This window comes from Cryptomeria japonica, chromosome 4 (assembly GCF_030272615.1).
Source record: "Cryptomeria japonica chromosome 4, Sugi_1.0, whole genome shotgun sequence".
NCBI lineage: Eukaryota > Viridiplantae > Streptophyta > Pinopsida > Cupressales > Cupressaceae > Cryptomeria > Cryptomeria japonica.
Window position 1 is genome coordinate 269,792,473 of NC_081408.1, and position 72,089 is coordinate 269,864,561.

The 72,089-nt window shown below is 33.9% G+C and overlaps 1 protein-coding gene across 1 annotated transcript; it reads left to right on the top strand.

Annotated features, from left to right (window-relative positions):
- The first annotated feature begins 26,169 nt into the window (after positions 1-26,169).
- On the top strand, positions 26,170-56,106 carry LOC131074039 (homeotic protein knotted-1). The gene is made up of 5 exons (XM_058010588.2): positions 26,170-27,584; positions 28,104-28,220; positions 28,333-28,456; positions 55,337-55,590; positions 55,791-56,106. Exons 1-5 carry the CDS (start codon positions 26,904-26,906, stop codon positions 55,968-55,970), a joined length of 1,356 nt encoding a protein of 451 aa, XP_057866571.1. The 5' UTR covers positions 26,170-26,903; the 3' UTR covers positions 55,971-56,106.
- Positions 56,107-72,089: the final 15,983 nt, after the last annotated feature.

Below are 72,089 nucleotides of genomic sequence, written 5' to 3' on the forward strand. Positions count from 1 at the left end.
GCAACAATGAAGGAAGACTAAGAGGCGGGGTGAATCAGTCTTCACCGAATCTACAAACTTAAAAATTACAGTAATGGTAAAAATAAGCAAATTGAAAGCACAACACACAACACCAACATTTTGACATGGAAAACCTGGTTAAGGGAAAAACCATGGTGGGAACCTACCCACAATATGATGATACTCTGCAGTAGTATGTGAAAATATTACAATGGGGAATGCACATGCATTCAGGCACACTACCTAGAGCTCACTGCTCAAATACAATGACCCGAAAGGCTACAACCCTCAAGGAAGTCTCACTAACTTACAACAAGTTTCAGACTACGATCCAAAAGAAATGAATAGAAAGAATAGCATTTCCAAATACCTGATTATAGTTCCGGTTAAGCATAGATGTCAGCTTAGCAACACCAATCTCTCCTCAATCACAACACCAAAGTATGAATCACTTGATCGCACATACACCACTCTCTAATAATGCAAACACAACCCTTTTTACCCAAATTACATGACAATATCACCTATATATACAAATCATCAACCTTAATAACAAGGTTGGTTAAACCCTCAACTCGTAATTACAAAATTACATCACACGATACAAAGATCGACCACCAGGCCAATATAATGATTTATATGACATAGCATGGACCTAATTCAAATTCCCAAATGCCCAACTCCACCGGAAATCACACTGAGAACAACCGCAACATGCTACACCACCAAAAAAAACTGCATTAACACGAAAGTCATCACCAGTTCGTGAAAATCACCAAAAACATGCACAACGATCAATGCAGATGACCAAAAAAAATAGGAAATAATTAGGAAGCACCAACAAGAATGTTAGAATAATTAGAAATAGTTGCACCAACACCACTCATCAAATCTTCATTTGTCAACGTTTGAAAGCTCAAGAACACAACCAATCAACAACTGTCACAGATAAATATAACTTGCGGAGCACAAAATCATGATCCATCTGAAATGAAGATACACAAGACCATCCCAATCAATATCCCAAAAACTCAGCACGAGATCTGATCACACCAAAATATACCGGAGGAAATACTAATCTCTGCAAAGCACCAATACATCAAAACAAAACTGTAAACTAGATCATAAGATCTTCTCAATCTGCAATCACCAGAGAAAATCACAAGAATATGTTGACATCAATGACAACAACATATCCTATCAGCAGAATGTCCAAAAAGGGACACTACACCAATTGAAGTGGAATTGCCTTCTCTTATGATATCACTGAAGGGGTTAGAATTAGATGAACAATACAAGATATTTGGGCCACAAGAACTTGAGCTGTTAGATGAGCATCGACAACAAGCATTGGATGATCTAAGGGTCTACCAACAGAGAATGTCTAAGAGCTACAACCATAAAGTCAAAAATAGAGAGTTCCAAATAGGTGATCTCATCTTGAGAGAGAACCCTCGCAACCAACAAGATCTGGCTAAGAAAGTAAAATTGGAGGCTACTTGGCTGGGTCCTTTCATCGTTGTGGTTGTTTATGGATCCATTTCATATCAACTCTCTACTCTGAAAAGGTGATGTACATGAAGAGCTTATCAACACCCAGCACCTCAAGAAGTTTTATGCATAAGCATTTTCTAAAATCAAGAAAAATCCCCAAAAAAGTGAAAAATCAAGAAAAATTCAAAACAAAGTGAAAAATCAAGAAAATCATCACCTAGGTGAAAACCTAACAAGGTAGCTCAAACAAATTGCAATAAAAGCAAGTGGTGAAAACCTAAAAATAGGCACTACTTGTCTTATGTCATTTTCTCCATCTATCAATGCACTTGCATTCATCTACACTCGTATCCATTTTTACTCTTTGGCATCCATCTCTTTTGCTCACACTAGCCATCAATGGGTTATCCACAACAGGAGGCTTTTAATTGAATACAATCCCCAATTTCTCAAATCACCTTGCAACCAATGTCCCATTATGGCTTGGTGATTAGTGTATATATCCATAATAATCGGTATGTTTCATAACTGGGGGAAAAAGCCTGACCCAGTCATCCTATATTGAGCATATCAAAGAAGGAAACCAAGGAAAATAGACAACGATACTAACACAAGAATCAAAATCATGAAGTGTGAACATCAAACCAACATCAAAAAATGCAAAATTAAACAATCAAAACAAAACAAAAAGCCAAAAGAAATGATTGGATGATCTTTCTTGTATTGTGACTTCATTAGTGCACATGTTCATCAATTGTATTTTGATTTCATCCATCATATCTCCTAGCAACTCAAGGATGTTATCAGCTAGAGGAGCAAGGATAGAGATATGATCTTTTCTTTGGTTGTTTCTTGTGAGTTGATTCCTATGTTTGCAATTTGGAGGAATTGATTATGTGTTGCATTGATGTTTGTCATTGATGGCAACACCGGCTACACTAGCTACTTTGGTTGTTTACCGGTATCTAGTTGGTCCCTATAGGATGATTGGTTTCTAGTTGGTAAGATCATGTTGCTCTGGTATGCTTTGGTCTGTGGAATTGGTTTGGATTGATTATTCATGTGTTCCTGATGTGTATCACATTCAGTTGGTTCGGGATTTGATGATCTGAAAGCTATCACTTGCTCTTGCAAGAATTTTGGTCATCAGTGAGGGTTTCACCGACAAAGATTTGTTGAATATCTTTTGATATTATGCATAAGTGGTGTTGGTGTAGCTTCAAGAAAGGATTCAGGATGCTGATGGTTATCATGATTGTGTTCCAGTTGATCGGTGGTGTTGTATTTGGCACCAGACCTATTCTGTGCTTTCTAGGTTATACTATCTAGGTTATGGACCGGTTTCTATAACGTGTTGGAGGATATTATTGATGCGTTACCGAAAGATTTAAGGATTGGTTTACATTGTTTTCAGCCTAAGCCGACTTGGTTGATCATTTGATTGCGAGTTTAAGTTATGAATTTATTATATTATCTTTTAGGTGGCTGACCTAATTGTTTAGGTCCCGGGTTGGTATAAATATGATGTAAGATCTCTTTGTAGATCATGGTAGATAATAGGAGATCGTGTATGGTATGGGATTATGCGAACAATGTTGTAATCATTCATGCAGAGGATTTGGTTGATCATAGGTGATCGAATTGGGATTGTGGAAGAATTTTTAGGCCTCTAGTATTGAGATTAACCGAAACTATACTCAAGCATGGGAGATGCTATACTTGTAGTTCAATCTTCATTATGGATTGTCATCTGATGTTTTATGTAGTCAGTGAGACTACTTTTGTGATGAGAAGTGTGTTCTAGGTTGTTGGCCTTCCTGCATGTGCAGGCCCCTTATTGTAATATTTATTCATCTGATTAGTGGATAGATATTGTGGGTCTCCAATCCCACCGTGGTTTTTCCTCTTTGAGGTTTTCCACGTATAAATCTATGGTGCTATGGTGTTCATCTTTGTGATTGCATTATTGCTTATTGTTATATAATTTTATGTTTACCAGTCTCTGAGTTGTTGTATTAATAAGGCTAAATTTCTCCATTCTAGTAGAACACTGATTCACCCCACACCCCCCCCCCCCTCTTAGTGTTCTTGAATCCAAACAATTGCTGTCAGAGTCTGGTGCCTCAAAGTAAGTCTAATAGCTTGAGGAAGATCCTATTTCCAGAATCTATGGAGATAAATTTGAGGAAAGAACTTCAAGTAGCACTTGAAGACTATGATGTTGAAAGATTGATGAACATGAAGATGCAAGATGAGTTTAGATCTACGAAGGAATTCATTTTTACCCTGCAGAAGAGGTTGTCATCTGCACAAGATAAAAGGAAGGAAATTTTACAAAATTAGGATGATAAAGATAAGGATGTCCTTAAGGAACAATGTCAGAAGTTGAGTTAGGAGAATATTGTCATGAGGAATGAAATGCAAGCCCTAACTATAGGATGTCAAAGGAGATTGAAGATCGGAAGAAGAATGAAGAAAATCTTGCTATATCTGTGAAAGACAGATCAGAGGAATGCATCCAGTTGGTGCATGAGAATGATGTGTTGATAACTAAATTGATGCAATCATATAACAATGAGCAAGAATTGGAAAGAATGGTAACAATCCTAAGAGATGATTTGGCTATTGCAAATGAGTACAAAGATAAGTTCAAGGTTAGTTCTGCTAAGCTTGATGAATATTCGGAGGATCAAAGGGACACTGGAGACACTAAAGGTCTTGGATTTGAGCATGGAGAGAGCTCTGGTACTGCAAATGAAGATCAAAAGGTCAACTAGAATCAAAGGTCACTGGTAAGGCAGCCCAATGCATATAAATTTAATGGTAGATGCTTTTTTTGCAATATATTTTGTCATATGGCTAGGCATTGTAGAAATAGAGCAAATCAGAATAATAATGTAGATCCCTGTCAATGTTCAAATTGTAAGAAGTATGGTTATAGGACAGAAGATTGTAGAATGAATGTGAAATATCATGCATGTGGAAAGTTTGGACATATGGCTAATCAGTGCAGGTCAAGGAATGGTCAAGGTTACAGTAAGGCAATTCAGAAGAACAATGTCACTTTTTATACATGCAACGAAGTAGGACATATTGCTAAAGTTTGCAGAAGCAAGAACCTATCGGCAAGAAGTGATAAATCTAATAAGAAGGGAAAGAAGAAGGTTGATGACACTTGAAAGGAGCATGAGAAGAAGTGGGCTATGAAGTCTGAGGCTCAACCGACATAATCAATTGCCCTAGATGTTCATTTGGCTTAAGGATATAACCTAGTTACTCAACCAACAAAGCAGAATGCTCCTATACCAACAGGAAACTCATCCAGTAACTAAGGCATTCGCCTTAGTGGGAGGCAAATTGATGACATATCTTGCATTGCCCCTAGTAGTGGTCTGAAAGTCTGTTTCTGATCTTTGGAAGTTAGTTTGATGGTTAACCGGAAAATATTTCTTGGATCTAATTTGGTTTACCGATAAGTCACTTTATGCGTTATGGTTTGGTCATACATCTATAGATTAGTACTTCAAAATCTCTGGTAGTGAATTGGCAAGTTTGATCCTAGATGTGATGAAGGAATATTTCTTGGTTATTCTAATGAAAGCAAAGCATATAGATGTTATAACAAGAGATTGCAAAGAATTACAATGTCAAGGTGGATGAGCTGAATAAAGGTCAAATCAGACCAGGAGCCGGCAGTGGAAATTGTCTTAACTGAACCGGTACCACTTATACCAGAACAGAATGTTGAACCAGTTACTCTGACAGTATTAGAAAATTCAACAGTAGCTGAAGATCAAGGAAGAGGAACAAAGAGTCAGAAGATTCCTAGGTATGTAAGGTTGAATCATTCAACAGATCGGATAATTGGACAAGAAGAAGGTTGGCAGCTGATGAGGTATGCTTAATTTCTTTAATTTTACCGACATCAATTATTAAAGCTTGTAAGAATGAATGTTGGATGTAAGCTAGGGAAGAGGAATTGGATCAGTTAGAAAAGGACAACACATGGTCTTGGATGTTATTGGAACTTGGTTTGACTGGTTTGTAATGGATATTCTCAGAAGGAAGGAATTGATCATGTTGAATCCTTGCTCCAGTAGCTAGGATTTTCAGATATTTTCAAGGATTTTCTAGTATGGTTTCTGTTTTATGATGACTTTACACTTTGAGCATGTTCAGATGCGGATTGGGTTAGTGATATAGGTAACTAGATAGGCTCATCCGGTGAAGCTTTCTTTCTTGGAAAGAAACTTGTTTCATGGATCAACAGAAACAGTAATGTACTTCTTTTATCTACTGCTGAAGCTGAGTATGTTGTTGTTGCTACTAACTGTACATAGGTTCTATGGATGAAGCATATGTTGAAGGATATAAAGTTGGATTGTAATGTACTGATAGTTATTCATTGTAATAACCCTGTTGCTATAGACATATAAAAGAATCCAGTATTTCTATCAAGTATAATTTTTTGAAAGAGTAGGTGGAAGCAAATGAAGTCAGATTGGTTTGAGGAATCATTTGAGCTTTGAGAGACAGGTTGAGGTTTTCTGCCCCTCTGGTAGAAAACTGATTGATGCTATTTGGCATCAGTCCAATATGCATTATCAGAGCTCTTATTCATTTTGGATTGATGTGGTGATGTTACTACTCAGGCGGAGTAGTTAGTCTTATGATTCAGTTGTTTATGATTTTGCTTTGATATTTATGTCAGATTTCTGGCATTGATGTCAAAGGGGGAGAGATATTCATGTGAAAAACAAACATAAGGAGTTATATACATTAAGTGGAGAGATGCTTATGTGTAATATGGAGCTTAACAGAGATATCAGTCTAAGGAGGAGATTATTGGCACAAGGAGAAGAAACAAAATTTCCGATTGATTTATCCCATTGGGGGAGTTTTGTTCAGGACTATGGATGGTTAATTGGTATAGAGAAATTTCTTTGAGAACCTCATTGTCATATCATTTTGTGGGAGATTGTTGGTTGTCTTCCATTGGGGGAGACTTGTTTGGCATTTCTTGGCACTTGGGTGTTTTTCACATCTAGTGTTTCCATCAATGCCAAAGGGGGAGATTGTTGGCAATTTGGAGGAATTGATTATGTTTTGCATTGATATTTGTCATTGATGGCAACATTGGCTGCATTAGCTACTTTGGTTGTTTACTGGTATCTAGTTGGTCCCGATAGGAATTGGTTTCTGGTTGGTAAGATCATGTTGATCTGGTATGCTTCGGTATTCTTTGGTTTGTGGAATTGGTTTGGATTGGTTATTCATGTGTTCCTGATGTGTATCACATTCAGTTGGTTCAGGATTTAATGATGTGAAAGCTATCACTTGCTTTTTCAAGCCTTTTGGTCATCGATGAGGGTTTCACCGGCAGAGCTTTGTTGAAGATCTTTTGATATTATGTATAAGTGGTGTTGGTGCGACTTATAGAAAGGATTCAGGATGCTGATGGTTATCATGTTCGTGTTCCAGTTGATCGGTGATGTTGTATTTGGCACCAGACCTATTATGTGCTTTCTAGGTTATACTATCTAGGTTATGGACCAGTTTCTATAACATGTTGGAGGATGCTCCTAATGTGTTACTGATGGATTTAAGGGTTGGTTTGCATTTTTTTTAGCCTAAGATGACTTGGTTGATCATTTGATTGCGAGTTTAAGTTATAAATTTATTGTATTATCTTTTAAGTGGCCGACCTAATTGTTTAGGTCCTGGGTTGGTATAAATATGATGTAAGATCTCTTTGTAGATCATGGTAGATAATAGGATATCATGTATGGTATGGGATTATGCGAACAATTTTGTAATCATTCATGCAGAGAATTTGGTCAATCATAGGTGATCGAATTTGGATTGTGGAAGAGGTTTTAGGCCTCCGGTATTGAGCTTAACTGGAACTGTACTTAGACATGGGAGATGCTATACTTGCAGTTCAATCTTCATTCTGGATTGTTGTCTGATGTTTTATGTAGTTAGTGAGACTCCTTTTGTGATGAGCAGTGCGCTCTAGGTTGTTGGTCCTCCTGCATGTGCAGGCCCCTTATTGTAATATTTATTCATATGATCAGTGGATAGATATTGTGGGTCTCCAATCCCACCGTGGTTTTTCCTCTTTGAGGTTTTCCACATATAAATCTATGGTGTTATGGTGTTCATCTTTGTGAGTGCATTGTTGCTTATTGTTATATGCTTTTATGTTTACCAGTCTTTGAGTTGTTGTATTAATATGGTTAAATTTTTCCAGTTCGGTACAACACTGATTCACCCCCCCCCCCCCCCCCCCACTCTTAGTGTTCTTGAATCCCAACATCTTAGTAATCTATGGATTTGTCTAAGGTTATGATTGATAAAAAGATCAAGGAAGACATTTTGGATTCACACATGAACAAAATTAACTCTTGCTTATTTTTATGCAAGCAATACTTGGGTCATCTTGGTTTCTTATACCTAGATGCTTGTAAAACTTGCAATATCAAAATCCATGCAAGATATACTCAAGTCATCATGGTTCAATCATACCATCAATGTTTGTACTATCTTGAAACATTTTAAAAGCTCAATGATGACAAAAAGCATAACTAAATGACTGAAAATATGACATTGTTAGATTGCATTTCATTTTAGGATTGCACTTTAATCTAGATTTCATTCTTAGATTGCATTCATAGACTTTCCAAGGCTAGAAGTTTTCTATTTTTGATTGAGTACAATGAATATTGACCAAAAACAATCACATCATTCATTGTGTTGCATATCATATCATCTCATTTAGAACTCCATATCATTTCATTTAGTTGTATAACATCTTGAACATATTGTGTCTTCTATTATAACATCTTAAATGTGTGTATCTAGTTGCATGTTGCATCATAGTTAGTTACATTGTATATTATTATTTTATCATTCGCATTTATTTCATTAAGTTCATTTCATTGTATCCATTTTTATCATACATGCATTTGCATTAAACTGCATCTAGTCATCAATCATCCATCTTAGGTTCATTTCAATTAACAAACTTCATAAATCATGTTAATTACTTAATCTCATTGATCTCATCATTTAAATAGATTACAAATATATAAAATCATACATCATTTCATACGCATATCATTCTAAGCATATCATTTTGAATGCATTCATTCCATTTCATAGCATGTATGTAAATAAATGGCTTAATGTCACATTATCATAAGCATTACCATTACATAAGATCATTTTCATATGTACATATCATATGCATTATCATTTTGTTCATAATCACATATGGCATCATTTAGAATACATTACATTATGCATACATTTCATCATCTCATTGACATCAATCATGTATATAATTATCATAAACCATCATGTAAGCATGTAGTACCATCTTATAAGGATAAACAATTCATACATCATTATCATGAGAATGTCCACCATCGCATATAAGTTGCATTACATAATCACATGTATATAACATCATTATGCATAACACAAAAACATAGTCATACATCTCAATCACATGGGCATGTAAAACCATCATAATAATGCATGAAGCACATATAGAATAAGAGATCAAATGCATGCATCCATCATAATCATGTAAATACTGCATAAAACATGTAGAATGCATCCATAGAAACATCGTTGCATATCATATAATAAAAAAATAATAATCAATGCCCATGTACAATGATATCAACACAACAAGAGTGGTAATAATCAATACATCATAATGCAATAATGTGTATACATCAAAGGAGAATCAATGAAGAGTAATCTAAGATTTTCTTCCCTTGAAATTTGTCCACCTCACAACCATCCCCCTTCCACCTACACCTGAGGAACCTGGGCCTGCACTACCACCACCTGGATCTCTCCCGGGGCCTGTGACACCCCGACTCTCTATACCTTGTTGTGATCCCCCATGCCTAGAGCTCTGTGCATAGGAATTCACTCGTCTCTCTTGGGCGACAACCTAGAAATAAAGACCCCTGTAATAATCAATCCATCTCGTCTGATATATGAGATCTCTCATAGTGTCCTTGGTAAGTCCTTGGGTAGTTGTTTACTACAAGTTCTGTATCAGCTCCTCCACACAGCCATACCTCTCTATATTTGTATCACGCTCACTCATCAATTGAGTAATATGTGCCTAAGCTTGACCTAGCTAACCCTATACCTATGACAATTGCGACTATAACTATTGTACAATGCTCTCCAATATCTGTATTTTCTGGGCCTATCTCTGTACCCGATTTGGCCATATTTGTGGCTGTGCATATGGTTGTACATGTGGTTGTGGTTGAGGCAATCTTGGTGCTCTCAATTGTGCTTGTGCCCATGGTGATATTGGCACAACTAGTGGTGCTAGAGCCTGTGGGGATGGTCTCCTCAGTCGTCCCCCACCACTACCACCCTCATCTCCTATGTCTCCTCCTCCATCCTCCTTATCACCATCATCATCATCCCCCTCCTCCTCCTACCCTAACCGGGCTATGACTCATCATCCTCAAAAAGGGGCATAGGCTCTGCATGGATCTGTGAGCCTCGAAAAATGATGCTCCATGAAATACCGAGCATAGTGTAGTATCGATCCCCCATCTGATATCATAAGCAAATAATCCCACGCCTACTTATCGAGTGACAACATCTCTGTATAATCCATATCAAAATCAATTAATGGACCCCACTCTGCCCTCTCCTTATGTACACACACATACTTTTTTGTCCCCTAGGGGATGCCTGTGCTCGACCATACTATCTGTAAACCTTGGTGATAATGAAATGCTCAATGATGTATGGGGTCCTACCAATCAAATACCTAGATGTGAAAACAAATGGCATCTCCCTCCAGTCATCTCCCCAAGGATCATAATCAAGGTACGACCTCCACACCACTAACACTAGATCGTCCAAAACCCTCCTTCAGTACTCTAGTTTGCCTAGCCTACACTAAATAATTGCTCCGACATATGCATACACATAGGGTCTCCCTGCTAGCCTCATCCTGTCAGCTAGTGGTTGCGCAACGGGGATGTGCTCCCATGCCCAATTTTGTAACAAAATCACTCTAGCTAATAAAGAGGTTGCACCATCACATACCACCTAGTGAACATCGTGATATGAATGGGCTAACATACAAGCACTGTTACAAGCTAGGGTTGTCGTTGCACCAAAAGATCGACTTGTCAATGCTTGATACAACCACTAGACTTATAGAATCCACAAGAGGCTATTAAACCATGTCGCGAATCCCCGCGAGGGACATTGGCCCATTGCCAACAATCCCCTCCCAGAGTTGCTCGTCGCGACCTGCATGATTCAAACCTGTGACCAAGCTCTGATACTAATTGTTAGCAGCAATCCAAAAGGAAGATTGAGAGGGGGGGTGAATCAATCTTCATCGGATCACAACAAATTAAACTCCAAAACACAAACTAATAAGCCACAACAACAAATAGATAAGCAAATTAACATCACAACACATAACACCAAGATTTTTGATGTGGAAAACCCGATTAAGGGAAAAACCACGGTGGAAACCTACTCATAGTAAGATGATAGCAGTATTATGTGAAAATATTACAATGGGGAATGCACATGCATTTAGGCACATTGCCTCGAGCTCACTACTCAAAAGATATATTCCCAGAAGGCTACAACCCTCAAGAAAGTCTCACTGACTTACAATATTATTCGGACTACAATCTAGAAGGAATGAACTACAATAATAGCATCTACAAATGTTTGATGACGGTTTCGGTTAAGCATAGTTGTCTGCTCTCCAACACCAATCTCACCTCAACACTTCACCAAATGATAACTCCTTGTTCACACATTCATCTCTCTCTGATAATGCAAACATAATATCGACACCTAAATTACATAAACATCTCACCTATATATACAAATCATCAACCTTGATAACAAGGTTGGCTAAACCCTCAACTCACAATTACAAAAATTACATTGCACGATACAAAGATTGATCACCGGACCAATATTATGATTTACATTACATAGCATGGACCTAATTCGAAGTCCCAAATGGTTACATCCACCGGAAATCCTGCTAAGATCAACCGCAACACGCTACACCACCAGAGATACTGCATAATATGAAAATTATCATCGGTTCATAGAAATCACCAAATACTCACACAATGATCAATGCGGATTGCCAAAACAAATAGGACATGACTAGGAAATACTAGCAAGCACATTAGAATCATCTGGAACAATTGCACCAACACCTCTTTTCAAATCTTCATCGGTCAACATCTCAAAGCTCAAGAACACAACCAATCAACAACTGTCACGAGGAAAGATACCTTGTGGAGCACCAAATCATGAATCATCTTAAATAAAGATACACAAGATCATACCAAACAATAATCCAAAGTATCAACACAAGATCTGATCACACTGGAATATACCAGAGGAAATACCGGATTTTGCAAAACAGTGATCATCACAACCAAACTACAAAACCGGATCATAAACTCTTCCCAAACTCACAAGAATCACTCAAAGGAATATGTTGACATCAATGACAATAACATATCCTAGCAGCAGCAATGAACAACCAAATCTAACAATCTCCCCAATAATCTCCCCCTTTGGAATTGATGGCAACATATGAATGTGAAAAACAGTCAATGCAAAGAAAGAAGATATCACCAACAAACTCCCCCTAAGATCAAGATAGATAAAGCATTTTTCACATGATCTCTCTCCCCCTTTGACATCAATGCCAAATATCTCCAAAACAGAAAATCAAACTCTCTCCCCCTAAAACACATAACCAGAAATCTCATAAATCTCTCTCCCCAAACACAGACTACTCCAGCAGAGGAGCAACACCAACTCATCAATCCAGATAAAGGAATAAGGCTCTGAATTCCATCGGATCGATGCAACTCAATGCATCTAATTCTCACCAAGAGGGGTGGATACCCCTAACTTATCTCTCAAATAGACAAATGTATCTGCAGGCAAAGGCTCAGTGAAAATATCAACAATTTGTTCCTTTGTAGATACATATTTCAGCTTCACCTTCTATTCACTGACTTTCTCTCTCAAGTAATTATATTTAATTAATATATGCTTAGTCTTTGAATGTTGCTCTGGATTCTTAGACATGTTTATAGCTCTGGAATTATCATAGTATATAATAGTAGGCTCATCATAAATAACTCTGATATCTTTCAACATTTGCTTCATCAAAACTATCTGAGTGCAATTACTAGCAACAACAATGTACTTAGCTTCAACAATAGATAAAGATACTGAATCTTATTTCTTGCTAGCCCATGAAACTAACTTCTTACCTAAAAAGAATGCTCCACTGGTATTTCTCTTTTGATCATCAACATCACCAGCCCAATCTGCATCAATGTAAGCACACAACATGAAATCATCATTCTTTGGATACCATAAACCATAATCCTCAGTTCCCTTTAGATATTTGAATATTTTTTTCACAACAGTGACATGACTCTCCTTCAGATCAACTTGATATCTAGCAGCCATACACACAACATGCATAATGTCAGGCCTAGTCTGAGTAAGATATAGAAGTCCACCAACCATAGATCTATACAAACTCTGATTAGCTTTGGGAGATTCATCATTTTTAGACAATTTACAACCAATCACCAGAGGAGTTCCAACCAGTTTGGAATAATCTAATCCAAACTTCTTCAGCAATTCCTTCACATACTTAGTTTGAGATATAAAGATACCTTTTCCTGTCTGTGCAATTTGCAAACCTAAGAAAAATTTCATATCACCAATGTAAGACATCTCAAATTCTTTTTGCATATCACTGACAAACTTCATACTCATATCATCATCACCACCAAAGATAATGTCATCAACAAAGACTTCAATAATCAAAATGTTATCATTTTCAATCTTAAAATACAGATTACTATCAACAACACCTTTGATAAATCCCAATTTTAGCAAGTATTTGTCTAATCTAGCATACCAGGCTCTAGGGGCTTGTTTCAATCCATAAAGTGTTTTCTTCAACTTACATACCATATCTCCATCATCTGACAATGAAAATCCATCAGGTTGTTCAATGTAAACTTCTTCTTCTAGGTCACCATTCAAAAATGTAGATTTGACATCCATCTGATATGTCTTGAAATCTTTATAAGCAACATAAGCAAGCAACGATCTAACAACTTCAATTTTGGCAACCAAAACAAAATTTTCTTCATAATCAATCCCTTCTTGCTGTGATTATCCTTTGCAGACCAGTCTAGCTTTATTTTTGACTACTTCATCATCTTCATTCAATTTGTTCCTAAAAACCCATTCAGTACCAATAACATTTTTATCCTTAGGTTTATGCACAAGTTCCCAAGTATTGTTCTTTTCAATCTGATCTAACTCTTCTTCCAAGGATCTAATACAGTTATCATCTTTACAGGCTTCAACAACATCTTTAGGTTCAACTTTAGAAATTAAACATATTTCTTCTGCAACTAAGCTTCTTCTAGTCATCACACCTTTATTCTTATCACTAATAATCTGATTCTTGGAATTATTTAGTCTGACATACCTCAGAGTCTTCTGATTGTTTTGATCCTCAGGTTCCTACACATCATCATTAGCAGCAGCAACATCCAGATTAACAGTCTCTACCGAATCCTTTTGCTTAGGCTCTTCAGGCTGAATAGGAGCTAAAACAACATGTTGACCTTCATCATAAGCTCTGATCTCCTTCCCAATGTTTTCATCCACCTTCACATTTGCACTCTCAATTATCTTTCTCAGTCTCTTATTATAGCACCGGTAGGCTTTACTATTTGTAGAATATCCCAAAAAGATACCTTCATCACTTCTAGCATAAAACTTTCCAATATCCTCATCTCTCTTGATATAGCATTTGCTACCAAAAACTTTGAAATATTTCATAGTAGGAACATGACCAAACCAAAGATCATAAGGGGTCTTACCGATATCACCTTTGACATGAACTCTATTGACTGCATAGACTGCAGTGCTAATAGCTTCTCTCCAGTAGACCTTCAGAACATTTCCTTCAATCAACATGGTTCTTGCAGCATCTAAAACTGTACAATTATTCCTTCCAACAATCCTATTCTGTTGTGGGGTCCTAGGAGTAGATAGTTGTCTTCTGATTCCATGCATTTCACAGAAAGAATTGAACTCACCGAAACAAAATTCTCCACCTTTGTCTGATCTCAGACACTTCAGCTTCAATCCAAACTCAGTTTCAACTTTAGCTTTGAATATCTTGAATTTCTCAAATGCTTTTGATTTTTCTTTCAAAAAGACAACCCACATCATTCTAGAATAATCATCAATTAGCAGCATAAAGTATCTATCACCTTGCACACTTCTAAAATTTGTAGGTCCACGCAGGTCAGTATGCACTGTTAGGTCCCGGAGACAACTGAGAGGGGGGGTGAATCTGTTGTCCAATAAATTCAACCAAAATTAACTTAACCAAAACTTAATGCTTAATACTAGTAAACCAAACTTTATGCCGATAGACAGTTTTATCAATTAATTGCAGTACCGGTAAAGATTAATGCATGAAACAAAAAGACAACAACATCCACAACACATAACACAAATATTTGTACATGGAAACCCTGTAAGGGGAAAAATCACGGTGGGAAGCCTTACCCATAATCAAATGATACTACTGCAGATAGTATGTGTGTACAATATGGATTCTGCACATGCAGAAAGGCTAGCTGCCTAGAGCTCTTTGCTCAATCACAAAATGAGAGTCACACTGACTACAATTGGATGGTTAAATCTAATGATAATGTACTGCATAAAATGACATCTTCATATGCAGGATTCAGTACCGGTTTAGTTCTAATTGCCTTCACATAAAACCTTCCTTCAACCTTCAAATGATGTCTGCATGTATAGCTCTGCTTATTTTTGCATATACCTTATTACAATTCCTTTTCCCAATCGCATATCAATCTCACAAATGAGATCTTACATTTATACCATAACCTAAGACCAATTGAATAGATCGTCTCACTAAAAGATATTACAATAAAATCAATTACAAATAAATCAATATTTGATGCATTATGTCAACTCAATGCATTTACAATAATAATAAACCATCTCCATAATGTGTCGTGTTGATTTGGAATAGATATATCTGTCGGTGCATATCCTGGACCTATTTGCCGATAACAACAAATATGCAAACCCGAATAAACAAATAACCAAATCGCCAAAACCAAGTGATTGAATAATGTCTTCGACATAACCAAGTAGTCTCCAAGTCATTCCAAGTGTCGGTGAATAATATAATCTGTCAGTGAACCAAATACCGGTGACTGTGCATAAGTCTCTGACTTGCCGGTGAACGTAACCAAAGATCTCCAAGTGCTGATAAGTGTTGACAAGTAATGATAGGTGTTGACATCAATGACAAAACCATATCAACATATCCAAAATACCAACAATCTCCCCCTTTGGCATTGATGGCAACACAAGATGGAAAAACCATCAAAGTGCCAAAACATAAATGCCAAAAACCAAAAACCAACAATCTCCCAAAGAGACCGTTAACTCTCTCCAACAATCTCTCCCCAAAGTAACAATCTCTTCCCCAAGGGATAATGTGTTTTTCCATATCAATCTCTCCCCCTTTGACATCAAATGCCAAAGCATTACAAAAACTAGATTAAATACAAAATACCAACTTATTATACCAACTACTCCCCCCGAGAAGTAGCTCTCCTCATCAAAGCCGGAATAAAAGATTTCTCTATTAATTCTGTCGGTTGATGACAAACATCAACTGTCTAAGTCTCTACCGGTGGGGGTAGGATTTCAAGTTGCTCTCTGAGATATTCAAAAGTCTCCTTAGGCAAAGGCTTTGTAAAAATATCTGCAATCTGCTCTTTAGTATTCACATAAACCAATTTCACTTCTTTTGCTTTAACATTCTCTTTTAGAAAATTGAATTTGATAGAAACATGTTTAGCTTTGGAGTGAAATACCAGGTTCTTTGATATATCAATTGCTGCCATATTATCATAGTAAATAGTTATAGGTTCCTTGCATTTTACCTTTATGTCCTTCAACATTTGTTTGATCCATAATACCTATGTATAGTTAGTTGCTACTGCAACATATTCTGATTCTGCTGTTGATATACTTTTACAGCTCTATTTCTTGCTTAGCCATGAAATTAGTCTGCTACCAAGAAAAAATGCTCCGTTGGTGGTGCTTTTTTTGTCATCCACATCTCCTACCCAATTAGCATCTGTGTATGCACATAATTCAAAATTTTCATCTCTAAACCAAGATTTGTAGTGCCTTGTAGGTACCGGAAAATCCTTTTCACTGCTGATTCATGATTTTCTTTAGGATTACTCTGAAATCTTGAAACAATACATACTGCATTCATAATATCAGGTCTTGTTTATGTAAAATACAGTAAACCTCCTACCATAGACTTGTATCTAGTCGGATTAATGGGTGTTGATTCATCCTTCAAAGATGATTTATCAGTTGTAGTCATAGGTGTGCTTACCGGTTTATAGTTTTCCATGCCAAATTTCTTTAGTAATTCCTTCAAGTACTTAGATTGACATAGGAATATACCTTTATCAGTCTGTGAAATTTGCAATCCTAAGAAGAATTTTATTTCTCCAATCATAGACATTTCAAATTCTTGCTGCATTTTGTTAGAAAAGTCTTTACACAATCCATCTTCTCCTCCAAAGATTATATCATCAACAAAAACTTCAATAGCCAAGATGACATTATTAGTCACTTTGTAGTATAGATTGTTGTCAGCATTACCTTTAGTGTATCCAAGCTTCAAAAGATATTTGTCCAATCTAGCATACCAAGCTCTAGGAGCTTGTTTCAATCCATATAAAGCTTTCCTTAACCTACAAACCATGTCTTTGTTATCTGTCAAAGAAAATCCATCAGGTTGTTCAATATAAACTTCTTCTTCAAGATCTCCATTCAGAAATGCACATTTAACATCCATTTGATATACTTTTTAGTTCTTGTGTGTTGCAAAAGCCAATAAAAGTCTAACTGCCTCAATTCTAGCTACTGGTGCAAAGGTTTCATTGTAATCAATTCCTTCTTTTTGTGAATATCCCTTACACACTAATCTTTCTTTGTTTCTGATTACCTTACCATCTTCATTAATTTTATTTCTGAAAACCCATTTAGTTCCAATTACATTTTTGTCTTTAGGCCGGGGAACTAATGACCAAGTGTTATTCCTTTCAATTTGTTCCAATTCATCTTCCATAGCTTTAATCCAATATTTATCTTCACATTCCTCATTGATTGATGTAGGTTCAATTTGAGAAATAGGACATACCTCTTCATTTGCCAATCTTCCTCTAGTCATAACTCCTTGAAATTTGTTTCCAATTATCTAATCTTCAGAATGATTTAGTCTTACATACTGGGGTGTTTTTACTTGCTGTTGTTCTTCAGTAACTTTTGAATCTCCAGATGATGCTGGTGTAACTGGATCACCATTTTGTACTGGTGTATTCACAGTAGGTTCATTTATGATTATTTCTATTGCCGGTTCAGAATTTGTGTACCTTGAATCTCATCTAAACTGTTCATCAATCTTCACATTTGCACTCTCAACAATTTTCTGCAATCTCTTGTTAAAACATCTAACAATCCATCAGATGTATACCATTTTCTCTTGAAAGAAATCCTTGTATGTTTACCCAGTTGACATCCCTTACATACCGGATTAAAAAGTTTAACAATCTTAGGCAGATCCCTAACAACTTGTGTAGAACTGATCTTGATCAATGAATCAAAGTTTACATGACACATTCTTCTATGCCACAACCAACTCTCATCTATCTTAGCAGTCAAACAACTTTTCTCACTAGCATTTAAATGAACAATGTTACCTTCAGTCTTAGTTCTAGATGCAATCTCTATACTGGAGGCATTCAAGATCTTGCATTTACCATCTTTTAATTGTAGATCATAACCCTTATCAATCATCTGTCCAATACTCAAAATATTATGCTTCAAGCCTTCAACATACAAGACATCATCAATGTTATGCTTACCATCAAAATAAATAGAACCTCTCCCACGGATTACACAGGCTTTGTCATCTCCAAATCTAACTATTCCACCATCATACCTTTTCATGCTTACAAATTTGCTTTTGTCACCGATCATATGATGTGAACAACCGCTGTCAATCACCCATTCACCCTTTTCTTCTATCTTAGCAGCCAAAGCTTTCTCCTCAACAAAACAACTAGTGGAATCAATAGGCACATGTCTATCTTCTTTAATGGCAATAAAAACAACTTCATCTCCTCCTGATTCATCATCTGTAACACCTTCATCTGCAATATAATAACAGTTCTTCTAGTTCCTAAACTTAGGGCTTGTCATACTTCTCATATCTATCATTCCTATCATGCTTATCAAACTTATCATGTCTGTCATACTTAGCCATTCTCTCCGGACATCTAGAAGCAAAATTTCCTATCTTATTGCAAGATAAACATTTCAAGGGTAATTTTCCATCATACTTACCTACACCTTTAGGTAATCTCCGAGCAATTAGTGCTTCAGGCTCATCAAGCTCTCATTCTTGCTCTGCTATCACTCTTCTTTATCTTTCATATCTAGATATCCTGCACTCATCATGATCATATTTATGCTTATCAGACACAGATGTTGATGCCTTGAATGATGTCTCAGACTTTCCATGTGATTCTCCAAATCCGCTAAGCTCAAATGTAGCAAGTTTTCCAACCAACACATCTCTTGTCACTATAGTCATACTTTGAATCTCATCAATAGCAACAACCTTATATTTATAAGAAGTATGCAAAGATCTCAGCACCTTAGCAACAATATCATCTTCTTCAATCTTTCCATTGGCAGATTTGATACCAAGGACAAGCTCATTCACCTTAGCCATGTATGAATGTATGTTCTCAACATCTCCCATCTTCAATGTCTCATACTTTCCTTTTAGACTCTGCAACTCAACAACTTTCACTTGACTATCACCTTCATACAGGATTTCAAGCTTCACCCAGATCTCATGTGCGGTTTGAAGTTCCATAACATTTGTCATTTCAGAATCAGTAAGGGCACCAAGCAATGCTTCTTTCACTCTAATGTTATATTCTGCTTCCTTAACCTCATCAGGAGTGGATGATCCATTATGAGGAACAACATAGGCATTCTTAGTAATCTTCCAATAATCTTCTCTAAGACATTTCAAATGCACTTCCATCCGTCTCTTCTACACAGTATAGTTGCTTCCATCAAACCTCAGACTGTCCTTCTTGAAAAGAATACCTTGAGCTGCCATCTTGGATCTCCTCAAGCGATTAAGCTTCTACCAAAGGATCTAGCTCTGATACCAATTGTTACAAGCTAGGGTTGTCATTGCACCAAAAGATCAACCTGCCAATGCCCGATACAACCACTAGACTTATAGAATCCATAGGAGGCTGTTAAACCATGGCGCGAATCCCCTCAAGGGTCACTGACCCACTGCCAACAAGCACCCCAAGCATATTTGGTTCTCTCTCTCAACATGCTATCCAATATCCTGCCCCATCAAACTGAGAAGCCATGTTCTCTCCTATTCGAGCACAAGAATCCACCAATCAATCCTGCCAAAACTGATGGAAGTGGCTCATAGAAATCAACCATCTCCTGCCATGAAACATCATATCCTCCTACCTTAAGGTCACCAAAGATCTCTCTCAAGACCTTTGTACCACCCCGCTCCTCTACATCATAAACAACCATCTCTCCCATCACCAAAATGCACAGGATCCGATATACATCCTCTAGTGTAACAGTAATCTCCCTAATAGTAAAATGGAAAGTGTTGTGGTCATTGTGCCACCGCTCAACGAGCGTAGTCAGCAAACCACGATTCACACAATAACGAGGCATGTCTAATAGGAAACCCAATCCGCAAGCATCAATGAATGCTCTATCCGCCTCTGTCAATTGAGGGATCATACATGAAGGTCTCAAGATACTGACCCCACATCTAGAGAATTCGTAAATCCTCCTATAAATCAACAAGTAATATAAAACAAAATGTACATAAATCAATCCAATCATCAGACATCAAACATTAATCAACAATTGTTCAACCAAACATCAACTTGCTCATTTGAGCACAACTATCTATCAAATTGCTCTTCTGCGCACACCTAATTGCTTTTCTTAGTGCATCTATTTGCTCTTTCGAGCACATCAATCTATCAATCATCAAACTCAATCAATCAAACATCATCGCACATAAGTCCAATCATCAAATCATTAACCCTATCAACTAACAAATATCAAAAGTTGTTGATGAATATTTTCAGGAGGATGCACAAAAGGAAGTTTTTGTTTAAATGTGCTAAACTGTGCCAAGCCTGCACTAAAACAAGCATGTGCGCTAAGGTTCTCTTTGTATGCTGAAAACTGCACATCAAATGCATTATTATAGCAAAATGCGCTACTTTAAGGTTTATATGCGCTAATCTATGTGTTGAATGCGCTAAACTCCTATCCTTTATGCGCTAAATCTTATCGTAAGTGCACTAAATTTTGCTATGTGCCACTCTACGTTTCAAATGCGCAAAATCATGACTTATATGCGCTACACTAAAACATGTGTGCCCTAGATTACATGCGCTAAAACTACTATCATATGCGTTAAGAAAAAAATTGTATGCGCTAAATTAAAAAAACCTAATGCTCTAAAATGTAAGAAAAATTTTAACTGACGAAAAAAAGTAAAAATGCATGGAAAATTAAAAATTTTCAAGTCAAAAGAGGTTTTTCGATTATGTACCGGTGGTCCATACACCTTTGGTCATTGATGGCGTCAAACTCACTCAAATCGGTGTTTGTGGTAAAGAATCGACGTGGTGACAACTAGAAAGGTTGTCCAACTCAGCGAGGAATCTTCAAAAGACAAAAGTGAAAATGACCCCTAGAAGGCCCTTTTTGACCTATTATGCCCTATGGAATAGACATTTTAATGGCATTTATATTTTTTTTTGCCAAGGGCTAATTTAATTCAATCGAATCACTTCAACATCGCACTGGGGCAAACATTAATTTTATCAGGAGCTAATCGGTGAAATCTTTTAAAATCTAACAATATTTGAAAAATTTCAATAACATTTCAAAATCGTGAAGAATTCAAAATGCTTATTTGTTGATTTTCCCCAATTTACCTCTCGAGGGGGCATACATCGCTAATAAAATCCAAACTGGGGCATCAAATCAACTTTCATTAGACATCTAGGACCTCATCATCAAATCGGTTGCACTAGAATTTTTTTTCTTTGAACCAATGTGTTGGAAACACATTGCTTCAAAGAGGGGCAAAATGTATACACATAAATCTGGTTTGAATATTATTAATTAGATGCAAGTCATTTAATTATTCTTCTATTATATAGTTAAATTCTTTAATTTAAATATATAATTCATTCTTCCAAAATTCTTCAAATCTCACCATATTCCATTTAAATCTACATCCTCCTACCTTTCCACCTCAACATGTGACAAGTGAAAATAATATTTTGCAAATTATAAAATGGGGATTTATCCACATCAACTTGGGTACTTGTCACCTTACCTCTTGAGTACTTGCCACCATGCTCATTTAATCAAGGTTGTCTACTTGAGCCCATAACCTAGCCCATACTCAGCCATAAATGTGAGCAACCATCTCCAACTTCCAACTACTTGCACTATGCTTCATAAATAATCTCTTGCATCTCTACCATTCATTTATCTAGGCTTGATCTTCCTTAGGGTTAGGGTTATTCTTTGTTAGCTGACTTTGTATGTTGCCCTAAAAATTGCTTATTATAAGCGGCTAGAATGTAAAAGGGCGTGACAATGGTGGTGTATTGATTTACTGGATAATAAGAAAAGATTGAACGATTGTGTTCTGTGGATGTAGCCCATCTTGGGTGAACCACGTTAAATCTCCGTGTTATGCAATTTTCTTCGTCTTTTGTGTTTGTATCTGCATATAATTGTTAGGGTTTAGGCAGACAGTTATTGATTCTTTTTACTAGTTTTGCATCAAATTTCAAAAAAATCTAAATTGGTTTTTTTCAACATGCGACATTGTGCGCGTAACCGTGAGAGCCGTGAGGTTTAAATTTTAGCCGCGTGCTCGTAACTGTGAGATCGATTGACAAAATGTTAGCCAAATGCAATCTTTTGCATCAAAGGCAAAACGACAACATCGTCCATGTCATCGGACACCAAGATGCTTCCACGTCGTCAGTGGGTCCCAAGAACATCGATCTCCTGATATTTTGTATTCCCATGCGATGTCCTATGATATCATGTAAGGGCATGCCGTTTTGGAGCTAGAATAGCTACAACCGTGTTGTAATAGAATAAGTAACTACAAAAAGCTCTTTAACAAAAAAATGACAATCATTTATACCTCAAACCTTATACCTCCCAATTATATATATACATATAATATGAGCTTTACATAAAAAATCTAAAATGTACTAGCATAGATATCTCAAACATATCTATTTAAAAAACATTAAAAGATAAGATACCTAGCTAACCTACATATTACAAGCTAACCTACATATTACAAAGTTAATACAGATACCTTAAAACAAACATACATCTTTAAAATAACTTATACTAAGTTAATACAATTAAGTTTATCATGACCCAATTATATAAAATAAATATAGTAGAAAATTGGCAAGACATTATTTTTCCTAGGGTTAGGTAATGTATTGAATTGTTCCCTTTCTAATCCAAAAGCTCCTCTAATCATCCCAGGGCCCCTACAATAACCCATATACATAAAGTGGAGTGATTATAAAATTGGGAAAGGGATACCTGTCAAATTTGTTTTTTGGGTAGATGGCCCCTGGAGGCCCATCACTAGTCTCTCCCGAGTCATCAAGAATCTCTTACATATCATATTCCAATCCATATCTCTATTAGTACTAAAGTTGTTGGAATACAAAGCCAATCAATTGCTCGTGTTTGTGTCTTGCTTCACCACCAAAAATGAGAAACAACAAAACAAAGTGATTTAAATTTCACCATCCAACCTAACAATTGCTCTAATAATGACAATTGATATTACCCACGCTGAAACGGAACGGAGGGGGACATCCCGCGCAAGTTAAAAAAAGGCGGGTGGAACAAAAAATAAAAGTAAAAAGTGACTAAGGAAAAAAAGGGCGGAAAACTCACGTTTCCACCAAAATAAAAAAAAAGAAGAAAAGAAAAGAAAACATTTACCCTGGGAAGCGTAGGAGGAGGCGGCATGTTGGGGAATAGATGAATTATTTACAAAATCGAAGGATCGTACATAGGGAAGCGGCCATAGATTCTCCTCAAGAAACGGGCCCTATCTGAGGCAGCGTGGGACCCGCCTGTCGGGCAGTCATAGGACCGGCCGTTTCCTCACCCAATTGCCAGCTATACCCTTCGCACACATTACACAAATTCTTAATTTTGGCCCTAACCTTTTCTTAAAGATTTCATAATGCTGTTTAGTGCATCAATAATGGATTTTCCTTTTACTATGCTATGTTGTATTTTGTTGGGTATGATTTGGGCTTCATTGTTTTTATTAATTCATTAAAATTATTAAAATTTTGAAATAATAGGTTTTCTTTTAGAGGGGGTTTATATCAAGTTTAAATTCGTTTTTGCAATTTGATATGGGTGTACGAGTCATAGGTTGAATCTTTTCGACTAAGAGCCAAGGTCTAAAGGTCTTTGTCAAGGTCTAAGGGTTCTCCATTCTACCAAGTTAGTTAAAGGTGTATGAATTATAGGTTGAATCTTTTTGGCTAAGAGCCAAGGTCTAGGGGTCTTCATTATACCAAAGCCAATTAGAGCACCATCCCAACCTCATCCCTTATGCTGTCGGGGAGACTTGATCCCTAGTGGGTTCATTAAGAAAAATTCAACTTCACTAGTAGACCAAGGGCCCATTAACAATTGTTAGATTGTAGACATTAAGTTTCCACAATCAAATCATTTGACTCATTCTCTTCTCTAACTCATCCTAATGATGAATCGTAGAGTATGATTCGAAACGTTGATAACAAAAAAACACACAAAGTCAAATCTAGAAGCTCACATTCACCAATTATTAGATTATTTTTTATTTTTCTATGTATATTTTTTTCAAATATTTAATACTATGGACATTTTTTTTCCATGTTATATTGTATTTTTCAACGGTGTGGATTTGGCTTCTTTGTTATTTGAGCTTTTTTAGTTCATTAAAATTTGAAATAATAAGATTGTTGCAAATTAAAGCTAGCACAGTTGGATCTATAAATATCTTGCACTCATAATAGGATTGTTTTTTTATTTGGAGTGTCTATTTTTTGTAGCAATGTTCTTGGTCATGTTTAATGATAATGCCAATACAAAAAACATACATAACGAATCATGAAGAGAAAAGTGTGATCTGTAACATTAATGCAAAAAATATTCACAAAGAATCAGGAAGAGAATGACGTGATTTGAATCACGAAGAGAAAAGTGTGACCTAAAACATCGATGCAAAAAACATACGCAACGAATCAAGAAGAGAAAAGTGTGGTTTGAAATGTCAATGCAAAAAACATACATTACAAATGATGAAGAGAAGAGTATAATTGAAACATTGATGCAAAAAACATACACAATGAATCACGAAGAGAAGAGTATGATTGAAACATTGATGCAAAAAACATACATAATGAATCATGATTGAAACATTGATTCCAAAAACATACATAATGAATCATGAAGAGAAGAACATGATTAAAACATTGATGCAAACAACATAGACATCAAATCTAAAAACAATCTTATTATTTCAACATAAATTGTGAAAAATTAATATCAATCATTAAAATTTGATTTCTAGTAGTTTTTATATATTGTTCATAAATTAAAAAATATTTTATTGAATAGACTTAAATTAAAAAAAGACTATAAATATAAATATATAACAAAAGTTAAAAGAATTTGAATATTTTATTGTAAATTAAATTCTTTTCAATATAATACTCAATTTTAACATGTATAGTTTGAACACTTAACTTTATTGTATGACCATTATATTAGAGTGTCCCATTATTCATTTTTTGTCTTCTTATAATGAACTTTGACATTACTTTTACTTTATACATTAAATATTTGAAATATATCACCATAAAAAATTAAAAAATAATTTTATAAAGATTAAAATAATACCCAGAAATGACATCCAATAAAAATTCACAATCCTCTACAAATTCTTAACCATGATAAAAACCTCACTTTACAACTTTACTAAACGTAAATTAAGCATGCAATAAAAGCGTCAACAAATTTCATTTGACAGGTATGATTAGTTTGAAACTCTCGGGCCGGTGACCATCTTTCTCCGTTCGTCAGCAACTTGACCGGCCGGTCCGGTGGGCCGCCCAGTACCTCCTAGGGACGGTTTTCCTGCCATCTCTGTCTGCTGCACGTGACCGCACCCCTTGTGGGAAATATTTTGTTGACCGCAGACCGCTTACCATACGATATTTTTTGTTCTGGGTTTTTCTTTTAACCTAGTCCACATACGGTGTAGGGGCAAGGCTAAAATAATGGTCTATCTCTTAGGGTCTAGTATTATCTATCGTATGGCTCTAGGACTGCCATGCATACGTGGGCAGAGATGAATGAAGCGTATTGTGTGATCTGACCACTTTTAATGAGAGCATGTTGGAATGGATATAGAGCTTTTAATGAATGCCTGCCTTACCTATTCTATGTCCAAGGCAAGAAAGAAAGGAGAAAATTTGAGCAACATTCCGGGCTCCTCCTGTACTTGGATTGGAACCGAGATCTATCAAAAGACTCCTTAGATCTTCTTCATCATACTCCATACACATCACCGTACTAATACAACTGATCGATGGTACGTTGCAGGCAAGATCTAGGGAAGTATTTTGTTTCACAGGAGGCAGTGTTTGAAGAATGTTTAGCAGTATGAGGAAATGAGCTCACATAGGAATGGGAGGCGTGGGTGTACTTTTTGTTTATGGTGATTAGATACATGGATGGAAGTGAAATAGTGAGTGGGTGTTTGGAATTGGGTGAGATGAAGATGGTGATGATTAGCTATGGATGGAAGTGAAATAGTGGTGGGTTTTTGGAATTGGGAAGGGGAGAATCATTGTTAGAACATTGAAAAACAAACAATTAGTATTTGATTGAGTAAGCAAGAACTCTATGACTGGTTTTGAATTTTGGAGATTGGATTTGGGTGGTGGTGGTGGTGATTCTGGTTTGTTGTGAATTGTGCAATGGCGGCGCTGTGGTGATGAGTGAGGAGGATTGGGCTTTTGGCTTTGGTTTGGGTTTTAGCAGCTATGGAGGACATGAATATGAGCATTAATCAAAGTGGTGGTTTTTATGGGTTGGAGTATGGAGATTTAAGAGTGGGTGGTTCTATGATGGCGCTTATGACGGAACAAGAACAAGATCAGCAAAATGGCGAAAGTATGATGAGTGTGAGTGTACCTCTTCCTCTTCATCCTAGCTCGGCCTTTTCGTCCTATAACAACAACAATGGGCATGGGCATGGTCATGTTGAAGCTCTTCTGTCAGCCGCAGCCATATTTAATGGTGGAGTGGATCATCATCATTCAAAGCATCTTGTCGGTGGTCACTTCCAAACTGAACAGTTGGTGATGAATGAACAGCCCCCGGTCTTTTCAGATTCGTCCTTGTCCTCCGTCAAAATGGAGATACACTCAAACCACTTGGAATTGCACAGAAAAGGAGCCGCCATAGCCGCCGCCGCCGGCGGTGGAGGGGGGAGAAGACCATTCTGGCCGGAGCCTTCCTTAGTTGTGAGAGCTCTCTCTCAATATCATCATCATCATCAGCAGCAGCAGCACAAAGAATCCATTGTGACTTCAATGGAGGAGGAGAGTGAATCTCCCACTTATAACAATAACCCCAAGGAATCCATTGATACAACCAAGGCCAAAATAGCAGCCCATCCTCACTATCCTCGTTTGTTGGCAGCCTACATGGAATGTCACAAGGTAAAGTAAGGGAAAGAAACTAATAGTTTGGTTTGGTTTGGTTTGGTTATATTTATCTGATTCTGCACAAAAGAAAGGAGGAAATTTAGTTGGTAACTGTTTTCATAATGATATCTCTCTGCGTCTTTAAAAGTATAGATATGCCAGTTATATCTATCTGATTATAGGCTACTTAATTTTCCAACAATGGGATTGATTCTCAGACAGATTACACTGTTAAAGTCATATAGTTTGCACAATCCGTGAGGATATGTACTATATTAGTTTCCTAATGGAGTGTCACAAGGTGAAGTAAGGGATGAAACTAATAGTTGGTTTGGTTATACCTGATTCAGAAAGAAGGAAACTTTAGTTGGTAACTGTCTCCATGATGATATCTTTCGATGTCTTTTACATAAATTTCGAAGATCTTCTTTGATTCTTAGACAGATTATGCTGAACCTTATAAGTGGCCTTATTTTTCAATTCTAGTTCAGTTTCACCATGATTGTGATGTCTTGACTGTGTGTTTTTGTTCAGAGTGGAGCTTCACCTGAAGTGGTGGCACTGTTGGACGAGATGATTGAGGGCAACTTACATGGGAAAAGGTCTCCGACTATAAGTCTAGGAGCAGATCCCGAGCTAGATCAATTCATGGTGAAATTTTAAGTGTTATTTGAGTTCTTATATTGCCAAAGCATCTGGAAATGAAATTGGAGAAATAGTGGAGAACCCTAGTTTCTTAGCCTGCATGTTTTCTATCTAACAGGAAGCCTACAGCAAAATGTTGGGAAAACACCAGGCAGAACTCTCCAAGACATGTAAAGAAGCCATGATGTTTATAAACAAGATGGAAACTCAACTCAATTCATTAGGCATGAGCCTCCCTCCAGGTACGACTTCCTGTTCTTTCTTTTGAATGAATGAATGAGTCGAAGAATTTTAATCTCATCTATGAGATCAAGCAGTTGGCATACCTATATACATCTCTAAGTTCTTTTCTGTGTTTGTTCTTCTATCATGAATCTTGAAAAAAAATCAACAGCTTAACTTTGTGAAACCTTACCTCCCCCAAATAACTCCATTAAACTGCCCCACCTTCAAATTATATTGATTATCCTCATAAAAGAATGTACAATCTGTTCTCTTGTTCTTTAGACCTCCCACATTTTAATCAGTCCGTGACAAAATCTTACCAAAAGAATATTTTAACACGAATCACATTGCTCAACCCACTTGCTCACGAAAACATTACTGGCCATCAACCCACCATGCAAAAGGACGAACTTCTACAGGAAATATTAAAATGAAAAGTAAAGCAATAAGATAGCCACTAGCCAAGCTACTATGCGGTAAAGCAATCCCAAATCCCTGTTGCTTGTAGAAACTCGTAATAACAGCGGCCTTTACTAATCTATTTTAATATACACTAAATCTTTCTTTCAGGTAGAGTTCTTTGGTCTTCTTCCCTGAACTGTAAGTCCCATAACAAGATGTCAGAAACTATTTATCCATAATATTGATCTGAAAATCCTCTCCGACCACCATTTTCGTGAGCTGCCTGTCTTTTTGAGCTGCTTGTGGAGCCCAAAACTTTCTTAGGATACGCTTTCATAAAATTTTTGTTGTTGCCATGGTGTTCAAAAGGCCGACAATATTCTTTTCTAGTGAACAAGCCCAATATGTGATGATTAACTCTGATTTTTCTGTTGGTAAATTTGAACATACCGATGAAATCTACATTTGTAATAAAATTCAACTGGGATTTGAAAAGTGGAGGGCACAGTCATTATCTTATGCTTTTATTTTTTTTCGTTTTCAAATCTGAGAGAAAAAATAGACTATCAAATTAGTGATTCATTGCCACTATATACCCACTGGTGCGTATCCTTAATTGTTCTTTTCACTTTCTTGGCATGAAATCTCTAATGCTAGATGGGTTTGAGCTTAATTCGAACACCCGATCGAAACAATGGTTGACAAACCATTCTGTAACTTAGAAAACAGAAAAGACCATAACTACTTTGAGCTTGCTTTCTATTCTGGAACTGCTTCATTAGGTCTTCCTTATGATGGATCTTTGAAACTATTCTAGTAGAGAATCTTTGCATTCCTTTGTCATATAGAACAAGTGCAAGTAAAACTATTAAAGGCTATGAAAATTTCAAAATATAGCTAACGAAATTTTTTAGTACAAGGTGCAGAATAATGGCAGTAGAGCAATTACAGATGACAATGTCAATTCTAAGGCCAGAATAATGGCAGTAGAGCAATTATAGATGACTGTCAATTCTAAGGCCCTTCACAGTAAATTCAAAGTTATTCATTCACATTTATGTCTGTTGTTACTTCTGTTTTTGTTGTCCTCTCTCTGCCTTTTCAGAGTACTTATCGATGGCATGGTATTCCCAGGCTGTTATAATAATCATTTTTATTTTACTATCCTCCTATAAACCTTTTATGCTTCTACTTATACAGTCTTTACATATGACAGGCTTTTTCACATTTCCTTGTTATAAAATTAATAAAAAATATGATGTGTAGGAAAAATAATCAATTTATGTGAATTTAATAGTATAACGGAAAATAAGGAATAGAGTGTATTGTAGAGAAAGTAAAGAAAAATAAATCATATCTTTATATCTCATCTGTAATTCTTTTAAATTGGTATTTTACTGTTAAAAAAATTAAAAAATAAACAATTTCAAATATAAATTATAATAGAAACAAAATTGTGAGTCAAAAATTAATAAAGATAAAATACATGAGTCAAACTTCTTTTATCTTATAATCATAAAAATGTTTAAAAATAAAAAATTCCTCCCCTAACTATATATAGAAAAGTAATTAATATTAATATGAAAAATATTTAATTTAGAATCAATCCATGTCTGAGACTGTCAAAATCTCTATATGCTTTTATAAGATTTAAGGTTATCTTGTGTTTCATGATTAGAAACAAATGGTAAATCATAACTACTTTATAATGAAGAATATTGATTATAATGTTAGCTAAGCAATGATATTATATATATTTTACTATTACAAACATTCTTCAACAATTTGTATTTTTTGTTGATTTATACAAAAATTAATAGATAAACCATCCAAATTTGGAAGTAGCAATTACAAGGGATGTAGCTATATGTAGTACTTCTCTGTTGCTAATCTATTTATTAATACTACTACACAACATTTACACATATTACAATGAATATGTAAATACAATTATATTGAAAACTAAAATTGATATGGGAGTTGCTAATCTATTTATTAATACTACTACACAAAATTTACACATATTACAATGAATATGTAAATACAGTTATATTGAAAACTAAAACTCATATGGGAAAAATACACAATAAAGGAGTATGAAGTTGAAGCAACAAGTAAGAAGCCAAATGAACCAAGAAGGTGACAACAAATGGAGGAGCATAAAGATTGTACAAGCTAATTGACTTCATATTTATTGACATTATTAATTTAATAATGCAACTTAAGTACTAGCTAATTGTTTAACTTAGATGGAAGTAAACTTATGTTGTGTTTCTTTTGTTTCAATTTTAGTTTAGGACTCTTAAGTTCTATTTTAGATGTAAATTTAGGATTGAAACCTTATAAAACTCATTCATGTCTATTAGTTATTAGATTCTATGTTGAAGTAAGGGCATTTTTTTGAGTCTATTAAAATAAACCGTTCAATAAAGCATTGTTGATATCCATCTAATGAACTATCTAAACCGAGATACTAAAGCCAATGCTAGATTAATGGTACCCATTTGTGCTATAGGTGCAAATGTTTCAATGTAATCAATACCACCTTATTGAGTGTACCTTTTAGCTACCAATATTGAGTGTACCTTTTAGCTACCAATATTGCCTTATTTTTGTCAATGCTTACATTAGATTTATATTTAATTTTATATACTAACAACTTCCTGTACTAAGAGGCTTTTGTAAAAAATCCCAAATTTCCTTACTTTTAATTGTTTATCTCACTATTTATTATCTGAACCCATTTTTCTTCTCCATGAGATTTCTTGAAGGTCTATGACCTCTTGTTTCCCATGATTTGGAGTCAAGAAATCATAGTTCACTTTTTGCATGTGACCTCCTTGTCATTTTTTTTAGAATCTGTGTCCAACATAAGAGTTGATGGATGATTCTCTTTTATCCTCCTTTGATATTTATGATATTTTCCTAAATCCCTCACTTGGGGACTCAAGTTTGTCATCGACTACATTATTCACAATTTGTTTTTCCCTTTTCTTTAGTGTATTGTGTAGTTTAATTAAAAAATGCATCATCACTTATCTCTAGTTTCTCACTTATTGGATCATACAATCATACGCTTTGTTTTTAATTCATACGTAATGAAAATGCATTTTAGGCCTTTATCATCTATCTTAAACCTTTAACCTTTTGGGTTGTGTGTAGGAAGCACATCCAATGTTCCTATCAAATGATCAACACTTAACTCTAGATTGTGCTTGTTTAAGAATAAATCCCTTAATTTCTTTACGTGACTCTTATTTAGACGATATATTGTTGTATACACTACTTCTACCCAAATGTTTTTATCAAATTCTTTTCTTTCTTCGTACTTCTTGTCATTTCAATAATGGTCATATTCTTTCATTCAACATATCCATTTTGGTGTGGAGTGTAGGAAGTTGTGAACTCTCTCTTCATTTCATGATCTTTGAAGAAAAATAAGAACTGATTAAATTTTCACTTGAATACTTTGATTTACTTACTTGCCACTCTATTTTTCACCTAACCTCTTAAGATCTACAAACTTCTAATTTTGCAGCCAAGCAATAAACCCAATTTTTTCTTGGGTAATCATCGATAAAATTAGAAAATATTGACTTGTTCAAAAAAGATGTTTCAAAGAGACCACAAATTCATATGATTCAGCTAAAGAGATTATGTAGCTCTTTTAGATTTACCAATTGAAAAGATAGTTCTATGTTGTTTACCAACAATTTAATGTGGACTCGCGAGTCCAGTGGCGCCATGAGTCGACTCACCATGCCTGGTGAGTCTTTCTAATTGACTTGCACGAGTCTTTCGCTTAGACTTGCGAGTCTTTTAACTAGACTCGTGCAACCTAGAAACACGTCAAAAAGTTATCTAAATCTTTTTTTTTTCAAGTCAGTCACATTCTCTTCATTAGAATATATACATGAAATATAACATTTAAGTATATACTTCAAGTTATATTTCATGTATATATTGGCAGGATGTTTGTGAGTGGTTTCAGATCTGTAGGAATTATAATGCAAATTCTATTTTTTAGAAGATCTTTTAAATTTTCAAACTTAGTCAAATTTTAGTAATCAGTAGGCTCCTATTAGCTCTCTCTCGCCCTCCCTATCTCACTCACCATATTAGCCCCGAATTTTAGACCTATCTATCTTCCTATCACTCTTCCTCTATCCCCTCTCTCTACCACTCTCTATCTCAGTCTCTCCTCTCTCCCCCAAGATCTAGACCTATCATTATATGTGATTTTGTAAACATTTATAAACTTATGCTGCTATTATACATTTTAAAGTTTGAAACTGATTATGAATGATGAAATTTCAATTATTGAGTGTTTGGAGATCATATTACGTGTAATGTTTCAATTATGGCTCTTTTGTTCTCTAAATGCATTAATTTCTTTATGTTTTTTTGTATAACTGTGGTTTTTTTTGCCAAGTCCTTGTCAAGTCTTTCGCGAGTCTTTCACGAGTCCAAGTCTGAGTCCAATGTTTTGGTTTACCGAGTTCGTGGCGAGTCCAAGTTTTCAAACTTTGATTTCATCATTCAGTATCTTGAACGAAAAACCAGTTGATAATTATGCTCTAACAATTATCGAGCAAATACATATTAAACAAGTATGAAATTGCAAACAATAAGTAAAACTCCAAATTGAAGTGGAACAAAGGAGGAGGAAACAAATGGAGGAGAATAAAGAACATATCAACAATTGACTTAAAATTTCCAATGTCATCGATTTAATCATACAATTTAAATAATAGAGCATTATTTAAATTGAAGCAGAATTTTGTAGTGTATTTCTCTTATATAAGTTATAGTTTAAAGCTGCTTTAAATTTCTAAATTATTGAGAAATTATAAATAGAAGTATTATAAATTATCTATTATATTCTAAATTAAAGTCATTTAAATATTGTGCACTTCACTTTCTAGTATTTTGCACTTTAAAGTATTTAATAATTTTTTGAATGGTTTCTATCAATTCAAGAATATCTATTTGATTTAACTTGTATACTTGTAATTGGATGCATAGTATATTTTTATGAAATGAATTGAATATCGACATGAATGGGGTGTTGAGAGGTTTAGATTGAATAAAAAAATTATTTTCTAGGAGCAACACTATTATAAATATTATGAATATGAAAATTTCAATAATCTTAGTGATATTATGAATTATGAAATTTCAATATTGTAACATTATTAAAGTCTGGTGGCTCAAATGAAGAAGTAAGAGATTTTTCAATAAAATGATCATTAGACTATATATTATAGAGCAATAGATTTTTTTACTATAATCATTAAATACTAAAGACTTCCACTACTATGATCTAGCATGTGAGGTTGGGAGTTGGAGTGGGATCACTGAGCAATCCATTTAGTAGCAGTTATCAACACCCCTAAATTATCACTCCCATTCACCATCTTATGGTTGTAATGTCAATAACCACTTAACTTTGGATAGTGCCTTATCCCTCCATGGAACTCAAATTAAAAAGCCCTCTTAGAAGAGTTAATGTGCAAACGTAAATGATCCTTAGAGAGGTCATGTACATATGGGTGCTTTGAAAAAAGAAACAAGATCGAAATTAATATAATCCTTGAGATTGGATAGAAAACTAGTATGAAGCTAGGATAAGTAGTTAGAGCGGGAATGTTGTAAATTTAAATCAAAAAGTTACTTAAATATAATCCTTGATCTCTTCTTAATTGAAATGTCTAAAAAAAAAAATTGAACTTGAAAGCTATACACAAGATATTAAGAATGTATTTAGTTGAAACATTATAATAATGGGAGATATAATTCTTAATTTTATGTAAGGTTCTTTAAATGGATATCATTGTCAATTCGTAGGATAGTAGAATAATTTAAAAAAATTAATAATATACATATATACATATATACACACATACACATATACACACACACACACACATACATATGCATATGCAAATACGTATATGCTTACGCATATATATACATATAGATATACATATACGCATACGCATACATGTATACATACACATATACATATATTACATATATGTATATATGTATGTGTTTTTTATGTACATATACACATATATGCATGCATGCATGCATGTCCATGTACATGTATAGATGTATAGCCATTGCTATATCTGATCTCCATTGTGTCAATATTCATCATTCACAAGCACAAGAATTTTCCACAAAAATTTCCCATGTCTATCCCATGGCTAATTGAATCAATATCTTTCATTTCTACCTTCTTACATTCCACACCGTTCTCATTCAATTTCATACCATCTTCGCTACAACTCATAGAGGTTGTTGATATGCGTATCTACATAACAATTAGCACTCTAATACCATATGAAATGGGCAAAATCTTTCATATATTTTATTCATCTAAGAATAGCGAACAATAGTGAGGTTTATAGAAAGGAATACACTTTCCAATTGTATAACCGTCCATGACTAACAATGTAATATAACATTTACACTAACATTTGGTAACAAGATATATTATGAATATGTTGTTCAAATTTCCTCTTTCAATTATGAAATATTTCATCAACCATGAATCATAAAATTGATATTTAAATTCAATTAATAATTATTTTCTCTTCATTGTTTAATATTTCATATATTTATCCTTATTTAAAATTTTCGAAGTATATTATAAAATATATAGTTTCTATCCCATGTAAAGGATTGATAGTTATTCTTCTTTAAGGGTAGATAAGATAATGATAATGATATTAATGTTTACAAAAGGTCAAAATTGGTTCATGAAACTATACAAGTACAATGAAAATTGGACGATCCTACCTTCAAAGTAAAGATACATATTATGGCAATGTTAAAACCTCAAGGAAAGAAGTTCTTACTAAATGGACTATAAGTATGTTGTATAGATTTCATCTCTAATACTCTTGTTTATCTACCTTGTAGAAAGATCTAGTGCATTAATTGAGAAATTATATAGAAGTTTGTCCATATAAATAAGCTAGTAGAGAAAAAGCCTTTATGTTACAACTAGAGAAGATGTCATTGCATGCCAATTGCAAAGAAGATTTGAATGCTTGATTTAAGTATTTAAGGAAATTATTCGAAGTATTGGCCATCCGTCAAAGGCCAATTACCAAATTATGTGAAAATGATGTATTGAGGAACTAATATTTCATCATGAAGATGCTTGAAATAGTATGGATGTAACCATTATATCATTTCAGTTTCATTTTAGAGCAATGCCTACAAGAGCTAGTAGAGAAAAATCCTTAATGTTTCAACAAGAGAAGATCTCATGGTGCACCAATTTCATAGAGGATTTGAATGCTTGATTTGAGTATCTAAAGAAATTATTTAAAGTATTGGCCTTTTGTCTAATACTTTGAGTGTGACAAATATCAAATTTTGTGAAAATAATGTATTGAGGAACTACTCTATCGTCATGAAGATGTTTCTAATAATATGGATGCAACCATTATATCATTTTAGCTCCTGAACAAACATGAGGATGAGGCCCCTCAAAAATGTGGTCTCATTGGTTCATAGCTCTAGTCAAAAGCAAATACCACTTCGGCTATGATTGATAAAAAAAGAAAGAATAGATGTAATAATGTAAATTGAGATCCTTATAAGAAGGGTGCTATACATTTTTTAAAATTAGGGAGATATTGAAAATCCTTTGATTGTGCATTTGTATTGAGCATTGTTCTTGTGTTTTGTATCATAGAAATTAGAGTACGAGGTTGGTTGAATATAGGATCCTTTGTATACTTTTGTCTCATTCAATCTCCAAGTCTATAAGGGGAATGGTGAGAATGATAAGAATAGTGCACGATGAAAAATTAGAGTATTTCAGTTGGTTGAAATAGTAATTGTCATATATATATATATGGGGCAAGTTTCAAGTTGTGTGCTTGGAAATTCTTGAAATATAATCATTATGATTGATACAAAACATTTATATAGAATATGGGGTGTGTTTAAATATAAATTCCTCAATACATATTTTCTTCCAAACCAAACTTGGAAGGAAGAAAAAAGTGAGAGCGATGCGGAGATTAGTGAACAATTAAGGGAATTGGGAATATTTCAGTAGTATGCTTAAATATAAATGCTCTTATACATATTTTCTTTCAAACCAAATTTGAAAGGAATAAAAAAGTGACAACGATGTGAGAATTAGTGCACAACTAAGGGAATTGGAGTATTTCAGAAGTATGCTTAAATATCAATTCTTTTATATATATTTTCTTTCAAACCAAACTTGAAAGGAAGAAAAAATAAGAGCGATGTGAGGATTAGTGCACAATTAAGGGAATTGAGAGTATATTAGTGGTATGCTTAATATATAGATTCTCTTAAACATATTTTCTTTCAAACCAAACTTGAAAGGAAGAAAAAAGTGAGAATGATATGAGAATTAGTGCACAATTAAGAGAATTGGGAGTATTTCAGAAGTATGCTTTGAATTTAATTCTTTTATACATGTTTTATTTCAAATCAAACTTAAAAGGAAGAAAAAAGCGAGAGTGATGTGCACAATTAGGGGAACTGAGAGTAATTCAGTTAATTGATATAGTAATTGCAGAAGTATATGGTATATGGATAACTTTTTTTTTTAACATTTAAGAAATATATATAAATATGTGAATTACTTCAATTTGATCTACTATTATTTAAATGTAAGATACATTAATTCAATTCTGAAAAGTATCATTTGATGAGAAAAAGGAAAGATCAAAGAGCTCAACAAAAAGACGCGGAAAATATATTAACAAATACCTTCAAATAATGATGAATATTTGTTACAAATATATATAATTTTTCAAAAATCTTTTCTCATGAAAAAAAGTGATAAACATTTTATCATAGAATAAAAATGATGAACATTTATTTCCATGACTAAACATGTCCCAATAATTAAGTAAAATTATGTGCAAGAAATTAATTTAAGTATCAACTTAAAAAATCTTGAGAATTATCAAAGTCCTGATATATGCCCATAGATATACCTTAAAAAGAATGTCAATGTCAATACCATTGAGAATTAGCGCAGGTTTATTATATATAATTTATATATTTTATTGTATGTAAAATATATATTCTAAACGTTAAACAGTCAATAATAAATTTATATTTCATTAATATTAATAAACGGTAAATAATTTTTTTATTTTTATTAATCAAAATTTATCTTTAATTATTAAATTAGATTTTGACATACTATATGAATAATAATTTTTTCCTAAGATTTAAAAAATTATACAAAATATAAAAACAATCTAATTAAATATTATAATATATGAAGGCAAGTTCTTCAGATGATTTACAGCCTATTGCTCAAAAATCCTCGATTCATTACCTTTTACATAACACAAACAATCTTCTTTTTTCATATTCGGATGGAAGATGAGAAACTTTGATCCATGATTGCCATAGATTTTCTCACCAAATCTATGTGATTGTTTCAGGGTGACTAGTGTTCCAGGGTCTTGAACCAATCAACTTCTGAATGTAAATTAAATCACAAATCTGATAAAAATCTGTAGCTCGTTCCTTGGCTTTAATACTTTTTCTTAATCTATATTAAATAAACGCTTTTGATAGATTTCTCTGTTATAAATAACATATATATTATTATCCTGTCACTTCCAAAGATGGTGAGCCATTGGTCTTTATGATTACACCAGATTTTAATAATTATAGCTCGACTTTTTATTCAGTTGTGAGTTGCATGTCAGTCTGAATATGATGATGATCTTCATAAAAAATTGATAGACTTTATTGTACGTATGTAGTTATCTACCTTGCATATTGATGAAATGATAAAATCATAGTTAAAACCTGCTATACATAGAAGGAAAAACCCATCGAAGCTGCCTGCAAAAAGGGTTTAAAATTAAAATATTCCTGTCAGCAGAGATAGTGATAACTAGTGTGTTGTCTGTGCTTTTGATGAGATCTAAACTCTTCAATAGCTTTAATTTTAAGATCTGGTTGAGTTATGGACTTTTTTGGGGTTTGAATGAATACTGTCAAGCTTGCTCCCTGTTCGAGAGAAATTTATTACCATCTTTATTAATTTTCAGTCATGAAAGGGAGGTGGGAGGACAAAGATGTTTACCGTTGTGAAATGACTGGTTATTTTTTGTTAACAGAGACTGTGGAAACCGAGAATGAGTACTGTTTATCAGCGACTCAATAAATTTAAAAGAAATCTGTAGCTCATTCTGACTACAATCTCCCTGAAAGGTGTTGTTCCTTACAAAGTAAAACTGGAAAACTACAAAAGGGAGAAGTAAAAGAAGATTCCTGTTTAACTTTTACTCCACAACTTCAAACTGACTTAGATATGCCGGACGATTCCTTTCTGCATTACTTTCGACATATACTAACTTTAGGTCGAAGTGCATACTTTGCTACAGTTATTATGATTTTCCAAGCTGCCACTTTGCCTCGAAAAATTCTTCCTGTACCTTTTTTTTTGTAATGAACGTAGGGCGCCAGACAGACAAAGCTTTATGAAGTCGACGTAATATTCCTGTTCTTTTAATGGTATGTTTCAGTTTTGAATATTTTTTTCTGTCTGACAACCGCGTTGGTATTTCTATTATCTCAGTGGGTATGTAGATGTTCGCCATTAATCGAATCGGCTTAACATGGCTTAAGAAAAATAATACATTCTGTCAAAAAAAATTACAAGAAAAAGAAAGATGAATACGCATTGGACGATTGGAGCTCATCATTTATATTTTATATCGTTATGGTAGTCAAAAGCTCAGAAAATAGCACAGAAAATGACTGAGCATCGAAAATCCGATAAATCTGAAACTTTATGGAAGCTTGCCTTTCAAACGTTATGTGAGGTGACAACCAGCCATTTGAATTAATTCCTGTCATCTGGTTGTCTTTGAACATCGCGGGTTATCACTCCCTCATTTGAAACAGTCCGTGTGCTGTTGTGCTGGCTGTTCTGTAGTTTTATGTTGGATTCAAACCTTCTGTTTTGCGAGTTTATGTATTTACAACTCGTTTATATATATACGTACAAATTTATTCAAGAGTTGGCATGAGTTTTTTCAGTCTATGAAGTATTGATATATCTTGACGTTTCAGGTTACACAGTTCATTGTCTTTGAATTCTATTGTTTATTTTTTATAACAGGTGGATCATATTCAGTGATCTATTATTAGGATATTAAGATAGGAAGATTCAGAAATGTGTATCTTTTTGCAATTGATATTTGGATAACACTCTGATCTATCATCAGAAAGATCCAGAAATATCTATCTTTTTACAATTGATATTTCAGATAACATTCAGCGATCTATTATCAAAAAGATCCAGATCTAGATATCTTTTTTACAAGATATTTCAGATCACACTTAGTGATCCACCACCAGAAAGATCCACGCATATCATTTTACAAGCTATATTTTGAATCACATTCAATGATCCATCATCAAAAAGATTCAAAACATTGATTATATAAAATACACATTGTAAAACAATCTTATCAAAATTACTCAAATCGCTAGTTAGTTTGCTTGGACTAAAATTGAAAGTACAGCTCACCAACTGTTTGAATTATAGAGACAATAATGATTAAAAGGATCTCAATAAATTTCCATTAATCTTTTATGGCACCTCATGACAGCATTTTCCCTGAAAATAGAGTGATAATTTGAAAAATCAGTAAACCATTTCTATGGATGAAATTACGATCTACCCATCTTATATGGCATCCCCACGCTGACATTCTCCCTGAAAAATGTTGTCTCAAACGATAGTTTGGCCAATAAAATTGAATAAACCTTTCATTAAATTGCTATAAAATCATTTTTTTATTTAATTTATTAGTAAAAGAAATATAATTGAGTGATTAAGTTTTGGTTGAATTTTAAAATGGTCAAATTTAAGATATTTTTTCGTAGACGTGCGATAAATTGTATGACAAGTCATCTTGATTAAATTAATATAAAATAACAATTATTTACTATTTGCTGACAAAAGAAATATAATTATATGATTAAGTTTGGTCAAATTTTTAAAAAGTCAATTTTAGGACACTTCTCACTAGAAGGGCTGATGTGACAAGTTGTGTGAGGAGTCACACATCCAAACTTTAGTTGTAGATAGCTATGCCATAAAGTCAATTTTATGGCACTTCTCACTAGACATGTTGACGTGGCAAGTTGTGTGATGAGTCGCATCTCACTCAACTAACATGGCAAGTTGTGTGACGAGTCACACCAAATTTTGTTATGGATAGATACATGCTAAAGACAATTTCTCATTGGATGTGTTGACGTGGCAAGTTGTGTGACGAGTAACACCTCCAAACTTTAGTTTTAGATTGGTACATGCTAAAAACAATTTTAGGACACTTCTCACTAGACATGCTGATGTGGCAAGTTGTGTGATGAGTCACACCTCAAAATTTTAGTTATGGATAGTTACGTGCTAAAGTCAAGTTTAGGACACCTCTCACGAGATGTGTTGACATGGCAAGTTGCGTGATGAGTCATACCTCCAAACTTCAGTTGTAGACAAATACGTTCTAGAGTCAATATGAGGACGCTTTTCACTAGACTCGCTGACATGGCAAGTTGCGTGACGAGCTCCAAACTCTAGTTATAGATAGATACGTGCTAAAGTCAATTTTAGGACACTTCTCACTAGATGTGCTGATGTGGCAAGTTGCATGACGAGACACATCTCCAAGCCATAGTGATAGACAAATACATGCTAAAGTCAATTTTAGGACACTTCTCGCTCGTGGCAAGTTGTGTGATGAATCACACCTCCAAACTTTAGTTATAGATAGATACGTGCTAAAGTCAATTTTATGACACTTCATTAGATGTGTTGACTTGGCAAGTTGCGTGACGAGTCACACCTCCAAACTTTAGTTATAGATAGATATGTGCTAAAGTCAATTCTAGGACACTTCTCACTAGACGTGCTGACGTGGCAACTTGAGTGACGAGTCACATCTCCAAACTTTAGTTATAGATAGATAAGTGTTGATGTGGCAAGTTGCATGATGAGTCACACCTCCAAACTTTAGTTATATAGAGATACGTGCTGATGTGACAAGTTGAATGATGAGTCATACCTCCAAACTTTAGTTATAGATAGATATGTGCTGATGTGACAAGTTGCATGATGAGTCACACCTCCAAACTTTAGTTATAGATAGATACGTGCCGATGTGACAAGTTGCATGACGAGTCACACCTCCAAACTTTAGTTATAGATAGATACATGCTGACATGACAAGTTGAACGATGAGTCATACTTCCAAACTTTAGTTATAAATAGCTACATGCTGATGTAGCAAATTGAATGATAAGTCATACCACCGAACTTTAATTATAGATAGATACGTGTTGATGTGGCAAATTGAACGACTAGACATACCTCCAAACTTTAATTATAATTATAGATCATACAACATTCTATACAATAACTACATACTCACAAAATTAACCTACATAACTACTTCCAACCACAATTTTTTCACTAACATTAATCCTAACCTGATTTTGTTGTCTAATCCTAAACAAAAACTTCCCCATAAATCTTAATCTAATTAAAACAATATCTTTAACTTGCGATCTACTCCAGATAAAATATTTTAATGCTATAGTTTAAATTCTTCTGGTAAAACCATACGGAGAAATATTTTGATGATAAGCGTGCAATACTTTTCAATCTATGTACGAGACCATCGGATTTAGTCCCCGAATACATCCATAAAATTCGGTCCCCGAGTATCCAATGGGCCTGAACAAAATCCCCATCATAGATGGGGGAGAGCAAAGAAAAGGCTGACACAAAAAATGGGCTCGTTCAAAAGAAAGAAAGTTTGTTGCAGTCAAAATGCTCAACAGCGCACGCGGGTGTGGCAGAGATAAGTACACTTAAATCAGAACTCCTTTTTCCTCCTCCTCTCAAAACGACGACTGTGCAAAACATCCAAGTAATTCCACATGGGCTGCCCGCTGCAGTGACAGTGCTGAGTGCAGTGTGTAAGGGAAGGGAAGGAAGAAAGTCATTATAATTAATTATAAATCCCTCTGCCTTGTTACAGAGTTGTCGAGAGTGAAAGAAACAAGGTCCTTGATCGATGGGTACCCCTGAGAAGAATCCATAAGACTATCGACGTGTGTCAAAACACTTGGGACTTTCCCAAAACGGGTGGCGAGATCAATGCTCTGATGAGATGTACTAACCACTGACGGTTGTCGTCATTCTCGTGGAGGCCACTTAGTCTTCATTTGTGAACTCTGACACTTTTGTTCGTATGTAACCGTGACACTGTTCCTTTGGGCGTCAAACTTGCAGGCTTAAACATTTAGAATATCGTTTTTCCATTGGCATCTACTGTTTAGCTCCAGTACGTTCACCAAGGCTTAAACATCTGGAATATCGTTTTCCATTGGCATTTACTTTTTAGCTCCAGTACTTTCACCAAACGTCTCTACAGAAAACGACCACCTGGTTCTATTTTTAGCAAACAGGGAGCCTCCTCGCATCTGTCATATATAGATGTATATCCAAATGCCTAAGGATAAACTACTCAGGAGGATAGATCCATAATCACTTTCTATTATGTTGATGATAGATAATGGAGTGTGATGTATTCAAAAATTTTATACAATCTGATTTTGAAGCAGCATTCATTTTCATAATGATTTAATGGAAAATTCTTACCATTTTGATTAACAATCTTAGTAACTCTTCAAGAAGTTAGAAATCCATGTAATAAAAATGAGGTATATGTTTAGTTGAGGATAAAAGTGTGAAAAAAATAAGCATGAAGAGATTTTGGATTGTTGTGGGATATTATATGTTTAGTTAAGGATCAAATATAAAAAAAATAATTATGAAAATATTTTAGATTTTTTATGATATTTAAAAATAATAATAAAATAAATATTAGTAGTTTATAACCAGTATCACTTAAATTTAATAGTCATCTTGTTAGTTAAGTCAATTTTTGTGATTTTATCTATTCAGAATTTGTATTGCAAATGTAGAAATATATTTTATTGTAAAAAATATATCGTTTTTAAAAAAAATCATAAATTAGATATATATGTTTTACTATAATTATATATAATTTTTTATGGTCTCTAAAATGTTCTTTCATATGATAAAATTTTATCAAAATTTTAATTATATTTTATGATAAAAATCATTAAATATGACTATAACGTATTAAATTTAGACTTTAGTGAGAAGAAATTTTTGTTTTACATGTCATACTTAAGTCTTAAAATATACATATAATATTCTTAAGAAAAAATAGACTTGATATATTTCAAATTATCATATAAGTAACAATCAAATGCAAATATAGAACACAAACATAAAAAGATAGTAGAAAGGAGTAGGAAGGAATTAGTAAAGAATTCCAAAATCACCTTTTATATAGTTAAAACATTTGAGTAATGGAGGATTGATAGAGTTATTAAATATTAATGAATGATTCTTAGTCAGCTAGAAAATATTCTTACTTGCACAAATTTAGTTTATAAGTAACGATAATCATAGGAAAAGTCTTAAGTTAAAGAAGCTTAAGCAATAAAAATGATTTTGAATATATGTTTAATTAAGAATTATATATGATAATAAGGAGAAATATGAGATTTTTTCAATATTAATGAGATCTTTCAATAAAATAGTAAATTTCATGGTTCTTCAGAGGTAATTTTTCTTACAGATATATACGTTAAACTTAAGCATAATATTTTATGACTATATAGTAGAAGAGAACATCCATCATATGCAAATCTGAAAGGAAAACATAAAAGAACAAAAGGTTTGTATCCCAGAACCACTTATTATATAACTCAACAATAACTCACAATAATCAATGAGAGAATATTGCATCCTTCTACATACATATACCTTTATATTCTTATTAATATGTTTTCTTTAAGAGATATATACATGTGGAGAAAATCTAAATAAGTCATGTACACATTTAGAGAGATTTCCATCCATTATAATACCTTGTTTGAATCATTAGTTCAACAAACTCTGAAGAAGGTGACACTCATTTGGTCAATTTTTGTTCCCTATTAATCGGGTAAGTGCACAAAGTTGGGTTCCACTTAAGGAGAAGCACATGCTTTGGAAAGTGTGTAGCTAGGAACGGGGACCTGCTATTTAATGAACGGGGTCCCCTTATGCTTAGGGGGCCTGAGCCAGAAAAAAAACTTCTCCTTAATTAAGGGACATGTAATTAGAGTTTTCTAGTACATTGACTTGTAGCTTCCCTTAATTAAAATCTTAGCAATTCGGTTAATGATGAACATGAGAGATGATCAATTGGGATAGTGATGCAATTGATGTACCTAAGAAAGATGATTTTGGGATAGTTTCTTTATTGAACCTCTCTTGTGCAAATATTGTGTCATACTTGTAATGAAAATTCTTTTTGAATTAAAATATCATGATGAAACTTGTCCCTTCAAACAAATCATATCGTAATGAAACTCATTCATGATATTTCAATAGATCCTAAAGGAAATCATCCTTGTATGATATAAATATATCTCCCCTCTATGTAGCCACTCATAGCTTAAAAATCATCTCCATCCTTATTGCCCAAGTTCCTATTTAGTTGTGAAAAACATCTATTAAGGCACCCTTTTGTCACCATCAATGATGAAAAAGCCAATCCTTTATAGAGTCACAATCTATAAGCTTGCCTTCCATACTCCTTTCAATACAACATACTTAGAAAGTAATGCCATTATAGATGATAAGAAACACAATTACAAGAAAAGAAAAGGAATGATGTCATTATATATATATAGGTTAAATTAAAACAAATAATTTAACTAGCCAAGTTTTTAAAAATTTCACCATTTTGTTCCAAAACATATATTAAATATTATATACAAGCACTAATAATAGATTTTTTCAAAGAAGACTACAATTAACCTAAGAGTTCAGTATTAGATACTTTTCAATCCTCAAGTTAGGATGAACTAGATATAGTTTCAAACTTATAGTCAATTTGGATAGAAGGAGAAGTAAAGATTTTGAGGCAAAGAAGAATGAAATGAAGGACAAGGGATATGATCATTTATCTTTTGTATGGTAACTTAAAAGCAATTATGATTTGTTCTCTCAAGCTTCTTGGTCCATAATACTTTTATGGGGAATGAAATATTTTATAAATAACTCTCCATTTCTTAACAAAAAAAAATGGCTGGTTTGAAACAATAAATGATACTTATTTTGTTGAGATTGGGTATAAGAAATTTCATGGTGGCTTTTATATAATATGCAGCTGAATATAGACCTGAAATTTGCTGAAAGGTAGAATTTAATTTTTAGGAGAATTTATAATAGAAGTTTGGAAAGGATGACCATTAAAGTTTGAAAGTAAACAACTAACACATTCTTTACGTCAAACCCTCTCCCTACCTAAATATAAGCAAGTGTTGGTTATTAAATCTCCTTTGTCATTAGATGCCATCTAAATATTTAATGTTTTTTAGATTTGTTAGATTCTTATAGTTTTTATGTAGATTTTGCCTAACTCTCTATTTGAGTCATATTTTTTTATTTCTTTGAAATAGTAAATAATAATCCATCTTCTTCAAGGAAAATAGATTTTCATACACATTTTGTTTGCATTTGATGTATCTTAAAAGAGTTCAAGAACTTCATTTGTAATGTATTTTTAAGTTTTGGGTCCATAGGTCTAAGATCATATTCTAGTTGAGGGAGGATTTTCAAAGGGATAGAGATGGAATTTATGTGAACTTGCAATTAATAGGCTGAGGAAGATGGACTTGGTTGACCTAAGGCTTCAACTTACCTTAAAAGAGAGGTCTTATAAATATTATATGTCATTTATGTGTCTTTTAGCCTCAAATATATATTATAAATAGAGAAATATTATTTGTATGCTCTCCCTCGAGGTGACCAATTCAGACATAATACTATTAACACATTTGACAAAGCAACAAATCATGATCTCCCAATCAATCAACACTTGAGATTGATATTAGTATTATGTACCACATCAGTAGAGCATGATACGGGCTTTCTAAACATTATATGTTTTGTTATGTATCTTATAATCTCAAATATATAGTCTAAATAGAGAGAAATATAATTTGTTTTCTCTTCCTCTAGGTGATCAACATAGACATAACATTATTAATGTACTTGACAAAGCAACAAGTGATGATCTCCCAATCATTCAATAGTTGAGGCTGATGTTAGTATTACATTGCACATTAGCAGATCATGCTATGGCCTTCTCAAATTAATAAGTGTCTTTTTTTGGCATTTTTTATAGGCTTCAACTCTTAAGCATGTCTTATACTAGATTTGTCACCATCCATCACTAGATGAATTCTACAAGTAGTTATTGCATTTATTATTGCATGTAGCTTTAATGATGTAAGCCATGATTAGACACTCAATAGACTCTATGTAATGTTAGAGATGGTTTTAGAGATCACGGATATGTAGGTTCCTTCAAATTTGTTACTTGCTAAATTGTAGTGAGGGCCTTTTTATAGGTGGACATGATTGACATCATTCTCAACTTCTTAAATTGAAAAGTTTATGGAACTTGACTCTTTGGCAGTCTTAAGCAACAATACAACACAAAGAATAATCATTTCAATAGGTTTAGATAGTATAATATGATATGTTTTGTATTTATGAAAGTTTCGCATCCCAAATTATAATGGAAATGATACCATTGACCTTACTTGTCTATGGATGATCATTCCCAATTTATTAATAAATTGAAAAAAGTTAAAGAATTTGAATAATTAACAAGTCCTCAGCAACAATAAAACACAAAGAACAATCTTTAAATAAGTATAAAACATAATATAATATTTTTGAACTTATAAAATGTTTGTAATTCTCCATCTATAATAAAAATGATACCATTGACCTTATGTGCCTATGGATAACCAAATTTATTATTAGATAATTGATTTCCTATCTGAATTTAAATTGCTTCCTAATAATGAACTGATTATTTATTAAAAAAACCCTACAAATTCTTATTTTGAATCATTAGACCGTTGATGGAAATATCGTTGGGCAATGGATACTATAAGCTTAACAACCTCTATTGCTCCAAAGGGTATTGGTTGTTCTTAAGTTTCTATGGATCTAATTAGTGAATGGCCTAGAGAAGACTCATTTGTGCATCATTGTGAAGAACCAAAATTTGTACACAAGCAAACCCCCCCACCACAATGATTGCTGGAAAAGTTCGGGGGCAAGCTTGCTGTCAAAAAGGGTATACAAATAATCTTGTTAGGAGGTTGCGGAGATGACAGGCAACAGCTGCTATTCATGGCTATACTGATAGTTCTGATCAAATCATTTTAAACGATGCAACTAGCTTTTATAAGCCTTATTGGTTTGATTTCGATTAATAACTTTGCTGTAATCTTTTTAATTTGGCTGATTCTTTTATTTAGAATAGCTTTCTAGGATAGGAAAGTCAAGGACGTTTTCTATGATAAAGAAAATTAGAAGCTCTTTACAGAAGGACTCTCCAAAGCATTCTATCTTACTCTTATTATATACATGAATACGATGGGTGGATTAATGTTAACCATTACAATCGTCCCACACCAATGAAAACCGCTGATTGTAAAGATAAGCAAAGAAAACGACGTAATAGTTAAAATTATGTTAATTTACCGCAGTACCAGATGAGGCTCACATGCATGAACTCAAACAAGCAACAAACATTGAATTTAATGGTTTTGTACAAATATCAGACTTTGCTTGTTCAGATTATAGTCGTCTGGTTTGTCTGTGTAGTTAGTAGCCAGACTGTAGCTACCAGGGAACTTTAATAGGAACGAGAATCACATGGGACTGTACCCTTGTCTAATTACACTTCTAATCTAATATTCATGGCTTCCCCATACAAATCCAAGTACCCGTATCTCACAAAAATCAAACAAAATTGCTCAGATAGTGTCAAAATATACAAATTTGAAGGAAATGCAGGTGACAGGAGGCTATCAATTAATTATATGTCGACCTTCCTGTAGACACTATTGAAGTTGCCACAGAAAACACTTCCATTAATTAATGGCCATCTATCAGATGGACCCATTTAGCAGAGACGTGTCAAACTTAACTGGTGAGAGAACAATCTGAATATGGCTATTCAACAGATTGTATGATTGTTTTAACTTTGTCGTTTTGATTTGTAATTTGTTTGGAGAGTCCAACATGCAATAGACAAACAAACATAGGGGGTTTGGTGAGACTCATGGGAGTAGGTTTGATCTTTTAGGTTTCTTGTTTCTTATTGAATTGTGAAAAAAAATGTTTTCAATTAATTTGAATTTAATAATTTACAAATTTTATTAGCAAAGAATATAATACCTAACCTTAGAAAGAAACAAATTTGAATATTTAATGTCAAGTTAGTTCAGGTTGATACTTAATGGTTATGTGAAAAAAAGTTGTTAATTTAGTTAAAATAATTTAAGAAGGATTTTGGTCAAATTATTAGGGTCAAATTGGAAAGATTTGACATTTGATGGACTTGTCACTTTGATTTTAGGCATGTATGATAAGGGTAAAATTCATCACTTCAAATTTGTCAAATTTGTCAAAATGTGACAATCCAAAAGACCACAATAACCTAGATTGAAGGTATGTAGCAAATTAGGTTGTTTGTTAATCTTCCAATTTCTTAGGCCACGTGTAAAATTTATGTAAAGTGTCATATATATGTTTAACACACTCTAGACACCCAGAGTCACAATAGATATTCTAGGGAGTGTAGTAGTAATATAGTTTTAGTAGTGTTGATTTGAAATTTATGTAAAGCATCATATATGTGATTTACATATGTAGAAGTATCTATAGTTTCAAAAGGCCATTGTAGAGAGTGTTAAGTAATAATATAGCTTTTATTAGTGTTGATTTAGCAATATCTGGAGGATGTTCGAATGTTTTAGGATAAGTATTAATCTTCCATGTTGGTTTCACGATGTTTCATAGTCATGATAATTTTTGTTTATTATGCCTTTTTAGAAAGGAAGTCCATAATAAATATATCCTTGAACTGATGTGAGCTTTTTAGATTAATTCATGTTGTTGTGATGTGATGCTTGTTGTAGCACCTTTATACTCTTCTTTTCATTTTATACAATTTATTTTTCAAATTTTAGGACAATGATAATGACATAAGGCACACATAAACAATAAGACAATTATAGTAACTATTTTTTTTGGTTTTCTAAAACATAGCATATACAATAATAGCATTCAATGACTAATTTTAATCATAAATAAGTTGAATTGATGTTCAATAATTGAATATCATTATCTCCAAAGGTAGAGATTTTACATGTCTATCCACTTGGTTGGAGGAGTTAAATCAACTTGGATAAGATACTAATAGGGAAAAGGTGTTTATTGTGTTGGCCACATGGGCTATACTCAATCTATTGCTTGAGGTGGTGATATGACAAGTCAATTGTAGTGTAATGGTTTTCATGGCTTTTTTTCCCCTTGAATTGCCTTGATTTTTATTTCAAATTCATACCTTTCACCTAATTGGAAAAGTAAGTGATGAAGGAAAATTGCTTCAATTGCACAAATATACCCAAGGAGGTTGAATTGATGAGTAAGAAGAGGAATTTTAGAACATCATGGAGTGTTAAGAGATGGATGATTTCTTATGAGGATAAGTTTATTGATTTAGAATTTAATGTTATACGCTCTAACACTTATAATAGAGAATCTTTCAACAATATGGAGATATGAATGGATCCTTTAATCAATATGTTGGGAATCTTGTGTGACACTCCAACATACAATGTGTGAGGAAGTAAGGAGATACATAAGCCAAAATGGGGATTGTGGCATATTCAGAAGGAAAAGTGGATGCATAGAAGCTCAACAATTAGATTTTGTATTAAGAGACATATTTTTACTTAATGAAGTGAAGAATAATACTTATATTTTGCATCCAAAACCATAAATGATTGAAATCTATGCTCAATTTTTGGTTTTGAAGAAAATGTAACTAATAACTTAGAGGAAGGAAATCAATATAATAATCAAATCTTTGTTTTATCCTACTTGATCAAAATATTCTAATCGCCCTAGAAAGTAAGAAGTGTGTTATATTATGTTGTGAAAATTTGAAGGCATTCAATTTAATTGACATTATGTATAAAATCTAACAAAATTTGGTAGTGTTAAATCATTAATCCAATTAATTATTATAAAATAAGAACATTAATATAGAGTGCACATGCATTCTAAGTTTTTTCTCTTCTTTGGTTTTTTTACATATGTTGAACAAAAATATTCATGTTTGGTTAATAACTAATGTTAATTAGAAAATTAAAAAAAAACATAATAATTAATTAAAATATTTTACAAATGATATCATTTGCAAATTTTACTCCCTATAAAATCTCATGTCATGATGACTCCATTTGATGGTCCAAACCTTCAAAGAAGAATTTCTTCTAAAAATTATGTGAACAAATAGAAAGAGACATCATTAAAACATTTGAAAGAAAGATATTCATGTAAAAGTCTTATTTTTATAAGAATTTCAAATATGCTAAAAAAATAAATTTTAAAATTTTCATTTTAAAATTTTGTTTTATTCACAAATTAATAATATTTAATAAGAATTTTACATCCTACATTCAAAAATATTAAATAATTTTTATCTTCTAAATCTTAGAATTTTTTTGGCCTCTTATAAAGGAGCTTATTATTTAACTCACCCTACTAAATATAATTTACATTAAATACTTTTTAAGAAAAAAAATTGATAAATAAAGAACTGAAATGGTCATAGGAACTATACAAAAAGATTATCTTAGCTTATCTTAATATAACTATACAAAAGGGTTGGGCACTTGAAGAATTAATAATAGGCACATTCGTCAAGATATCTTCTTTAAGGTTAAATGACTTAAATGATTGAGTTGTCCAAGTATCTCATCACATTAGACATGAAATAATACTCCCATCAAATAGGTGCTTTGAAGGACACATGAAAGAAAATATTAAAGAAAAGCTAAGGGTTGCATGATTGACTTGTTCTTTCAAGTTTAGTTAATTTGATACGCAATTAGTTGTGTTAAGAGATACAAAAATGTAATCTCATTTATTATATATATAGGATGATAAATTGAATTTGAGGGAAAAAAAAGTTGACACATTTTATGTGGTATGATTAAAAAATAAGTTTGTTTTTAATTTTTTATTATAAATTTATTTTGGATTAATTTGATTTTATGAAGTATATTAAAGAATGATCAATTAAATGTGTTAAAGTTTTCTTATAAATTTCATTTTTTCTTTAAATTTTGGAATCTCAATCTAATTTACTTCATCCATTTATCTATAAACTAGGATAAATTTTTCTATTAAAAAATTAAAAAAATTGACCAATATTTTTAAAAATTACCTATAGCTAGTATTTTATTTTTATTTTTTATGTTCCAATGTTGAAATTGTTAAAAAGACTAGTATATGAATTTTGAAGTTCTTAATTTTTACTTGATTGAAAATTGAAGTGCATACAAATAAAAATGATATTTATTAATATCTATAAAAAGCCAACTTTGTGATCCCATAATTAATTATTTCTAATTAAAATAGATTACTAAGAATTAGAGTTAGGTGAATTTTGTATTTAAGATCTTGTAATTGGAGAAATAAGAATGTAGATGAGGAATGATGAGGGAGCCTTTAGTGAGTGGATAAAGTGGATTAGTTTGAAACAACATCCTTCTCATTGGGTTACATCTTAGTCAAGCTAGTTAATGGTATTACAATCTCTTACTTTAGTAAGTGGAGAAAGTGGATTAGTTTGAAACAATGTCCTTCTCATTGGGTTACATCTTAGTCAAGCTAATTAATGGTATTGCAATCTCATACTTAAAAATTATGTAGATTAGATGTTGAGAAACTTGGCAAGAAACCTTGTGTGCAGACTAACCAATGGATTGTCCATTAGGGCAATTTAAGAAGCTCATTTTTGTCTTTGTCATTAGGAGGTCTCTTTCGAGTACATGAGTCCAATTTTGTTTAGGTTTAGGGCCTTTGGTTTTGTGGAAGCATTAGAGTATATATATGCCCTTGGTGTCCCTCTTTTCAAAATTTCCAAAGTATTCCATTAGATTTGTTTTTATAAACTTCCTTTGGTCTTGTTGAACAATTAAAACATTTTTAATCTATTGGTAGAGAAAATTGGAGATTTCATTAGGATTGATATCATAATTTTCAAAGAGTATTGCAGACATATCTCCACCTAATTGTAATTCCATTCATATTTTGTTTGTGAAGGATATTGCTTCAATATGTGAACTTTGAAGGTCTATATTTTATAGGTGAACTATTGTAATACAATTTGGTATTAGATCATTGAATCCAATCTCCTAAGTTTCTTGGCTCCAATTCGGTTGAATTGTCGAAAGAGATCCAAAAAATTGGAAATCCAAATGAGCATTTTGTAGATGAAAGATAGTTGTTTTACTATAGATTGGGATGATGGATTGATGTTATCCTACAAGCTCAAACTAGTGTGATTTCTGGGGGACTTAGCAATGTCTAGTGAATCTTCCAAATTAAATGGTGAGGGATTGGGTTGCAAGGTAATGATGTTTCCAAAGAGTTTGGTTAGGAGATTTGAGCTTGTCTTGTGAAATGTACCTAAAATTTAATACGATGGGGTTTTGGCACTAGATGATTTGCCCCTCATTAGGAAATTTTAAGTTGTTTGGGGAAACTAGAAAAGTTATATCCTAAGTGGATAAAATTAAGGAATGTAGAGGGTGAAGAAATGAAGTGGAAAGATGGTCAATTATTATGTTTTTCTAAGGTGAGCTACACAAAGTTAGTCTTTATTCAAGTATAAGATCGGTTTTCTCCCTTTTTTTAATGTTGCTAAATCATTATAAATGCTCTATCTATTTCAAGGAGTTTATATATGTTCATATTTCTTTCATATATTTAGGATGTTGTATTACTTGTTTGTAGTATAGTTGACCTAAAACTATGTGGTAGGGTATCTTTTTAAAATGTTTCTGTTCTTTTATTTGGAAAAAAGTGAAAGTATCATGTTCTTTTTTAGTATGTAAACTACTTATTTATATTTTCACAAACACGGGTTACTATACAATCCTTGTGAATCTATTCAATAATAATGATATAAAATAGTTTCATAATATATGGATGCTAAGACTCGTTATAATTTTTTATTTTTTGGTCAAGTATGCCATTTTAAATTCTAAAGAAATTTTATCTCGAGGATTGCTAAATTGTATATAGAGGTTTTATCTATCTTTTTTCAATATTAATTATAGATTATAATTATGAAAAGTATTTAATTTAATTTCGTCAATAACCTTGTCAACCTAGAACCTTGTCCCATTTTTTTAATACTTATTATTCTTTTTTTTTTAATAATATTATAACCAAATGAACTATTTAAAAAAAACTTCTTAAATCTAGTTTTACTAACATCCATTATTTTTATAATTTCATATAAATAAAATATCATTTTAAAATAATTTTATATAAATTTTAAAATAATTTGATTTTAATTTATTTTTAACATTTTACATTTCTATGTAATCTAATTACATATAACATTAAACCACTCTTTTGTAACTTTAATTTTGTTAGTCACACCAACCTTCAAATAACTTAAAACTAATCTATATTGAAAGAACATTCCCTACATAGTTTAAGGTATTAGTAGAAAAGTACTAGGAAATGTCTAGAGATCATTACATATGGAAGTATCATAAAGTTAATATATAGTGTTTTTCCTCTTCCACCTTATCCTTCCGAAAAAAAGAAATATTTTTTGACATGAGAGAAAAGGTATATTATTATTACAGTAGATTTAAGACAGGTTACATATAACATTAAACCACTCTTTTGTAACTTTAATTTCGTTAGTCATACCAACCTTCAAATAACTTAAAACTAATGTATATTGAAAGAACATTCCTTACATAGTTTAAGGGTATTAGTAGAAAAGTATTAGGAAATGTCTAGAGATCATTACATATGGAAAAGAAGAAAAAGTGTCATAAAGTTAATATATAGTTTTTTTCCTCTTCCATCTTATCCTTCCCAAAAAAGGAAATATTTTTGACACGAGAGAAAAGGTATATTATTATTACAATAGATTTAGGACAGGTTAAATATACATCATGAGGAGATTTAGAGTTTTATTTGAAAATGGATTTCAACAATGATTTATTTTTTTATAAAGAAAATGTCTTGACACGTAATCAAGATATCATAGATTACAATTTTTAACGTTCAAAAAGAAATTAAATTGTTAAATTTTGTAATTTTATATTAAAATTAAAATTTATAGAAAATAAAAATACTTAAATTTACGTGGAATGTAGGAGTTTTAGATTGTGCAGAAGCTTTGTGAATACAGTATTGAAAACTGATTGCAATGTATGTTGAATTGAATGGACAGGCTACCTGGAAAGAGAAGAAGCAGGTGGATCATCAGATGAAGAACTGAGCTGTGGGGAAATGGAGTTGAACGAAGTAGACCCTCGAGCAGAAGATAAAGAGTTGAAAGACCAGCTGTTAAGAAAGTACAGTGGATACTTCAGCACACTAAAGAAAGAATTTCTGAAAAAGAGAAAGAAAGGAAAGCTACCCAAAGAAGCCAGGCAAAAGTTGCTGGAGTGGTGGGACCTACATAATAAGTGGCCTTATCCCTCGGTACCACTATTAACCATACTATTCTCAGACATTTTTTTGCTTTTCTCTATGTCATCTTTAACAACAATAATAATGTCCATTCTTATCTTCATGAGATTCTCTTTTCTTTTGTCTTAATGATTGCCTTATATTGGGTCCGGACCCGAACCCTTTTCTTGCTTATCTAATCAAAACCATAATAATGTCCATTGTTGTTGTAGGAGACAGACAAGGTTGTTCTGGCCGAGAATACTGGTTTAGATCAGAAGCAAATAAACAATTGGTTCATAAACCAACGCAAGCGCCATTGGAAAGCTCCAGAAGATATGGAGCAGCTTATAGTGATGGATGGCCTTAATCCTCAAGCTGCTTCCTTCTACATTGATGGAATAGATGGCTGAATCATATAATTCTGTGCCTTCTTTTCCCCAAATTATGTCTATTGTCTCATTGCTAGATCTCCATTTGTACATATATAACAATGTAAATCAATGTCCCCCAATACTTATGAAATACATTGTGTTTTTTTCATGTTCATTTCTCTCATCGCTAATTTATAAGATGCGATATCAAATAATCTAAATTAGGTGTTTGATTTCAAGATATAAGAAAAAAATTGGATAAAAATTAAATGGATTATATAATTTATATGTTGTCAACTTATCAATTATTTATATTCGAGTGTTTTTCCTTATAATTTCAATAAATTGATCAATTCATGCAAACTGCATATGGTGGTGAGTTCCTATCATTTATCAACATAATTCTTAATTGATATTTTCACTTGACTCATAATGATGATTAGTCTCGAGATCAATTTTCTTGAAGACAAACAATACTGTATGTAGTGACAAGTTTTTTTATCTTATTTCAACATATTTCAGAATTAGTTGAGAGATCAATTTACATGAAGACATCAATATTGATAAATGATACAAACAATTCATACAGACTGTGTATGATGGGGAGTTTCTATCATTTATCAGCATATATCTAATTCAACTTCACTTGATTCTGACCGTTAATCCAAAAATCAATTTAATGAAGATGACGATATATTGATAGATAAATCATGAAACAAACAATATACAATAACAAAAATTTATCATTTACCAACATATTATTAAATCAACATCTCTACTTATAACTAGAATTACCATTAATCCAGAGATCAATTCCCACAATTTACCTGAAGTGAAGCTCTTCCCAAAAGAAATCATCAATATTTATATGTTTTTACATAAAAAAAATTTAAGCTCGACGACAGCATAAAACAATAATACGTGTTGCACCATGACGTATGTAGACTTTCTAGACATTTACAAATTCTCCAAAATTATTTTAATGCTACAGAGGAATGGTTTGTATTGAAAAAAGTACAAGTAATGCTTCCAACAAATATTCTTGCGGCTGCCAAAGTAATCGACTGATTTTAGTTATATTTTAGCCGTTGTAGTTTATTGTTCCCGGTGAAGCAAATTCACAGCCAACAATATTGAGTTTACTGAGAAAGGAAACTACGTTGGTATATGGAATTTATTTTAGAGGCATTGGATATATTAATCTCTTCAAGAAATATACGTACCAAAAGAACATGAAAAACATAAAATACATACTGCGATGGATGTTGGTATTGTCTGTAAGATCAAGATTTGCCGAAAATTTAATAATATATTAAGGAGTTCAATATAGTTGTGTTTGATTTGGTTTATAGTATGATCTTTATTCTGTCCTTTGGTCCTAATTTGTTTACATTATTTTTCACATTTATTGGTGCTTTCATTTATACTTTTTTATTTTATATCTTGAGATTATCATTCTGTTTTTATGGTTTATTTTCTGGTATTATTTGAAATTTTCTAATTGAAATATTAAATTTGAATTTTGATGTACCCATCTTATTATTATACTAGTTAACATGTTTGTATAGCATGTATTATTTTATAAAAGACATTCAAAGTGTCTACTTAATTATAAAAATCAGGAAAAAGATCATAAAACAAAGCAAAGATAAAAAGAACAACTAAAACATATTTCATGTATAGAGGGATACACATATAACATTTAAAAATAGATAATTTCCATGTTGTTGAATGTTGCCTTTGATATTCCACATCTGTATTAAGTGATTTGATTCTAGAGAACTTGTTCACCATTTGATTTAACAAATTTCTAAACATTGTACCTATGTGACTTTTAATAGATTAAAAAAATTTGATGCTACTTCTGGAATTAGACCTTTTCTTAGGTTTTTTAAGACACAATCTAATTCCAGAAGTAGTATAAAAAACTAAGACACGATTTAATTCCAAAAGCAATATCAAATCTTTTTAATTATGGAAATTTTATATCATTACTTTAATAGATTTACAATCAAATAGAGTGAATAACTTTTAAGTGTTCTAAGAGATGGCTTGGGGGCCTACCTTGATTGGCGAAAGCTTCCAGTGGTAAAGCACGAGGTCATGAGGTCACGAGGTCTAGACTCCCCCAAGTCCACGTGGTATTGGAGGAAGTGTCACGCCAGCATCACCAATCACGTTAAAAAGTTTACCCAACGCACTGCAGTTTATAGGGGGGTGCTATACCCAATTCCTGCAATCTAAAAAAAAAGTGTTCTAAGAAATGTTCATGTTAGTTACATATCAATTATACACAAAATCAAGTATATTTAACTCGAGATCAAGCTTGCAAAAGTTGGGGTTGAGCCATGAGGTTTTTTGAAATAATTATTAGATTAAAGTTTTAGTTTTAGACGACGGTGAATTGGTTTCACATAAATTCAACATGCTTTTAGAGGTTAGTACCTCTAACCTTCACTTTTTTACTTTCTTACATTTAAAATAATGTTACCTATAAAAAATTTTAACTTTGAAAAGCTGCTCCTCTCCTCTATTTCTCTCATTTGCTCTTGTCACGGTCTTTCCGTATTTCCTAACTTTTGTTGCAGGATTCTTAACTTTTAGAACCGCCCAATCGTCCTACCAACTTAGGGAAGTCTGCATAATGTTAGCACCTTTGGGAAGTTGGACTTGTGGTCGCTTTCGAAAGGAGTTTGATGGTTGTGAAGCTGCCTGACCTCCTGAATTTCTGAAATTATTCGTGTTGTGGTGAATGTCCAGCTCTCTCGAGAATTTAAAGGACACCATTGGCTCCAAGAAAGGACATTTGGTGAAATAATTTCAAGTGGTTTCGGTACCTAGGAGTGGCATCACGAGTGATGTTACAGATAGGTCTTTCTTGGGCGTTGATGGAATTAAATGGGACTGTCAGATTGATAAGAATAACTACTTCTTGTTGTCCCTCTTTCGACCTCGTCGATTGCCACTTCATGCATTATTTGCAGGGAACAAATCAAGGGAAGATTTGTAAAGTACCACCATTAATGGTCATTAAGCAATCCAAATACAAAAAAGGGTGGCGACATGCATTACTTCATTTGATGTTGTCATTCTAAGATAGCTAAAGGAGAAAATTGTTGTCATTTTTGCATGTATTAGAATGGTCTTGCCTCATGACAGTGAGTTGCCTTTTCATAACCCGGATTTGAATTGGCCAGAGAAAGAGCAGGAGGATATAGTCTGGCAGTTACAATCTTTTGCATGGAAAGAACAAACTGATTTCAGTGAATATAGGAGGGTCATCACCATATTAGATAAGACTACAGAACAAGCTGAAAACTACAAACAACACTTGCAAAATGAGTTAGCAGCAGGAAGAAACCTGAATAATTAAGTTCGGCGAAATGTTGCTCCCAGTTGGAAGAGGTCCCGTAATGCAGCCCGATGTCAACCTAGTGCAGTGGCATATTCTTTTGAACTTGTCTAACTTTTTCCAAGCTACTGTCTTTGATTGGGAAGAATTCAAAGATATCCCGTTGACGCTGATCGAAGAAGAAGAAAATGTAGATGAGATCGATTGATGAATTGTGGAGCTGAACCTGATACCTAATGATGGAGTCTGAGCCTAGTGATCTTATAGTCTTATCTGTTGTGAGGCAGTTTATATTTTGATGTTGCTCTATAGAATGTTTGTTTTGAAACAGTCATGTTCAAGGTCGTTATCTTTAGTTATCGTTTCTTGGAAACGGAAAATCAGGAGGATGGTAGCTTTAAATAGGTAAATTAGTTCTTTTGAGGGGATCTTTTTGGGAAAACTTTGTTTTTCTCATAAGAGCAATTTTTTTTATGCATGTGGTTATCTACTATTTTAATATAGAAGAACTACTAGTGGCTTTCATATATTCGTAATCTCTGAATTATGGTGTGTGAATGCTTTTTTGTTCTTTGAAATGGATGTCAATTGGTGAATTTATATTGAAGTGGTGGATGATTTGAAATTTCAATTGTTGTGGAATATTATCTATGAATGGTGTTTCATAGTGCCTTTATTCTTGAAAATCTGAAAAAATCCTAAAAATAGTAGTTAGTATTGTGCATGCCTTTACAAAGCTTTCTGGTTATAAGCTCTTTCCTGATTTGCTTTATGGTTAAAAGAATATGAGTTGTTTGTCCATTCATTGAAAATCATTAGAAGGTAGCTTCTACCTTGTAAAATAAGCAGAGAATCAGTCAGTTAATAGTTTGTTAGACTGGTTCAACTGTGGTTACATTTGTCATTTCCGTGGGTGCGAGAATATAGAGTTAGGTGACAAATTTATTAACCAGCAGATTTTTGGCGACTCTGCTGGGAAATTTTGAAATTACTGTGTCTTGGGAAACACTTTAAACATCTTCTGATAAGAAGGCTGGCGACTCTGTTGGCCCTCATCTAGAGAAGGGTTTTCAGTTTAATACATGGTCGACCCTTGAAAACAAGGAAGAGTTTCTGAAACGGTATCCCATGAAATGCCCGTATAATGGGACCGACAAAGGAAGCCCCAGAGAAAAGTACATCTAGAGGAAAATGTAAAGTAACTCCTAAAGAACTATTATCAAATTCCTTTGAAGAGGAAGTGACGTCAGGAGAATATATAAGGGCTTATGCTTCAAGTTGGCTTTGTCGAGGTTTTGAGAGTGACTTTTGATGTGGTGTAGTTGACGATAAATGTCACATCATTGAGATTGAAGTGGAAAGGTTCATAAGTATTTTTGGTGGGATTGGAAAGAATGAAAATTTGCCTCAAGTCACTCTCCAAGATGAGATCCTGCATGCTCGAGAGGATGAAATCCTCTCGAGGTTTGATCCTCTGCTTTTGGAATATGACAATTAGAGACCATCATGTACTGCTCACATGAGTTGTGTCCTGCCTGTTGATAGGCCAGGAAAGGGTCCTCTGTCAAAAGGCCCTTCTATCAACTTAGTCAGCTCTATGCAAAAAGAAGCATTCGAAAAATATTTCCTTTCTCTTTCCAAAGAGTAGTCCCCTACACAAGGGATGGAGATTAAATGGAACCCTTTGAATCCCCTGTATTACCTCGCAGAATCCTTTAAAGATGCCCAAACAAGAGATAACCCTCTTTTTGAAGTGATGAATCTTTAGTCGATAGAACAATTGCCTTTCCTCCATATCTCTAATGAGCCTAAGAAAGGTGTCCTTGTGGATAGCTCTGATGATGATGAGTTTCCTTCTTTATGTTATCATGCAAAGACGGGAAGTAGAGACGTTTAGTTCACGATTCTTAAACCCAGGGCCCTTGTTGATGATCATTTGTTTATTAATGAAGGAATGGATAAATCCTCAATTGTTGAAGGCTTTGAGTTGTCATCATGTGAAGTCCACATACAAGGTCATGATTGTTGTGCTGATATCTTTAAATTAATATGGGAGATGTACGATCAAAAACACAATGCACTGGTTAAATCTTCTCAAAAGATTTATTGCCAGTTATCTCAAGCAAGTCATAAAGAAGTTAAGGGTCTGCTTCCAGAAGCCTATCATGAATAATGGTTGTCTGAGCATGAATACATCTACCAACTTTTGTGTATCCATAATTGGAAGCCTGGTCTGGGAATCGTCATCCAACGTTATTCGTCTCACATGTCATGTCATGCTTTCCAAACCCTCTTTTTCGCACAGGTATATATTTATCCTATCCTGTAAATGGTTTCTCTTGAATAATATTATCCCTCTTCATCATAAGGCCCTTATGGCCATGTACATATTTTGGTTCTTTTTCATTTGTTGTAGGCGTAGTTTGTTTTGTTTTTGGTTTTTGTCTTGTCAGCCTTGCGTTTTGCCCAGTCGCCCCTCCACCCTTCTGCTAAGCAACACCCTTTCCTTCTGTTACGCCCAACTCTAATGCCCATTTTACATGCACTAATTTGGGTTCCGGAGTTCTCTACGTCCTGCTAGTTCTAGTCCCCATTTAGAGCTTATATGTTACCTATACAATTTTTAAACTTTGAAAAGATGCCCCCCTCCACTATTTCTCTCATTCACTCTTGTCATGGCCTTTCCAAATTTCCTAACTTCTATTACAGGATTCTTAACTTTTAGAACCGCTAGATCGTCCAACCAACTTAGGGAAGTTTGCTTAATATTGGCATCTTTGGGAAGTTGGACTTGTGGTCGCTTTCAAAAGGAGTTTGATGGTTGTGAAGTTGCCCAACCTCCCGACTTTTTGACACTCTTCGTGTTTTGGTGAATGTCCAGCTCTCTCAAGAATTTAATGGACACCACTGGTTCCAAGTAAGGACATTTGGTGAAATAATTTCAAGTGGTTCTAGTACCTAGGAGTGGCAGCACGAGTGTTGGTACAGATAGGTCTTTCTTGGGCACCGAAGAAATTAAATGGGACTGTCAGATTGATAAGAGTAACAACTTCTTGTTGTCCCTCTTTCGACCTCGTCGATTGCCACGTCATGCATTATTTTCAGTGAACAAATCAAGGGAAGATTTGTCTAGTACGGTCATTAATGATCATTAAGCAATCCAAATACGAAAAAGGGTGGCGACATGCGTTACTTCATTTGTTTTTGTCATTATAAGATAGATAAAGGAGAAAATTGTCATCATTTTTACATGTATCAGAATGGTCTTGCCTCATGACGGTGAACTGCCTTTTCATAACCTAGATCTGAATTGGCCAGAGAAAGAGTAGGAGGATATAGTTCGGTAGTTATGGTCTTTTTTATGAAAAGAAAGAACTGATTTCAGTGAATATAGGAGGGTCGTCACCATATTAGATAAGATTGCAGAACAAGCTGAAAACCATGAACAACGCTTGCAAAAGAAGCTAGCAGTAGGAATAATTAACTTCGGCGAAATGGTGCTCCCAGCTGGAAGAGGTCTCATAATACAACCCGATGTCAACCCAGTGCAGTGGCATATTCTTTTGAACTTGTCTGACTTTTTCTAAGATACTTTCTTTGAATGGGAAGAATTTGAAGATATCCTGTTGACGCTGATTGAAGAAGAAGAAAAGGCAGATGAGATCGACAAACAGATTGCAGAGCTGAACCCAATACTTGATGATGGAGTTTGAGCCTGGTGATATTATAGTCTTATCTTTTGTGAGGCGGTTTATATTTTGATGTTTCTCTATAGAATTTTTGTTTTGAAAGGGTCATGTTCAAGACCGTTATCTTTAGTAACTGTTTCTTGGAAACATAAAAGACATGAGGATGGTAGCTTTAAATAGGAAAATTAGTTATTTTGAGGGGATCTTTTTGGGAAAAGCTTGTTTTCTGATAAGAGCAAAATTTTTTATGCATGTGGTTATCTGCTATTTTAATATAGAAGAACTATGGGTGGCTTTCATATATTCGTAATCTTTGAATTATGGTTTGTGAATGCTGTTATGTTCTTTGAAATGGATGTTAGTTGGTGAATTTATATTGAAGTGGTGGATGATTTGAATTTTCAGTTGTTGTGGAATATTATCTGTGAATGGTGTTTCATAGTGGCTTTATTCTTGAAAATATGGAAAAATCCTAAAAATAGTAGTTATTATTGTGAATGCCTTTACAAAGCTTTCTAGTTAAAAGCTCTTTCCTTATTTGCTTTCTGGTTAAAAGCATATGAGTTTATTGTTCATTCATTGAAAATCAATAGAAGGTAGCTACCACCTTGTAAAATAAGTAGAGAATCAGTCAGTTAATAGTTTGTTAGACTGGTTCAACTATGGTTACATTTGTCATTTCCGTGGGCGTGAGAATATATAGTTAGGTGATAAATCTGTTAACCAACAAATAATTATGTCTTTGTTGATAAATGTAGGTTAATTATGTGCTTATTTTTTGCATCTATTTAATTTACCTAAATAAATCATGTTGCATTTTATTTCACTAATTTTTATCCAATTATTTATTTTTACACCACCTTAGGGCATAGTCTTAGGATTTTACCTTATAAATTAGGGATCCTAGATTTTATTTTTTGTAGTGATATTTTCTCATAGTTGATAACGGTTTGGTTTTTCTTGCTTAGTTAAACTTTATAGCTTTTTTTTCCCCAATGGTTAACATTTTAGTACCTTACTTTCAACCATCCTACCCACCTTTGATTTGACCTCTAGAGTTTCAAATTATTTGACTTGATTTTGTGATTATATGCTTTTATTTTGGATATGCCTAGGCTTTTGATTTACCTTTGTTTGGATATTTTGTTGTCATATCTTCACTAGGTTTTACCAATATCCTTGGATAACTCATCATTGTGCCTTTGCATAGGTCATTTTCTTTGGCTAATATGCATGCAAATATTTGTGATTTTGATAGATTTTTATCTTTTTTCATATGAATGTCGATAATTATAGAGGAAGTGATCAACACATATGAATTTTTTTAAGTTAAAGTGTCTAAAATTTGCATGTATATAAGTGTAAATCACATCAAATGGGAGTTCCAAAAATATATTGAAGCATCCAATAAAAAATTTCCTCAACATAACAATCATCATAACATGGAAGATAAATCATCCATACTTAGAGGAAGGTTGTTTTGATGTCTCCTATCCCATTTCAATCCTAGTAATATTTTAAACCAAAATTTGACTTTCTAACACATATAATAGTTATAAACTATTCAAAGTTTGAAGATTGTTTGAACTATTCATGCGTGTGTGTGCGCATGCGCGTGTGCGTGTGTTTGTGTGTATTGATTTTTTTACATAAATTTTAATAACTTATTTTATACAAGTTAACGATATTTTGAAAAAGTCATGTCTTGATTAATAAAAAGCGAGATAGGTCTATATCATTGCAAAGTAAAGCATAACCACAAAAAATTTCCACCTAGGGCGCACCTAGCAAAAAGCAAACCCAACAAACAAAGATTGAATAAAACCACTAACACAAACTAAACCGGAGACAACCAACAACATAAAACACAACAAAAAAAATGAAACTAACCAATTGCCAAAGGCACAACGAGATGGCCTACTAGCCAAAGGCATTGCTTTCCTGCCATCCTTACATAAACTAAGGACTTTATCAAAGAAGGAATTTTTCTTGTAAGAATCTTTAGCAAAATTCAGGGTACCACAATTTGGAGTGTCCTTAATCATGGAAACAAGGTGCTCTATCGAAGCAGAAAGAGATAGAACATGTCGCTTGTGTTTGGCTCTCCTCCGATTGATTCCATCTTTTATAGATTTAAGAGAAGCTGAGTTTTTCACCACCATTTTCTAGCTTCATTTGTCCATTTCCTCAATTTTGCCCATCAAATGCTCCTGGTTCTCTTTTAGTTCTAGAACAATTTAGTTCTTGTTTTTATGTGTCACCTTCTTAGAGATCTCTTTCAATCTCCCCTCAACTTTCTCCCAATTCTCTATCTTCGTGGCCATATCACTTGATGCTTCCCAAAAACATTCATTTTTGATACCCATAACCCATTTGTCTACTCTCGCCCTCGCCTCGGCCATTGCTTCAAGCTTATTGATTCTTTTTATTTCCACATCAAACTATGAGAGGAGCCATTTGATAACCATTTCCCATCTCTCCACATTCTCCTCCAATTTTAAAATTATTTCTTCAACATCTATGGGGGCCTTCTTTTGGTTAGAGGTCTCTTGATTAGGGGAAAAGGCGGTCACCTCCTCAAATGCGGTGGGAGACCACTAAGATTTTGAATCGGAAGAAGATTCATAGTCCTCAACCTCCTCCTCTTTTCTAGATTTTGACACCTCCGCTTTTTGGGGGGGTGGGGTAGAAGAAGGCTTTTTGCTTTGCCTCTCTGCTAAGGTTAAAATGGGTGGGGACGAGTTTGGGCTTAGAGGAAAAAACCAATAGCTGAGGTAGTTTTAGCCATAGGGACCCCAAAGATCTCAATCACCAGATTTGGGTCCAGTAGAGGATTGGAGGGATTAGAAGAGGACCCACTCAAAGGGGTTAAAGAAAGATTAAAATTATGTAGCCTAAGGATTAAACCCCGATGTAGGGGTAGATAGTTCTTTGACTTGGTTCTAGCAATATATTGGGATAAAGACGAATAGACCTAGAAAACAAAGTTCATGTAGCCTCCATACCTCAGGTGATTTAATATGGGTAAGATCTACATGTGAAATATTTTAAAACAACCGTTGAGGGTGAATAATTTCATTAGAAAAAGGGCCACATCCTTCCATGTTCTGGGGAGATCTTCTATGTCGTATCCACTTTACAGCGTCAACGCTTCTTCACCCTTATTGAAGAATCGCTTGAATTATTCCTTATATGATCCCTTCGACTTCTTAGGAAATGTAATGCCATCCTGCAGGAGCCCAATAATGGTCGCAATCAACTCCGACATGAATTTGAAGGCAACCTGGCCAATCTGCACCTTCCCCTTATGTTCGGCCTCTGCAAAGTTTTTTGAAAGCTTAGGGTCAAAACCTTGCATGCCCTCTACATAACTATATAAATTCTCCTTGATCATTTTCTAGAATAGTTTCAGTTTGCACTTGAATTCCTCACAATTATTGGGTTCAACTTGGATTAACTCCCCCCCCCCCCCCATTTTCGCCACTATAAGCTTCGTAACGGAAACTAGGTGGGTGAAACAAAAACCATCATTTTAGGTACCACAATACTTATGAGGAGAAATGACACTGCTTTTTGAAAAGGAAGTCCACCAATCTAGCAAAAAATAACTTGCCAAAAGGGTGGCTAGGATAAAAGGGCAATTTTTGAATTATACCCCATCATTAAACTTTATGTCCTTGTAGATCGCTGCACAAACCAAATCTGGAAGATCTTAGGAATTAGTCCAGATTTTTAAATTCTCAAAATGTGGACCTAAAGAAGCTAGCCTATCCACAACTTTCTTGTGCTCCCTCCTCGTGTGATTATGGCCAACATGGTTAATGCCTCGACTTAGGGACTTACACTTGTCCACCAAGCCTTCACATTTCCAATTCAGAGAAGCTTCATTTTTTAGGAAAATGATTATGTTTCTTGAGTCACCTTCTATTGTAATTTAGTCATACTTTCTTTCATTAATGATGATCAAACCATAATAAATGTCAGTCACCTCTTCAAAGCTCGAGGTTTTCATTCCCAAGTTGGCCACATAAGCCAACACAATGTTGTCTATGTGGTTGTGGATGACACCACCCCCATCCGCCCAACCTGGGTTCCGTTTGGATGAGTCGTCAAAGTTTAACTTCAACCAACCAGAGTCCGGGGTGGGGGAGGGGCTTTAAAAAGTCATGTTACTTTCATACAATGTAGTTTTTGTTGTATAAAGGAAAAAAATATAAATGTTTAAACATATATTTATAACACTATTATCTAATGTGCATATGTTTTTACATTATATTTTGTTGCTTGATTTTCTTTTAATAAATTTTTTAAGTGAGATTGACTATTATCTGTATTGATGTGGAAATAAGGATTCAATAGTTCAATTATGTAAACAAGGAATTAAACTTATTTCCAACCAAATCACATTAAAGGGGGGATAAGATCAATAGGATCAACCTCAAATATGTGATTGAAAGGGCTAAACACATATTGGATTTCATTCTCCCTTTGTTTGAGTTGAAGCTTAATAATTGAATGTGAGAACTAGGGTTAATGATGAAAAATTGACAATGATTGGAATGCATAGATAGTTTTAGAACATATATGTAGACACATGGAGCATATATCTAGAAGTGGGAAGCAGAGAAGAACTAGTGGTTGAAATTTGGACTAAAAATTATGGGTCAAGGATGCTAGGTGACCTTCACCCAAAATTGTCAAATGCGGACAATGAAAATAGTTTTGGGACCAAGATGTCACTCAGAGTATCTCCCTAAAAATTCATCAAAAAAGTGTCAAACATTAATGCTAGGCGGCCTTGACCAAGTGCTTTGATCCCTAAAAAAATTGATTTTGTGTCCCTCTGATTTCTCTTCTCAAATCTATAACTGTTGTCTCCAAATCTTGTCATCTACACACATATGAGAGGAAAAATGTTATGTTGATAAGGGTTTGCCTAGGTCAAACCCCAGACTGGAATTAACCCTTGAATGAAATAGATAAATTGAATGGAAAGCTCTAAAGCAAAATACTAAATGTTGTTACTACTTATCAAATTGCCATTAGTTTCATATCCAAAGTCATACTATATTCTAGTCGGTTAGTATTACCAAATCATGCAGTCGGTACACACAAAGAAGTCGGTATGAACAGTCTAGTCGGTTACAGAAGAAAGTAGTCACAAAACAAAGTATTCACCAAGTTGCTTACCGAGTAAAGTTTCATGGCTACCGAGTGGTAAAGTTAACTCACTGAGTTGATATTCACCGAGTGAAATGTTTTACCAGATACATTTAACCTGGACATGCACATGAAAATGTGTTACAACATCGAGGCACATCTAACCGTTTTTGCATTGGAAATTGCATTAGGAGATTGTGTATGATTACAAGGTCAATCTAACCTATGAGATATTTTGTTTAGTTATTCATTCGAAGAATCTTTTTGTAAGATCGAAGCAATGAATCAGGTCACCGCTGTAAGAGATCTATATATACAGCATGATTCTAGGGTTAGAAAAATAAGACATGCAACAAGAGATGTGGAATGTGTGTGTTTCTGCATGAAGGAAGACTATTACAGAGACACAGAGAGGTCACCGAGAAGGTTATTAGTGAACAGTCGAAGAACAGAGTAAACAAAAGGGTTTACCGAGTTTCATTATGGGTTACCGAGGTATGCTACAAGCTAGGTAATCTTATTCAAAGCACATAGAATCTGCTTTAGCATTTCAAATGTAAAGTTGTAGATATTTGTAAAGATTTTATTGTTACATTTTGAAGTTGTAAGAGAAACCTTTAACAGGGTAAAAGACTCTAACCAAGTCTATAAATTGTAAATCCTTTAACCGGGTGCTACACTCATATAGTGTTATAAAAATCCTTTAGTAAGGTAGATCTAACTGATTTTGATACTCCTAACAGGGTAAGCTAACATAAATAGCTAAATGTAGCTCTAACCAAGCATTCTTTATTATTGCAGTAGTGAAGTTGTGGGTGCCATCCCCATCGCAGTTTTTCTCTCTAACCAAGAGTTTCTAGGTGACCAAAATATATGTGTTATGGAGTGAATCATCTATGATTGTTATCTGTTGATTTTAGTTTTATCTTATGTTACTGCACTATTTTGTTTATGCATAATAGTAAGGTTATTATCAAAGAAAAGTTTTGGAGTACTGATTCACCCCTCCTCTCTCAGTACATTAGCTTTCTATATTGGGCCTAACAATTGGTATCAGAGCCTGAATCTTGGAAAAGGGTTTAACTACCTAAAGAGAAAGATCTTAGCAATGGAAGGCTACAAACAATCTCGGAGGATTGTGCATCTTCAAGAAGATTTGGATAATGCAAATCAAGTGATTGTAGACATGCAGAGGCAAATGCAAAAATCTCTGAAAGTAAGGAGAAGATTATCTGATGATTTGCAAGATTCTCAAGAGCTAGTGGAACAAATCGAAACATCATCTGAGAATAGTATATCTAAAGAGACTGAAGAAACAATTGGAATGTTGAAAGAGAAGAACAAAGCATTGGCTGATCAACTAAAAGCAATGAAAAGAGAACATGAACATTTCAATACACAAATGACTGAAAATCTAGATGCATTAAGGATAGCTGAGGATAAAAAAAGAGATCTACAAAGAGAGAAACAACAACTTGAAGCTCTAGTATCTCATAAGGAGGATGAAATGATAAGGTTAACTGGTATTCAACAAAATATGATAGATCAACTAGGTTATGCACATCATGAAGCAATTATGAAGAATGATGAAAATCAATCATTGAAACTTGAAGTATCAAGGTTGACTGGTGAACTTGAAATAGAGAAGAAATCCAAAGAATCATTGGAGAAAAGTTATGAAGCATCAAAGATGTTGGATGAGCAACTGAATACAAGAAGACTCTACAAAGATGGAGGACTCGGTTTCGACTGAGAAAGGAATTCATACTACCGAGAGAGGAGAATCATCAAATCAAGCTGAAAAAAGGAATAACATCAAAAGGAAGAAGCCTATTTGCTACTACTGTGGAAATCAAGGTCATACTGCCAACATATGCCAGATTAGAAAAGGTAAGCAATCAAATATCTCTAAGTCCAATGGATATTGTTATAATTGCAATAAATATGGTCACACACCTAATCAATGTAGGACAAAGTCTGTTAACAACTATCAGAAGGCAGAATTCAAAGGGTTTTGTAAAAAATGCAATAGATATGGACATTGTACCGAGAAGTGCTGGTTTAAGCAAAAGAACTACATGAAGTATCCACACCGAGCAAACACTGGAGGTTATCGAACTCACACAGATCCTTACCGACAATATACAACAGTACCATGGGATTACAATACAAGGATATGGTGCAAATGTTGTGGAAGATATGGACATATAAGTGCCAACTGTTTTATAAGGTTTGGAATGAACAACCGGAGATCATGGAGAAATCCCGATAGGGCATGTTTTCATTGTCACAAAGCTGGACATTTAGCTGGAGATTGCAGAGATCAACCGAGAAGAGACACTGTAGAGATAAAAGAAAAATTCAAGATGATTTGGAAAAAGAAAGAAATTATGTCTGATGAAGAAAGCACCTTACCTACTGAGTTAGGTGCACCTATTTCAAAATATTCAAGAAAAGGTATGAAGGGACTGCATTCTCTAAAAGTTAAATCATAACAGTTCCTATGCTATTATGTATAAAATTCAAAATCTGCATAGTTAAGATGCAATTAGTCAATTTATATACTATACAGGAAACCTGTCAAGTTGGTGTATACAGGAAACCTGCCAAGTCGGTTAATAAAGCAAAGTTGGGTACTCGGTGAAAACAGAAAATGGAGTAAATCGGTAAAAGGTGAACCGAGTGCATTTAATATCTTGACCTAACTTGTACAGATCCCGATAAGGTATTTTTGAGTACTTAAAAGTGTTTTCGCGATCATTTTCATTCACCCAAGTTTTCGAGAAGCAGAGCAAAGAGAATCAAAGCGATCAAACTTCATTCAGAGCGAATTTCGAGGTATTTACATCAATCTATTCGCACTGTTTAGCTAGTTTCCGATCTAGTCAAATTGCTATTGTCTACCGAGTGTGAAGAGTCAGTCACTTGTAAACCCTAAGGATAACTTGTCAAATCTTACTCGAGATCTACCATGGCACCCAAGATCAAAGACCTTGTAGTTGTCCAAAATGTGGAGAAGCCCTCGCTGAAATATTCCCTAACTCCAAAAGTTGCTTCAGAACCGGACGATAAAACTGCATTTTCACTCATCCCGAATCGAGTCTTGTTGGTAGAAGATGTCAGATTCTTTACCAAATGCCATGTTGAGGAACTTGGTCATGTAGAGATTAGTGACACATATGATGAACTATGCACTGATGGCAAACTGGATAGCAAATTTGAGCATATCAGAATCAAGGGATTAACTGAAGCCCTAGTCTATCCTCATGTGTTCAAACCCCAATGGGTTAAGTTTTTATTGAGAAGAGTACATGATGATTTCATGTGGCTACAAGAGCAACCGCTCAAGATCACGAAGGAAGCCATTCACCTGATCACCGGATATCCCATCTACGATCATGCTCGTGCACAGAAAATGATATCACAAAAGGAGCTAATCAGTCTAACCGAAGTAGAATCCGATTACCGAGGACTAAAATTGAATAATGTCACTGATGCTGAACTAAAATTTGCAATCAGAGTTATTGGTTACTATTTCTTCCAATCTGCAAGGGAAAACAGTGTACCATGTGCTGCAGTGGACCTAGCCTACAAAATAGTAAAGAAGGGAATGAAAGTAGACTTATGTGAAGTACTACTAAAGAACTTGTTTGAGAACCTGAACACAATAAGGAAGCCAAAGAAGAACAACTCAGCAAACACACTAAAGTTCGGTTCACTACTTGTATGTATGTTTTTCTATTTTGAGAAGTTCTTTCCCTCAGTCGATAAAGTAGTATGGGAGCTACACCAACCTATCACCCATTAGATCAATGATTACATCAAGAAGTTAGGAGATAAATTTAATGATATCATGGATGATTACTTCAGCAAATTCCAAGAGAAAATGCACAACAGGTATAGGATCCCACCACAGCTAGTCAAAAAATACAAGGACAATATATGTTTTGAAGTCGA

Coding starts and splice junctions, on each gene's coding strand:
- LOC131074039 (XM_058010588.2), top strand. CDS start 26,904: ATGGAGGACATGAATATGAGCATTAATCAAAGTGGTGGTTTTTATGGG. Junction 27,585..28,103: donor CCTACATGGAATGTCACAAG/GTAAAGTAAGGG, acceptor GTTTTTGTTCAG/AGTGGAGCTTCACCTGAAGT. Junction 28,221..28,332: donor CCGAGCTAGATCAATTCATG/GTGAAATTTTAA, acceptor TCTATCTAACAG/GAAGCCTACAGCAAAATGTT.